The sequence below is a fragment of the Ixodes scapularis genome, unplaced genomic scaffold (genome assembly GCF_016920785.2).
Source record: "Ixodes scapularis isolate PalLabHiFi unplaced genomic scaffold, ASM1692078v2 PGA_scaffold8__174_contigs__length_109621045, whole genome shotgun sequence".
In the NCBI taxonomy this organism is placed as follows: Eukaryota; Metazoa; Arthropoda; class Arachnida; order Ixodida; family Ixodidae; genus Ixodes; species Ixodes scapularis.
In genome coordinates, this window is record NW_024609883.1 from 86,180,961 (window position 1) to 86,253,049 (window position 72,089).

General features: G+C 45.5%; 2 protein-coding genes across 3 annotated transcripts; both read left to right on the forward strand.

Moving 5' to 3' along the window:
• The first annotated feature begins 25,017 nt into the window (after positions 1 to 25,017).
• LOC115331884 (zinc finger RNA-binding protein) lies at positions 25,018 to 31,366 on the forward strand. 2 transcript variants are annotated; one of them, XM_029994150.3, is made up of 3 exons: positions 25,018 to 25,200; positions 29,718 to 30,405; positions 30,442 to 31,366. In XM_029994150.3, exons 1-3 carry the CDS (start codon positions 25,168 to 25,170, stop codon positions 30,780 to 30,782), a joined length of 1,062 nt encoding a protein of 353 aa, XP_029850010.2. In that variant the 5' UTR covers positions 25,018 to 25,167; the 3' UTR covers positions 30,783 to 31,366. The 2 variants fall into 2 exon arrangements, with proteins under 2 accessions (XP_029850010.2, XP_029850009.2); XM_029994149.3 differs by having other exon boundaries at positions 29,718 to 31,366.
• Positions 31,367 to 42,027: 10,661 nt separating this feature from the next.
• Positions 42,028 to 44,827, forward strand: LOC115331882. Its single transcript, XM_040208593.2, has 4 exons — positions 42,028 to 42,111; positions 43,052 to 43,151; positions 43,563 to 43,624; positions 44,667 to 44,827. Exons 1-4 carry the CDS (start codon positions 42,028 to 42,030, stop codon positions 44,817 to 44,819), a joined length of 399 nt encoding a protein of 132 aa, XP_040064527.2. The 3' UTR covers positions 44,820 to 44,827.
• Positions 44,828 to 72,089: the final 27,262 nt, after the last annotated feature.

The window sequence follows — 72,089 nt, forward strand, 5'->3', positions numbered from 1 at the left end:
GATACCGGAGACGAAAAAAGCAGCCTGTCGGACCAACCCCTATACGCCTTGAGGCCACGGAGTGGGCACACTTCCCCCGTCAGATTCTGCCAAATCCCGTCAAGCAAAACCCATCAAGGCAGTGCCAAGTGTGCAAGGCGCAAGGCAAGAAAAGTGAAAGTCAATGGGAGTGCGAGAAGTGTGGCGCAGCTCTGTACATGCCCGAGTGCTTCAAGATCTTTCACACGAGGAAAAATTTGTGAATACCTATTCCTAGTGATTTGTAGTCTAAAACCAATCGCTTAAGAATGTAAATAAACATGTTTTTTTCGGTTTTCTGAACGGGGCTTTACTGCAAAAACATATTATAAGAGTAAAAGCAGTCACGCCTAGAGTGGCCCTTTTAGGGGCAAAAAACGTGCAATATGGACAACCCGGCAGCACACGACGCGCACGGTAGCGAGTGGGTTAAAAAGAAAATCTGATCTTTTCTGATGGCAAGAGTAGGAGCATGGGAACACAGTGCTTGAGTGTATGCCAAAATTGCCACCAACCTTCCGCTGTTAATCCTGTCTGAAGATAAGAGCAAACATGACCAAGGCCTTCTGTTATCGACAATACATTATTAGAGGACAGTTCCGGGGGCACCATCTACTTGAAATCAACAGAACCATCCCCCCACGTGGATAAGCGATAAACTAGACCCGCCACCCCACCTCCACTATAACCTTGCCCGCTGCCCATTGTCCCCACCGGGGCATGAAGGAGCTCGGAGAGCATGGCGCGACAATAGAACTAAACCGCAAAGCACAATGCTTACTACAGTAAAACCCGTACAGCGAATTAGTGTTGATATCGAACTCACGGAAGATTCAAATAAAAATGCATGTAAAAGGTATGTTTTATAACGAACAACATATTGGCTATATCAAACTTTTTCCCCCCAGGATGGCCTCCAAAAACGCACAAACAATCGTCTTCTAGCCTGTCCCTTCCCCACAAAAAGAAGTAGGAAAGAAAGAAAATTCCGAAAGCTCAGGTTGCGAACAAAATTGAGCGAAGAGAAGGGATTCAGAAGGGGAGAAAGCTAAAAAGTACACTCTGCACACTCGCACAGAAAAAAAAAACAAAAAAACCTTTTCATTTTATAGCGTTTGCCCACGAAAAGAAGCGATTCAGAAGGGGAGATAAGCTAAAAAAAATAAACTCAGCACGCATGCAAAAAAAAATTACTTTTTAGCGTGTTGTTGCAAGGCGGAAGTGAAGAGATGAGAAAGAAAGAAGCTCTCGCCTTATAACGAACTCATCGTGGAAGTTCGTCGTAAATGTATTTTGTTATATCGAACGACCTGCTATATTGAAACTGATCGTAGCGTTTCGTGATGTTCGTTATAAATGGGTTTGACTGTAGTGTGCTAGAGACGGCACACAACCAGAAGCTTAACCCTCCCTCAAGTGCGACACTACACCTGCGGCTGGGCGAGACCCACTCCAATCTTTTCTTTGAAGAGCAACTCCAGTCAATATTTTCTAATTTGGGATTATGACTGTTTTTGGCTCGGGCAGTGGCCCTAAATTACAGGGTTTGATTTTTTTTTTTTGTTTCAATATTGTGTGTAGTTTTATAAATATCATGGCTCAAGTTTGGTCCTGAATGTCTCTACAGCAAAATCGCAACTATCTGCTAGAGGGATGGCAACACTGGTCATGGACCATAAGGCCACGACGCGACGTACCGTGGTGCTGCAGTACACGGTACAAGCGGATTCAACTGCAGCTCCACTGCAATGTGACGTCACGAAGGTGCTGCAATATGTGTTGCCCAGTGTTCCTTGAATAAAAGCGAACCCGCTTGCCACCCGCTAAAGAGCAGCTGGTCGCATCTTTAAAATCAGTTTCAGCGGAATATGCGGTTTTATAATGACATATTACTTTAGCTGTGATCATATTTCGTGCCACTAATGCGATACCAGTCATTTTGTTTGCGACAGGCGTTGCCTTTTAACACAGAATATTGCCACGCACGTCGGAGAGCGAGCGCGTGCGTGGCCAAGTGGTTAACACGCTTGACTGTCGCGCGGAAGTTGTAGGTTTGATTCCAGTCAGCGGACTGTCCTTTTATTTATTCTTTCAACTTGGTGTTCTTGTAAGTATGAGAACATTCTCGTCTGATTCAGTTCCCAATGTTCTACGCACTGAAAGTTCTACGCCGAATGTTCCAGAAGCCCACGAGGGTGCATAAGGGACTCCGCATGGCGAGCAAATTCAGTCTCGCCCCAGCGTTCGATCCTGCTTTTATGCCGCTATCGGCGCCCGCGACGCTCCAGTGTTATTTTTTGTTTCCTTTTTGTTTTGGGCACAAGTTCGCCCCAATAAACGTTTCAGTTCCCTCAGTTATTCTTCGTTTCGTCACCTTGTCATTCATGACAATATGTATGTCACAGGACATGTTAAGTAGGAAAAGACTAACATAAAAAAGCAACTCCCACCTGACACGTGACCATCATCAGCTAAATTTGGAGGGGCAATCTCTCGACCACCAAGTCAAGCATACTTCATTGACTCTAGAACCATATTTTTCGCACACACTCTATTTATGAGAATTTTGTCAGACCCGACCATAACAGACTGGGAACTCTTTTAACTGTAAAGTTGCGCTCGCAAGCAAAAATAGATTTCTTTTCTTAATTTTAAAAGCAACAGAGACAGCATGGATGCACGGCACTTGGCCAATCCCCTATCTTGTTAACTTCCCACTCCTACTAACGCGCCCATCAACGATGGCGTTTTTGCTGGGCTTGCGCTTGAAAAAATGAAGGATCAAAGAAGATTCAGACCTGTGCCACAGTCACACTCGCATCTTACCACCAATGTCTTCCATCTCTACAGCAAAAGTGTCTACCAAACTGAAAGCTGGAAAATGCCACTCACCCACTACTGAGTGTGAAATTGCTTCACGACTGCTTTAATGACAGGAGTAAATCGAGACTTACTTGTTCCTAGAATTTCGCTGGAGCACCGAATAAGGCAAAGCCGCACCGAGCCTGCCGCAGCTCTCCGTGAGCTTGCTGCGGCGGCCAGCGGTGAGCTTCAGGGGTTTGGAGGAGAGTGGGGGGTGCTGCCCACGGCCTTCGCCCGTCTCAGGTGGCTTGGAAGTGTCACGGGAGAATCTTCGGGCGCGGGCGAAATGATGCAGACGACTTTGATGTTGCATAAACGTTGCCCTGCTCTCGGAACGTCACCCACCAGCCGCACCGACGCCGCCTTCTGATTTTCGACGGGAATAGACAAAAGACGATGAGACACAAACTTAATTGCGATCGTAACCATGCAATGCACCTGTGGTCAAGTCCAAGTTATGGTACGATCGAATGCAATGTTTGCAATTTTTTTTTTTTGTCTGTTTCTACACCTTCGCATTTTATGTAGTGAGGGACGATGGGCCCGACCGGCCGAAGATTGGGTTTGGCCAAATACAGTAGTTGGCAAACATTCCAAGTTTGCAGCCCCCAAAATAAAGACCATTCCAATAATCCCCTTCTGCATGCTGCCTACTGGGCTGCGGAAGGTGAAATTCGGAAGTTGTTTTTTGGTGTTCATTTTTTGTTGAAAATTTGTGATTTCTCCGAGTTTATTTTGCCAGATTCCCAAATCTCTGAAATTCTAAGTTTCTTTTTTTGTGTTCCCAATTTTCTAAAATTCAAAAATAAAAAGATAAAGTCCAGTTACCATAACCCATTGTCCTGAAGGAACCTTGATGAGCTAAAGGCAAACAGTTTTTGTGTTTGCCTTTAGCATTACTGAGGTGAACATCACAAGAACATGACTGAATGGTTGAGACAATGTTGCTTTGGTGGTGCATATGTTGCTCAGCTCCCTTGCCTCAGACACTCCTGCCATAGTTTGCTTTTGGAGTTTCCCGCCAACCTGCCAGAACAGTCAACCTACCAAATGTCTAATCGAATCGACTCAGACATTGAAAACTAAAGCACATTGGCACTGCTCTGTCAGTCAAGTACACTTCTGCATGCAACTCAAACAAATCTTGAAAAAAGAAAAGTTACTAGCAGAACAGAATAATTATAAACATGCAGTTAAACCCTGATTCTTCATTTTAATGTGAAAATTAACAATGCAAAATTGTAATGCACATAAAAAAATTTTGTTAAGAAGTTAGGTGAATGACACATAGTCAATACAACCAGGCAAAAAATGTGACAGTGCATTTTTTTTTAAGAAAAAAAAAGGGGCACATGTTATCCCTTGTTTGGTCATTGAATATTTCTATGCACCCTGATCACTACCAAGAAGCTCTAAATTTTATTCACCATGCCGGATCCAGGACAGATTGTAGTATACTGATCGCAAAATTATCCCAAGAAATTTTTCTATGGCCAAGCCCAACAGATTCATAGAAGAGAGAAAATACAGCTTAAAAATTGCACATGTGTTTTTTCTTTCTTCATTGTTTGAGCCATTATACTCATCTGTCAGTCATGAAGCCACATATGTGAGGTCAGCAAAAAACTGCATTACAAAAGCTTGAATTTAGTTAATCAGTTTCAGAAATCAGCAGTTGCATCCCGACTTCCCAGCCAAATTTTTTATCTACACAGATGTTTCCCTCACTCCCCATATTAACTAAAAACATAAAATCAACCAACCAACCAGAGGTGTTCCTTCAGCAAGAAAGAATGAAAGTGTTTGTTTGTGCGAGACATGCACAAACTTTTTTCTTTCTAGATGCACATAACAGTATAGGGAGTTGAAACCACCAAGAGCCCGAGAGAAAGTACGAGGAAGCCATGTTTCAATTGCAGAGTTCTGCCGAATTGTTACATCCATAGTAATGGTTAGGGTTTTACTGGTTGTTGTTCGTTTTTGCATGCTCTTTATTGTGAAAATATCAACTGGACCGTGAAATTATTTTTCCTAGCTTTTAATAAACAGTGCTGTCACTACATCCCGAATGCTTATAGAACCCTAATCACAAATTCCTTTTCGTTTTGGAGCATCAACTTTTACAGAAAAAAAAACTGTAAACAGATAAATGAACAGTCTTGTCTGTCGTGACAGCTTTTGCACCAGAAGTGCCCTAGGTATCCATTCTTTTGGTGCTCGAGCAACATTCTGACTTTCGAAAGGAGAGATGAACAAAACAGTCTGCTCTTAGTCCTGCAATTTCACTGCACACATCATACTTCCGGCTCTTTGCCATTATGAGCTAGCTGCCTTTGGCGGTGCTCGGCGATGTGATAGTTTGTAAGATTCGAACCCACTATTGTTTCATGATTTCTTTGGAATGCTGCAATAAATTGGGGGGTTATACTGAGCTCCCAAGGAAGCTCGAAGCACCTGCCTAGTTGCCTTCAAGCTACTCTCGCAAATTTTATCAAAAATAGGATTAAAACTAAAGGCGCATTCCCACCGGCGATGTAAGCAGTCGCGCGAAAAAAGTTAGATGGTCACGCCGGCGTGCGCGATGATCGAGTCCAACGCCTTCGTTGGCGAGTCCTTTCTCGAAAACTCGCGCTCCGAACGCCGTTGATTGGCTCAGCCGCACCGCGACTAGATCGCATCGCAAAAAAGTCGGGTCGAATAGCGACTGCTCAAATCGCGTCGCTTTTTGCCCGCGATGGTCACTTTTGCCATGAAAGTTATCACGCGACTAGATCGCATCGCTGGTGGGAACGCGCCTTAATACAATTTAAAACAACTTCAAGGACAAGTATTAGTCATGGCATTGGAAAAACAGCAAAAAGTATAAGACGTACCGGATTAACTCTCTAATTTGGCCCACACAGGAAAGTATGAAAATCTAGCTTGTCCACAACACCGAAATAAGCAGAAGTCACTTGCTGGCATGCCTTCATTTGATAAATAAATAGAAATTAAACAGGTCTCTCGACAGAATGCACCTGAGCTAGAACGGAGAAAAGTAAAATGAAATTAAGTAAACAACTGGCAATTTCCGTAAATGTTTGATGCCATATATCCACAAACCAGAAAGTATTTTTCACCTTTTAAAAAAAATCTCCAACTACAGTTAAACACTGCAGAAGCCCCCACTTCGTTAAGGAGCCCACAATTAAGATTTCCCAAGCTTGAGAATTCTGCAAATTATATGTTAAGCGCCGGATTTGCTCGGACAAGTGCCCACATCTAGATTAACCCAGTTTTCACCCAAAATGGGGTGGGCTCTCCCCGTGTATTTTACAGTGTACAGTCGAACCCCGCTTCAACGAACGCAGCATCAATGGAATTTCCGGTTCAACGAATAATTTTCGATTCCCCGTCAACAGCCCAAAGGAGTCAATGCATAAAAATTTTCACACAGCGAACACTGTTTCTTGTGCCATTCTACTTGAACAAAATTTTACAGAGCAATTAGAAGTTTTAAAGCTTAACTTTCCGTACGGAAAACAAATTTTCGAGCACTTTGGTTCATTTTCGCACATCAAATACGTCTACTATAAAGTTTAAACCGCATGTTGAACCACCAGAAACTGCCACTAATAACCAGCACTTGAGTGCAATGTTTACGGCATGCAGGCCGCCATCACTCGATGGCAACGGCGATGAGGCAGGTCTTCCCGGCCTTCCTTCACTGTTGCACCAATAGCTTGATAATCCTCTGCTGCAGACTATCCAAAGCCGAAGGCCGAAGCTCAATCGTCTTTGTTTTGTCGGTTGTCCTTTTGTCAGTACCGTACGCGGGCTTTTTGGACATGGCACCACCAAGCAAAACTCTGAAGTTTATATCTTTAGAAAATAAAGCTCACATCCTGGCCCAAGGTGCAAGTGGACAGAAGAATGCTGTCATCGCGGAAAAGCTCGGAATTTCTTCAAGTTGTTTGTCGACGATCCTAAAGTCGAAAGACACAATCGAAAAGGCTCTTCCACCGGGGCATCGGCCAAGAGAAAGAAACTGGCACCGTCGCCGCACGAAGGGCTTGACGAGGCTATGTACACGTGGTTTGTGGCGACGAGGGTGAAGATACCCATCAGCGGAAGCAGTGTGCAGCAGAAGGCTTTAAATTTCGCTTGCCTGCTGGGAATCGACAACTTCAAAGCTGGCACCGGCCAGCTCAACAGGTTCAAGGCCCGCCATGACATTGTCGGCAAGACGCTTAGTGGCAAGTCGGCATCGGCAGGCACAGGCAGTGCTTCTGCTTGGATGTCAAGAAAGATTTCTGTGTTGTTGAAGGACTACGCAATGTCTGGCATTTACAATGCTGATGAGACAGGACTTTTCTACAAGATGCTGCCGTCAAAAACTCTGGAAATGAAAGGTCAGCGCTGCCACGGCATAAAACACAGTAAAAAGCGTGTGACCATGCTGCTGTGCGCCAACGCAGATGGGTCCGACAAGTGCCCACCGCTGGTTATCGGCAAGAGTGCAAGGCCCTGTTGTTTTAAAGGAAACAGGAGCCTTCCCGTCACGTATGTGGCCAACAGCCGGTTTTGGATGAAGCGGGCCATTTTTTTCGGTTGGTCTAAAGGTTCTACCGCAATCTGAGGTGGCAGGGCCGGCGGGTTTGCTTGTTGCTGGACCATTGCTCCGCCCACCAAATTCCGGATGCTAACCTCGAAAATGTGGAGCTTATCTACTTTCCACCTAAATACACTTCAATAATCCAATCCCTCAACCAAGGTGGCATTAGAAGCTATGAAGTGCGCCTACTGCCAGTGAGTGATGCAGCATCTCCTACTAAACGTTCACGCCGGCTGAGGCACCAAGTTGGATCTCAACATCGCGCTGCAGATGATGGCTGCTGCATGGACTGCAACCAAACGTTTAGTCATCGCCAACTGTTTCACGCACGTGTGCTTCAAGCTCGGAGACCGAGACGCTGACTCCGCTGAGGATAACGAAGCAGTGTGTCCTACGGGAGAGGCCGTTCCTTCTTGGGCCGCTCTTCAGGATGCTGGACCTGTGCCGTCCGGTGTCAAGCTGGAAGATTTCATCGACGCTGACATGGATGATATAGCTCATGGAGAAGTGAGCGACGAGGACATTATACGAAGTGTCCACGACAAGGCGCAGTCAGATGAAGAGAATGTGCCGGACCAGCAGCCTCTGCCAGCCATGGCGCGCATACCGGATGCGTTCGACGTTCTAAGAAACTATGTGGCTGCGCATGACGATGACCTCGCCATGAACCTAGTCGCCGATACGAAAACCGTGTCACGGTGCTCCAAACAAGAAAAAGGAAGCAGGCGACGCTCGATACATTCCGAAAATAAAGATTTCTGTACTCTACCAGTTGAGGTAAGCCATTTTTTCGTGAATATTACAACAACAAAATTTTCATTACAACAAATTCTTTCTCTCGCACCGTCGATTTCGTTGTAGCGGGACTTGACTGTACTCCGTGTCACACAAACTTGGCGAACTGTGGAGGCTGCGGCCCCCATGGCCCAATAGGAGTGTCAAAGCAAGGCGCATCTTATCGGGTCGCGGCGACTGTAGCCTCCACAGTTCAACAAGTTATTGAGAAACAGAGTACCGCTATTACGGCTATATTGTTGTTAAAAATGAAGGCAGTACAGAATTACAATGTGTTGCAACTGAAATGCAGGGTTACCCTCGGCTCCACACTGCTACCGACTGCAGACACCTTCACAAAGACACCGCCGAAATTGGCAAACAACCACGTCAGCTACAGCTACGCATCCGCACAGACAACCCCGAAAAAGGTTCATTGTTTGGCTGTTACAAAATAGTTCCCTCCACTAAGACAGAAGAAGACCAAGCACATTCAATAAAAATTGCATGCATTGAAAGTGATCTGCGCACGCTGATTAAGATTAATGTGCGTGAATCAAGCATTATTTAAAGCATCCACGCATATCTTAGAATGTCTCAAATTTAGCTTCTGCCTAATGCAAAAAATAGATAAATTTCTAGTCACCAAAAGAAGGGACAACAGTCAAACAATCCTCACCAACGGGAACGGTTCGTCGGGGTTCCCACCAATGGACGTCTTGAACACCTCGGCCCTCCGCTGTGCGCTCGTGTCGCGTGGTGCAACACTGTCGCTGTCCGCAAAGCGCCAGATGTGCTGCGAGCTCATTGCGTCCCTCACTTCCCGGTCAAACCGCAGCCCACCACCAGACGAGTGTCCCGGCAGGGAGTCTTCGGACGCACGGCCACCATACGCAAAACAATGATCAAGGTCCGCCGGCCACTCCTCATCCCTCACAAACTGCTCTGGAGCTGACTCCCAAACGCCAGAGCGCTTGTCACGCAATGATTTGCCATCGCACGCCCTGTCCGACACGGTTTTCTTGGGGAAAACGTCATCGGCGCCCGCTTTGCACGTCTCATCAGCAGGCCTGCGGTGCCGATTGCATTTGTGCCCGTCGAGCCTCAAGAAGCTCGACCTAAGTTTGGCGCTACTGGACAGACGGCGGCCGCCGTTCGATGTTGCAGACAGTTTGTGATCGCGAGATGAATGTCGCCGCGACGAGCCAATCTCTTCGAGTCCGGTCGGCGGCCAACGGTGCTGCTCTACCCTGCCTTCCTGGGACATGGCCTCAGGTCGTGACGGCAAATCTATAGACGAAGACCTCCTTTCTCTTGCGCAGCCCCGCTGCTCCGGCACCAGGGCAGGGAAGAAGGGCTGGACGTCTTCTTGGGTGCCGCTGCGTGAAGCTCTGCCGTTTTCACCTCCTTTCGACATCGCTGCGACATCAAACGGTGCGATCTGCTGGCCGTCTTCCACGTTCTGCGGCCGAGCCGCATTGACGGTTTCTCTTGGAGCCTTCTGGCTTCCATGCTCCCTGTCGCTGCAACTGGGAGCGCTGATCCGTGCAAGTTTCGCCATCTCTTCGATGATCTGCGACAGCTTGTCGAGGGAGGCGTGGAACGCATCTGCCACGGTACCTTCGCGTTGCATCGCTTCGTTCGACGCGCGATCCACTTCCCCACTTTTTTCTTTCGGCTGTTCCTCCCGACGCTGAGTGGCCTGAAACCGGAACCGTACTCCTCCGGAACTCTTCCCGTGGTGGAGGAGAAGGTTCTTGGCTTTGTGCACCACAGTCTCTGGAGAGTCCTTGCTGGAGACCCTGCTGGGCAGATCGCTTTTTAGAACAAGGGCTCCGGTGTCTTCGTCCGGCAGACTCTCGCGAGACGAACTCCACAAGAGGCCCTCCCAGAACTGGCTGAGGTTGTCGTCTGCCACTTTCTGGAGGAGAAAGTGGTCCGAAGCGTCAGAAGCGGAAGCCTCGGCTTCGCTCCCGTAGGCTTCGTTTAGCGCAGCGATGTCCTCTGGGCTGACCAACGTTGCAGCAACGTCCTGGGTGGGCGTTGCAGAATTGGAGGGGTCTGGGAGACAGAGGCGAATGTCATCCTGGCCTTCCAGATTTGCGCTTCTCCCAGTCGGCGTCACTCCCGCCGAAAGGGCGCTAGCGAGGTACCTCGCGGGAAATGCCGCTCCTGCAATGACGACATCAAAAATGTTGATGGCAGAGATGCATGTCAATAATCAGTGTCAATTAGAAATAAAATAAGGAGGAAGATTCTACTCTGCTTATTACCATTGGCTGAAGGGCTCGAAAATATGTTTGGAAATGAAATTCCACCAAAGAGGATTCCAATTTGCATTACAATGCAAAGCGCAAGTTCGCCTGCTCCTTGCACAGGGGTTGCGATGACGTCAGAACGCCAACCTCTTATCGGCTCTTCGAAAACAAATAGTGGTTAGCCCTCAAGGGCTTTCAATCAAAGCCAATCAGAGCTCAGCATCTTCTTGCACAAGAAGCAGACGACTTGCTCTCCGTATTGGCGACTCCAGCGAAACCGACGCAGCGTAGCGGCAACGCCGAGAAGCTCAGCAGAAGAGGTCGTTTCAACTCTGTCGTCTGCTATCGCTGCTTGGGTCTCATAGGCAGCAAAGAAACAAACATTGTTTACAGTAATGACTTTTATGCCTCCACCGTGTCGTTCCGACGCAGTGACTAGAAGGTTTCTACCGATGAAAAATTGCTTTTCTTTCATATGTAGCACCGATCTTACTCTTTACTCTACAGTGCAAGAAATTTACGGTGGTCCGCGTGCTGACCGACGAAAACAACCTCCTTCTGTCCAACATTTTGCCTGACCAGCGCACCCCCTATAGTTCGCTGGAGTCGCGAATACCTTATGCTTAAAGGTATGCATTCTTGGACAAAATCCGAGAAACATTTTGCCATTAAAATTATTCTGGAATTGAATTTATTGCAAAACTCCCAAATATGTAAACCATTGATTGTAAAAGTCGGTGTGTTTTTTTTTTTTTTTCAGATATTCTCAGACGATTTTTGCTCTTATCTTACTTCTTTTTCACATCCACTTTTTTTTCTTAACGGGACAATGACACTCCCCAAAATTTATTTTTAATTTTTTTGCCAGGCGATTCAGTTTGCTGTCAGAAGACCAGCCAGTCAATATTTTGCTACAGCGTCACATATATTTCTAATAAAATTTTAAAAAAAAGCAACCGGTTGAAACTGAAACTGGACTGGGAGGAAGAAGAAATATAGAGGAGGAGAGGGTTGGCGGAAGTCACGTGGCTTTGTAACTTCCTTTTTACAATCAACGTATCTGCAGCTTTTTAGAAGCCACAAAAAATGGGTTTCATATTTCTTTTCTATTTTTATTATTGAGTGTGTGCCTTCGATGATCCACAACTTTGATTATATTTGGTGGTTGTGTCTAAATCACAGAAAAAGGGCACGTGACCACCGAGAAGAGAAGGAGCGCGACTCAAACCGGCCAATTCTAGGTCGGGCTTTCATATGTCATGTACACTTAAAAACCTTGGCGAGCATAAATACCCTGTCAGCATCCCTTATAGGACCCCTATAAAGAAAAAAAAGTTTTTTTTAAACAGTCTGGTTGGAACACGCGTGTCAAGAAATAAAATTTACAAGAAAAAAAAATTTTTTTTAGAGCAATATTGACGGCGCGAGACGTGTCTTAATCGGCAATAACCTCTCCATCTGGTTTCTCTCTAGGCATTTCGGGCGCGTGGAGGAGAGGTGGAGGGGCTTCGCCTTCATGACCGAGATGGTTATTCCGGAATGACCAGCGACGTCATGGACTTCGTGCACAGAATTTCAAATAAATCTCTCACTGTTAATATTGCTCTAAAAAGATTTTTTTTTATTTTTGTGTAAAATTTAGGGGCGTGCGAATATTCACATTTTCCGAATAATGAACCGAATGTTACTCTATTCGATTCATTATTCGAATTGAATAATAATTTTCAAAAGTTTTGAATATTTTTCGAATAATTTTCGAATAGTCGTTATGGTGTAGCACAGCGAGATTCTATTTCAGGCGTCCCACAATGTGCCGGCGCGCCGGCCATACGTGCCGAAAAAATGGCAATGCGTACCCTCTTCTCCTAGGCAATGATCATCATCATCGGCAGCATCAGTTTCTTTCTATTCGCACGTTGCTGTTGCCTCCACTTTCGAACGAGGCTGATCGTGCACGCTTCAAAACTAGTTGCAACTGTGCCGCCGCTCAGTATGAGCGAAGTAGAAGTGGTTGAAGCGGGAAGCTCTTCGAAGAGAAAGCGCAACGGAGTGTGGAAGTTCTTCGATCGCTCATGCGCTGCTTCGTTGAAGTGCCTTGTGTGTGGCGCCATCCTGAAAACGTCAACAAACACAACGATGTCTTTGTTGAATCACCTGAAGCGTCATCCAGGGGCCCGCGAGGAGTATGAAAGCGCAGCTGCTACGGCAGAGCAACGTAATGCTCCAAAGTCCAAGAAAGCAGGTATGATGCCGGATTTCAAGCCCCGACTGACTAATCAGAGTGTTCGCGCTAGGGGTCAAACAAAGAAAATGGCTGTTTCAGTGCAGCTGGCTTCCACAGCTAGACAGTCGTAGAGGACCTAACTTTTCTGGAGCTGATGAAATATGCCGTGCCTGAGCACAACGTTCCTTCTCGAACGACGTTCTTGAGGACTATCGTGCCGGAAATGTATGATGCTGCTAGATATATACTTTCTACACTTTGATACACAGCGTCCTAAGGAAGGACGTGTGGTGCATCGCCATCACCACTGACGGCTAGACGTCATGAGCTAGCGACAGTTATGTGTCAGTGACGTGCCATGTGCTGAGTGAGTACTTCATGCCTTAAAGTTTTGTGCTTGTGTGCCGCTGCGTGTGTGAACGCCACACTGCGGAAAATCTGCGTTCTCTGATTGAGAACGTCTTTGAGGAGCGGGGCATACCTCTGACGCTTTCTTGCTTTGTGGTTACTGATAACGCCCAGAACTTTGTTTCTGCAACTGCCTGAACGCCATGGGTGCACGTTGCATGTTTTGCACATACCATGCAACTTTGCATTCAAGATGCCAAGAACGAAGCCAAGGGGTTCGCTATTGTATTCACCAAAGTGCAAGCCATAGTGGGGCACTACAAACGGAGCAGCAGTGTAAGGGCAAGACTACAAGATATACAAAAGAGGATCGGCATACAACTTCCTCTTGAGCTGGTACAAGATGTACCCACAAGATGGAATAGTGAGTATGCCATGCTGGCACGCCTGCTGAAGCTCTAGGCCGCTGTTGCATTAGACCTGGCAGGAACCGATTCCGTTGAGAACTTGAACACGTACGAATCCCGTCTTGTAACGGTCTTCGTGTCGGTGCTGCAACCAATTGAAGATGCCGCAACAGCTGCTTGTGTCGAGTCTTTCCCAACGCTTTCCATGGTTGTTCCACTTGTTCACTGTGTGAAGATGTTGCTTTCTGAGGGCGCAAGTGAAACTCAAGACAAGGAGTCTTCCCAGAGTCTTCTCGGATCAGTGAAAATAAGGTTCCATGACGTAAGCACACAGTCACCTCATGCTCTTGCCACCTTCCTTGATCCTCGATTTAAAGACATCTGCTACAACAAGGAAGAAAAAGAGTATGTAGAGTTCCTACTAAGTACAATGCTTCAGGATGTACCAGACTCAACACAGCTCACGTCCGAAGAAAGTTGCGTCGCTCAGCAATCTCAAACCAGTGATCAGCCTTCAGTGTGGAAGAAATTGAACTGCTTGGCATGGTCGAAGAAGAATGATACACCAAGTTGTATAATGCAAGAGGTCTACGACTACCTTTCACCTCCAGTTTTGCCACGTACCTACAGCCCATTCCACTGGTGGCAAACTGTAGGCAAAGAGAAGTATAAGACCCTCGCATGCGCACCGCGACACTGCCTGGCGATTCCCGCAACCCAGTTTGCAAGCAAGAGACTGTTCTCAGCGTGCTTTAACACTGTGACAAGCCGACGAGTGTCTCTTGCTTCAGAACACGTGGAAAAGCTTATTTTATTATCTTTTCTTTTGCATGGAAACTAAGTATTTTAAGCTGACGCAACAAGCCTTCTCATCTTCTCTGCGAAAATAAGATGTCTTGTGTACTGTCTCACCTCCCTCACATATGGCTGGTGTAAAGAAATCTGATAAGGTGTAGGATTCCTCTTTTTATTTTCTTAGTTCCGCGCGAACTATGATTTTATGTTCAGCATCCGTGTGAACCTTGGTATTATGCTTAAAATTCTAACAATTTAGTAGCTTTCTCTCTATTTAATTATATATCATTGATTTCCAGTCATTATCGTCTAATCGCATTGCTACAATAATTTAAAGATACATTTTGGAAGAATAAACAATTTCTTTAATCCGTACTTTTCTTTATTAGCAGTTTAGATACTATTCGAAAAGTATTTGAAAATTATTCGATTCATATTCGCATTTGATTCGGTGCCACAATTATTCGATTCGTATTCGATTCGGTTTCAAAAATCACTATTCGCACACTCCTAGTAAAATTTATTTTTTAACATGCATGTCCCAATTAGGTTGTTAAAAATTTTTTTTTTCTTCATTTTAGGGGTTTTTTAAGAGTCATAAAAGTATCTATTATAGCCTTGTATCAGTAAAACAATGTAGAATCCCCACAACAATTATTGAGCATGTCTAACCTTCCCTGGTGCTGTGCTTAGGGCCTTTCTTAGTCATTCATCCTACTTTCCCCAGCGTTTTTCTTCATTGAAGATTGAAATTTTGTACCAATTCTCCCGCTATCTGCATTGACGACAGGAATTCAAAATTCAGTGTAACTGATTTTCCTGGTACCTCCATTTGTGACATCAATAGAACCGACAACTTTGCTGTCTGCAAGTTTTGCCATACGCAAGCGAGCACAGCTAAAAAAAGAGGCGTGCTTCTCGCAAGTACCAGAATTCCAATCGACATACCTGTTGCCTTTCTTTATATACAAAGTGTCCCCCCAAAAAATTTACAGTATTTTTTTTACCGCAAAAGTATATTATGCAGTGCTGAATGCTTATTCACTGCCCAAATGTGGTGCCAGCGGTCGGAACTAGATGCCAAAATTTCACCACTAACTGTTATCTTATTCACAAGTTATAAGTGAATTTCTGAAATTTCCAACGGGAAAATGGTGGCAGACAGAACTCTCGGATACACCCCTTCACCGAAAACAGGCAAAAATGGGATCCATTTTCTCATTGAAATTTGCAGAAAATTGTTTCTAACTTTTGAATAAAATAACGGTTGGGGCTGAAACTTTGGCATCTTGTTCAAATCGCTAGCGCTACATTTGGGGCGGCAAATGAGCATTCAACAATGCATAAATTATTTTGCAATAAAAGGATTTAAAGAATGGGGGGGGGGGGGGACATGGTGTATAATGCTACATTACACTTGGAAGGAATGTGCTGCAGTGACTGACTCCCAACACTGGTTCCAGTAAATATCGCCTACAAAGTATACACATTGTAGTCGACCCCAGGGGCAGCAAACCGTTTTCGAGCCCATTCATTGGGTTCGAGGTTAGACTCTCACCGGCGTCTCTGTTAACCCTAACCGAGTGGACTCTGATTTCGATAGGCGCAGCCTGCGTAGGCGCAGTTTCAAACGCTGCTGGCGGCTAAATTCTCGTCTTTTCTGGCTGTATTTTGTGTTTCGTGGAGCATGCATTTTTCCAAGGTCATTGAGAAAGCATTGTACCACATTTGAAGAAAAAAAAATAAAAAGCAATAAAAAAACCTATGAACTATTTTTGTTGGGTACGCGCACGACAGAATGAATTCGACTGGAATGTATAGTTCTAGTTTTTTTGGGTTTTTTTTACGATAAGGTTTGATGGCGCAGCGCAATTCGCCTCATGTCAAATGACAAAGCGCTTAGCTGTCGAAAATAATTTACAACAGAAGATAGCCAAAAGGCATGCATTTTTCACGCTCACAAAAAAACATGTTTACCGATGGACAGGACACGGACATACAGTTTAGCGAGTGTTAACATTCCAACAATATATTGTAAGTACCACACGATGCAGCGTTATCTGAAAAGAATTTATTTGAGAAAGATCTCAAATAACACAGTCACAATCGACGACAGTCACATCTTGACGATCGGACAGAATATAAGCTGACCTCCTTTTGGGGCACGTTTTGGGGAGAGCTTCCTTTTTTCACAACAGCGCCAAGACAAAGGAACCAACGCAACTGACCCGTTTCCCACCCCAACCCGGACAACTATTTTTGTAGATGACTGAGGATTCTACACGGATTATCTCTGGGAGGGGGGAGAACAATGTATGGAAAATCACGTCGAGGGCCGTTCAATGTCCTTCTTATCCTTCATTTCCCGTGAATGTCGAGCAAAAAAGCGTTAATGGAAGGCACTTACCAGCCCTATTTCTCACAATGGAAGATAACACAGAAAGGGCATGCAGCACACATAAAAAGAAAATTAAGTGGAAACTTTCAAGAGAGGCCAGAAAACGTTGAATGCAAAACCGCAAAAACGTAGGTAGAGAACCGTGCTGAGTGGGTCTTCACAATTAAGGATGCCGCAAACTTTTTTTAAATCGAAGTTTCGATGATCAAATTAAGCGGTTCGAAAGGTTCGAAAGATTTAGATTTTTCGAATTGTCTATATCGTACAATTCGACAGAAGTCGAATTTTCGAACTTGTTATGCTAAGAAGTTTGACGCTTTTCGAACTGTCAAACTTATTATGCTAAAAAGTTCGATCTTTTTCTAACTTTCGAACTTATTGCACTGCAAAGTTCAATGCTTGTCGAACTTCAGAACTTGACTGACCAAAAAATCAATGAATTTCAAACTTTCGAAGTTAATTATCAAGAGAATTCGAAAAGTTTTGAACTTTCGAATCCCGAAAAGTCAGAAGTTCGACAAACTTCAAACTTTTAGGGTAAAAGTTTCACGTTCGTCAAACTTCGAAAGACCGGCGGACGGTTTCATTTGAGTTCAAGTAGTGAGGTACATTCATAATTTTTTTTCTCAAACTTTTACACGCGGTGCTGCGTTCCTTACGAAAGACAATGCCGTTTATTTCAATGTTCTGGCATGCTTAGTTTTAAAGAAATAAATTCCCGAACGGGCGAGGAAGGACGACGGGTTTTTGACGATTATCGTTTGTGCCAGATTTGAAGCGCGCTGTAGCCGAAGCTATTTATGGTAGAGATGTTATACTTTTTAAGAATGATCTATGTATAGCCTAGGTAAGTGCCGTCTTAAGATGTGATTATTGTTATTCAACGTGAATTTCGCAGAAATGTCCAAACATGTATCTACATGCATTTATGCCCTAAACTTGATATTTATTTTCGTCTCAGTTGTTTGAGGTATCGCATTTAAATTAACACCACAGACAGTACATATCATTGCCATCTGCAGAATACAAAACAATGTATTTATTGTCTTTTTCAGGTTAAGGAATAAATTAACTCATGGGAGAAGATTTCTAATAGTGTTCAAGTTCAGCACGTTATTAAAAGAAAACATTTCTTTTAATTTTCGCTTCACGTTCCTGGGATGTGTTTCTTTTAGCCTGTACACATATTGGTAAAAGAAACTTGTTTCGAAGTTCGGAACCTCTGAATATGCAAGAATTCAACACTTCCGGCGAATTCTTGATAGTTTTTTTTTTTTTTTTCTCCAGCTTTTCATTCCCATATTTTTTTTTTTTTTTTTTACTTTTGGCACAGGTATTTAGGTCGAAAAGACATAGCTTTGAACTTCCGAACCACTAAGCATGTGACGAGGAGTGCCTTCTGACAACGAGTTTCTAACAATGACCATCTACGCAATCTTTTATGCAGTGAAGAGCGACAGTAGCTATACATATGCATAAATAATTTCAGATTAAAATAAGCTCGACCACGCCCTCTTTGCCCGTATTGTTTTCTTTAACAGTCCGAAATATCTGGAAGGGAGGGAAGAGGGCTGAACCCCCCCCCCCCCCCCCCCCCCGCTACCCTCTTTCCCCCCGTTTTTCCTCTTCCGACGCCACTTGTATTGTAGAATGCTCCTCGACCTCGAGTTGTGTCGGCTTTTTACGAGGCGATTCCTCCGTCCCAACAAATAAACCTCCAGGACAATTACAAGCTTAACTTACTCTATGCCAGCGTCACTCGGGCGGCGTTCAATCGGATTACTACCAGCGTGCAACGGGTGGAGAGGTAGTTTGCCAGGTCGCTTCAAGGTTTTTCTGAGCCTCAACCTCCTGCTCGCCCCTGGCCATTTCGAACTGGATGAATCTTGTAAAACAGTGTGTTTGTGTGATCACTACTGCGTGATGCAGGTTAAAGACCTCCCCCCCCCCCCCCCCCCCGGGCTGGCGGTCACAGCTCTGCACTGGCAAATATTCCAGCACATCCGGGACACTCGTCGTCTCACTTAATTGCCTGACCAACTTCGTTAACAAAAACGTTATTTGAAACTGAAACTGTGGAGGAACTTGAAAGCCGGACTTCGAGCTTGAAGTAGAAACTTGGACTAAAAAGAAATTCAAAATCTTCGAAATTTCCTTTTTTTTTTTCTTTTTTTTTTTGAGTTTGGCGTTAAAAGAGAATCGAAACCTTCGAACTTTTCGAACTTTATGCAGAAAGAAATTCGAAATCTTCGAATTGTTCGAACTTCATGTCTATAAAAATTTGAAGCGTTCAAAGTTTTCGAATTTTATTTCCCAAGAATTTCAAAATCTTAGAATTTATTAAACCTGAAGTAAAAAAAATATTCGAAATATTCGAATCCGAAATTTTAGAAACCGTGAAAGCTTCGAACTTTTCAAATTCGAAACTCCACTGTGATCAAAAGTTGCAAATTTTTCGAATTCGAGCCTCAGTCGGTACGAAAATATCGAAATTTTTTGAAATCGAACCTCCGTTCACTTCGCAAATATCGAAACCTTTCGAAATCGAACATAGGGTGGTTTGCGACATCCCTACTCACAATCAAAGAGAGTGGCAGAACATTTCTAGCTGGTAAAGGGCGGGAGAGTCGCACCAGCCGCATCAGCATCAGCAACATGGCGGCGGCCTAGGAGCGTTTTTTGGAAAGACCTAGCTTGTTGTAATAGAAGTAGTCAGAGAGACAAGCCATTTCCCCACCATCAGCATTCCATTTCATGGCCAGTTTAACAGTAAAGTATCTCGTAGCAGATTTGAAGGAGCTTGCAATGCCAAGTGTCAATGGCACACTCAGGCATGATTGCTTACCTCAGTGTGGATGACACAAAAATGATAGTGTGCATCTTGGGGGAGGGGCCGATCAGCAGCCGATCAATGTCAAACGGGTTCGTTGCGTCGAGGTTCAACTTCACAACATGTGGCATTCTCGTGGCACTGCTGAAAAAAAGAATGGCAACCATCAAGACTTCTGCATTAGGCGGCATGAACTGCATATGTACTCCATTTCAGATTACAATGTACAGTAGCAGATGCTACAAGCCACCGAAGCCAATCCCTACATGGCTGCACATGACGTCATCCAAAGAGTGCTTTGATGGCCACCAGAGAAGAGAGGAAGGAACACCCCTCTTATGTAATAAATGAAGAAAGAATAAAACAATTAAAACAAGGACAACACAACCACATCTTTCAACTAGCAACAGACGAGTAAACTTTCAACAGCGAGCAGCCGACTATACCCAGGAGGAGAAGGGAGGAGAAGGGAAGATAAGAAAATGCGAAGTGCAAGTCAGAGTGGTGGACTTATCTCGGATTTTTAGAAATTCAACCTCAGTTGTCGTCAGCAGGAGGGAAGGGTTTGACACATTGTTTTTTGCTGTGGTCATGGCGAAAGACTCTATGATCTCCCTGCCGAATCTGCTGCCATGCCCCCCCAGGATTTTTGTTTCATCAAAGAGGGGATGACAACGCAAACACGAATGGGCATGTATGACTATGAGATGGTAAGAATCTGGGGAGGCCTTAGAAACATTGTTGTGATGTTCGCGGAGTCTGTGATTGGTGCATCTGCCGTGCACCAATCGGCAACAGTGCAGCCAATCAGAATCCAGTTGTTGTTCACTTGTTGACAGAGTTGTTTAAGACGCATGCAGCACGAGAAGACAACATTCGTGTCGAACTTTGAGGCAATGGATTTTATCCCATGGCAGGGAGATCATAGAGTCTTTCGCCATGACCACAGCAAAAAACGTGTCAAACCCTTCCCTCCTGCAGACGAAAACTGAGGTTGAATTTCTAAAATCCGAGATAAGCCCACTACTCTGACTTGCACTTGGCGTTTTCTTATCTTCCCTTCTCCCCCTTTCTCCTCCTGGGTATAGTCGGCTGCTCGCTGTTGAAAGTTTACTCGTCTGTTGCTAGTTGAAAGATGTGGTTGTGTTGTCCCTGTTTTATTCTTTCTTCATCCAAGACTTAAACCAACACGTTCTTCTCCCAAACATACCAAGCTCCCCTCTTACCAGGACCCCTTTTTGTGTGTCTCAGATTTTCCCAGACGTTGGTACTCTTCTCCCAGAAGATAATGAAAGATTAACCCCTCACTTAAAATTTATACAAAAGCGGCTTCTCTCTTTCATGGTGGTCAAAAGTACATATGCGACGTGACATCAATGCAAGCCATACATAACTTTGAGCATGTAACGTGACCTTCCAGCTGAGCGGAGCAACGCACAGAGTGTAAGGTCACGTGACACACGTGAAGCATCGGACTGGATAAGACAACTCGTAGCGATTGCTCTGATACATTCTAAGGCGAAACGGAGGATATGCAACTTTCACCGATGGTGGTACTGCAGTGAAAACCATGCTCCCTAGCTTCTGGATGATCGGCTTCCGAACGAAGGTGCTAGCTCATCCCTTTTTAACATTAAAGTACCAGGTACGTGCTCTTATATCGCTCGAATTTTACAAAATTCAAATTACTTACGCGTTGAAGACCCAACCTCGCCTTGCCGTTCTAACACAATCATCCATATAGCAGCCATTTTGATGGGAACTAGCGCACCCTCTATAGGTCATGAAAGTTGCGAACAGTGCGGGCATCTCGAGTACTAATTCCAAAGAAAAAATGGGTCGCTTCACATGTTCCAACGTGGTTGGCACTCACAAGAGCAATTTCAGCTATGTGTGCAAGACGATGTTAGCAAACTTCATCACAGCAGACAAAGGTAATACCAGTAGTTTGAGGGCTGTTACCAAAGCCATTCTGCAAAAAATTTACTTTTTACGGTGAATTTTACACGTTGGTGTCCGAGCACGGATCAAAACCACCAAAGGGAGCAAACAAGCTGTGGTAAAGCTACGTGCAGCTGCAGTGAACAGACTCGACTAGTATTCAACAATTTTGTGTTAAAGGGGTCCTGCAATCATATTTGAGCATCTACCTTTTTTGCGGTTTCCACATCTCTCGGAGTTCGGGCAATCCAGCGGGCAGGGAGAGAGTAACTAAATATCATTGCGTCATATTTTAACCAAACGACGCGGAAATATCCTCCACCTACAAGGGCGACCCGCGGTGCCAAAAGCGCAGGATATGTGAAGTCTTTGGTCCTGGCCTTACTACTGGTCAGAGCTACTAAAAGCTTCTTTTTAGTCGAAATACAAAATATAAGTGGTGCAAGCCATTTCAATTATTTATGAAAGTTGTTTTTGTTCGGTATTTTAGATCAGAAAAGAAACAAATGCAGTTGATAAAGTATGGAAACAAAAAATGACCCGTTGACATACCCGCAACCAAGCAGGGGGAAAAGGCGGCGCATACTAGAAAGAGGTAGTGGGGTCAGGCACCAACGAGCGCAGAGCGTAGAAAGGTCCCGGATGTGTGCGACGGCGCTGTGGTCGTATAAGGGCTTGAGGGTGCGACTGGTTCCGAAGGCCTTCGGCGAGCAGTTTTGGCCATTTGGCGGTATGGCAGCGCGGAGTGGCTCCCGTTCTGAACTATCTTTACCCAGTGTTAGCTGTCGTTTGTTGCCAATGAAGTGTCATGCCGAATTACTGTTTAATAACACAGCAAATGCAATGCGAGCTGCCCTGGCCACCCGCTTCTTACAGCCTATCCAGAGCATGCTTTAGTGGCGCCTTCTCGAGCCGTCGACACGGAGTGCGGCAGCCGTGAGCGCTCGCTCAGCTCACTACCCCTCCTCTAGTTCACGGCCACTCAAGCAACCAAGGACGTCATAAAGGAGGTAATTTCTTGCTTGTTTTTGTAATTATAATTTGCCTGTCACTTTTAAAATAAAGCGAAATTCGAGAACAGAAAAGTTTCATTAAGTTTCTACGTTCAGTGCGCTCAGGTTCAGTGCAAATTTAAAAACCAGTAAAAAAAGTCCTTGCAGGGCTCCTTTAAAGAGTGGTTTGAATGCAAAAGTATGGCCATAATCTAATGCTAACCCTCTTACAATATTCAGAATTTCAGCAGGGCTGATTTTACACATCTTCAATGGAAAGGCTATCTTATGAGTTTGCTTTTAACATTATAACACCATTCTCGGTATTGGTGTCGCTGGCCTGTAATAAGGCGGAGCCTCCGGGGGAATTACGGGGGCGCGCGTTAACCCATCCGCCGCGCTGCGCTTTACGCCGCTTCGCGGCGACAGTCTGCGGTGGCTCATTACAAAAAATGTAAACCCACATGTGTGTGTGTGTATTGGCCCACGCGTAAACGCAGCTTCGCGGCGCCCGACTATTCGCTAAAGTATCATTCGGTGAACCGCCCCCTTAGGAGACTCCGCCTTATTACAGGCCAGCGACATCAACACCCCATTCTCTCATTTAATCGATGATGCAGTGAAGCATCTTCAATCTTCTAAGTTCACTTCATGATATGCTAAGTTCACTGCCTTCTACATCAACATTACCGATGGAACATGCCACCATTGCAACATGCCAGGCAAGAGCCCAGACCATTGCTTGAGTCAATATTCTTTTAAAATTTCGTATCAACTTCTGGCAACTTCATTTTCTTCATTAGGAATAGCTAAAGGCAATGTAAACATCATTACAAGGTGTTTTCAAGCAAAATTCTGCCATCAAAAGGTCTGTATAAACAATCCAATGACCGGAGTGCATTGAAACTTTTCACAAACAGGTTTTTAGATGGCATATTTATCATACTCAAATTTAAGATTGCGGGTATCAGGAAAAAAAAGTTAATCCCCAAAAACTTCTATTCTTCAGGCTTACATTATTATTTTTTTCCTTAAAACCTACACTGATGAAATTTGAGTTTGATAAATGCACCACCTAAAGGTACCTTTGTGAAAAGTTCCTCCGCACTTAGTTCATTTGTTTAACGGCCGAATACCGCTCGAAACAAACATTCTAAAGCATAGCGAGCACCAACCACCAGGAGAGTCGGTTCTGTGTGGCGACGCTGGCTGCGACGAGTCGCGCGTCGCTTGCTTCGGCTAGGAGCACTTCCACAAGCACACCGCCAGTTTCGCGCAGCAGAACACGTAGAGGATGTTTCGAAGTTCGTGGGTCACTTCGAGCCCGAACGCCCCACCGACGACTACGTGCCACGAAGAGCCGTGCTTTCGGTCCATGGCTCGCTTGATGTACTTGGCAGCCCGCTCATTGCTGCTCGGAAACTTCTTGCAGGCCGCCGTGCACAATGATACACTTTCTTTGAGTAAGGCGCCCGTCATCTCGGTGTACTTGAGGACCGGAAAGTCGAGATCGTGCTCGTAGTCCGCATTGTTTACGTCCAAACTGCCGAGATCCAACATGCCCACCAGCGCGGGTTCTTTCTTCACTTAGCTGCACCGGCTGCGCTTGCTGGCCGACAACCGGTGCGGTTCGTTGACACGGAACCGAGACCGCATTAGAAACAATGAGAACACTAACTAAACGAACAAAGCATCATATAAGGCTGGGGTCAGAAGTTTCCGCTCTCATTGCTCCTCCGTACTTCTTTTTGTCGTCGGCGCTGTCGCTCTAGCGGCTTTGCCTTCGTACATACTAGAGGGATTAAGGGTTTAGCTAGCGCTACCTAGAGCGCATGAGAGAAATTAATTTTTCTATTGGAAGTATTTATTATTATTATTATTTTGCTATTCCGGTTGAGAACGGCGAAGTCGCATAATTTGATTTGTCATTCACAGAATGTTACAAATGCTAAATATCTAGCACATTTGAAAAAGTGTCATCGCTCATATGCAAAGCCAGCCGGCTTAGGATGTATCGTGCGAATTTTTTGCGCCATAGCATTTTGGGTAAGGTGTAGTAAAGACGTTAATGACTTATGCATTCCAGAAGCTTCGCACACGTACCTTATAGATAGCTGATATTCTGCTTCTAATGCGCCATGGTTCATGCAGCCAGTTCAAACGATGGCCGAAGAGATGTTCTGCGATGTCACAGAAGCCATCGCGCGCTGTCACGTGCTGCTTCCAAATAACCCAAAATAGTCTAGATATGCCAAAAAACAAACTTATAAGCCGTCATGAATATCTTATATCAGATTTCGGCACAAAGGAAACCAGAGCAAACACTGGCGCATAATACTGTCTTCATGGGCACATACCGAAACCGGAATCACGACTGTGGCCATTGAGACACACGCTTATGCAAACATAAATAGAAATATTTCTTTAACATGCTTCAATTTTTGATAACTCCTATACTTTTCGTAGAATTATTTTTTAAATTTTACGTCAAGAAGAAACAAAAGCGCTGATCACACGTTACGTGGCTGAATTTAGGAAATATCACTAGCGAAAGTTGGCAACGCTAATCCGAAACTATACGCCTACACTCGGCATCGCTTCTGGCGTGTGTGGCGTGTGTGGCGTGTGGCGCTTGCGATCGTTCTAGGGTTGGGACAGAGGGTTTCAAGTCCGCGGTTTCCTTCGCACTGCACGATACGTCCGATTTATAATACCTGCACCCCTCCATGGAGTCTCCCACAAATCCATCAGAAAGAACGGTAAGTGCAGGTATCCCCCGACAACCCTCGTATCGTTTGAGATAATCGATGCCAATTTTGTACCCGATACGTCACTCCGTGGCCGCTTCTTATTTTGTTCGCAACCACCTGACTGAAGATGTTCCATCTTGAACGTAGACACTTTAAGAAGGAGAGTAACTCGCGGACAAATGTCGACGTAAAGGCCCACTCACACGGCACTGCGGAAAGGCGACGGCCCGTACCGTAAAGGCCCGCGTCTAGTAACGCTCTTTCGTGTGCTGAGCTACCTAGCTAGCTCTTGAATTGTTTTGCCACGCTTTGTACGTAAAAAAACAACCGGTGACTCGCAGTCGTAACTCAACGTAAGCATAACGTGGTCAAACGCTGTTGCGCGAATGGGCCTTTAACCCAGTCATGAGCCAAACGCTATAGGCAACCGGCAGTGTAGTTTGGCAGTACACTTTGTGCCATCTAGCGGCTGCAAAATAAACCCCTGGGTAGGCCAAGACGGCCCGGGTCGCAGGGACTGCGTGCGGGCGCATTTAGAAGCCACGTGTGCTTGTGGCATCTCTGGTCGCGTGAGCCTTATTGGGATCCGATTTTCCTCAAAAGTAAGCCCCAGCTTCAGGTCTCTGTGACCTCACCAGGTTCCTGTGACATCCCGCCTACTTCTAGAGTTACTCCGAAAAAAAAATGTCGCTAGTGCTGCGTGAAAGGCTGCCGCAGTCACAAAGGTAATTCAGGCATCAAACTTTACCGCTTATGAAGCAATGGTGAGGGTGCAGGCTAGCTGGTGTAAATTGAGCATAGTTGTAAACCCAAGACTGGGGATACGGACACGGTTCAAACCGTTCGAGATCTCTTGAAGGGACACGGGGACAGAAGTGGATTACAGGAATGTGACACATAAAGTGAATTTCTCATTAAATGTTGAAGTGAACAAAAGTGAATGTGCAGGTTCGGAAAGTGGTCTGACGAACTCCTTTTGCAGACTACTCGGAAAAATAACATATTTATACAAGTTGTTTTACAGGTCATTTAGACAGGCACATAGTGAAATACGGTAGGAACAGTCGGGCTGATTGTTGCTTCACTGCGACGTCGAGAATTGGGCTATAAGCTTTTAAGCGAGAGGCCCGTCGGCCCGTTCTGGCACTCGTAATTGTATGCGTGCATAGCCGTTTGGCACACGCGGTTGCAACCAAAACCTTCCAAACCTGCAAGTTCTCAAATAATGGATTTTCGTAGCACATAAGGTTTCGTTTGTTGGGGCAGCCAAATTTAATGCAGAGTTTTTTACACCAGGCTTGCATATCACATCACAGCCATTGCAATGTGTGTACTGTTTTCTAGCATGTAGAGCTTGGTTCTAATTACCCACATTTTATTCTAGTGGTGAAGACAGCTCAAACTGGTGTTCAAATGACAACTGTAGAATGTGCCCTAAACATTTCAAACTATCAAGGCTCCCAATGGTCTTAATATAAAGGAACCAGGGATATGGTGCGCACGTGCGCATGGGGAGTGCTAAAATCAGGGTCGCCGCCGCTCGCCACAGCCCGACGGGCAGACTGGGAGCCCTATTAACAGACACGCCTCCGCTTGTGGCGCTGAACGCAGCCCTCTCGTGGCGCCACCTGGCCATTACCGGCTGGCTATACCACGTTAATGATGCCACGTCCGGTAAAATTGACTTTACCGAGGGCCAGGTGTCAAGACAGAAGAAAATTTAATCCTTCAAGCTTTGAATTCATGGTGCTGCTGGTGGACGTAAGCGTTAACGGTCTTGCGTGGTCTTTGTTTGGAATGACGGTGCTTCTAGTAAAGCTCGGTGTATTTTGAACAGACCTTGCATGCTTCTTTCACAACTCGCCTTAAAGAAAATTTTTTCTTTTTCTTTTGTAAACCTTGCGTTTGCAACAGAGAGCAAAAGGCAGAGGTATGGCATCTGTATAAGTTTGCAACACACTACCTGTGATATCTTGTTCCTGTTGTTTTTATTAGTCGCCTCTATCAAGTTAAACGATGCAAGAATCTTAAAAGAAGCAACGTGAAGGAATTGTGTGAGAGCGTGGCTCACAACTTGAATGAATTATATCCTTATGCCATCCTAAAAACAACACTGAGAGCAAATCATTGCTTCTTGCACAGGAGTTGCAGTGACGTCAGAATGACGCCGAGCTTTGCTTGGCTTTGATTGAAAGGATAGTGGGAAGATTTAATGCTAGGTGCCTTGAGGTCTCTGCAACTGTTTTTTTCGATCAGCCAGTAAGAGCGCGGCTTTCTGACATCGTCGCAACCCCTGTTTAAAAAGCAGAAGAACTTGCGCTCCGCATAGAGCGCTGCCTAGTGCGGAGAAAGTCTCACATGGGGTGCTTTGAACGTTATTGTGCCTTTGGAACGAGGCTCTTCAGATATAGCAGACTGCAGGGATTTTTTTTATTGGCACCCTAACTTTAGCAACTCTGATCACAATCATGCCTTCTAGTATCGGCATAGAATGTATCTGATCGAAATTGTGAGTTGTCTGGAAAAGAAAATCTTCATCAGCAGTATTAAGGTCACCTAACACTCAATATCAATACTTGAAGGCATTGATTGCAATTGGTCATACTGCTGGTTTATATCTTAAAAAGTTAGAATGCCAGTAATTGCCATGTGTCTGCCCCTTCGATAAGGAATTGTGTTAGCCTCAGCAGCCTGGCTCCCAAGGCACGGGGTGGTAGCTCATATGATCAGTGTTTCTACATCTACATTTTGTTTTCATAGCTTTCTTAAGCTTTATTATCATTTATTTATTAATACTGGAGGCGCATTTTAAGTCAAAGCGAGACTGAACAATACGCAAGGATAAGTTGCAAATCCACACAGATACAAAGCGATCTAAAATTCAGTGCATAGTTTTTTGCCGCTAAATAGCAGCACCCGTGGGCGGGGAATCGAAATCAATGCTGTATACCAGCATATCACCGTTACCCAATTACAACCAGGTAAACATGGCAGGAGCATTACATCTGTGTATGCAAGAGCAGTGCAGAGTTGTGCGTTTCTGTGTGCCCAAAGAGTGGAAAAAGAGGGAGTGCGTAAAGACATGCTTGAAGCGTATGGTGAAAAGTCTGTCTAGAAAAGCTCTGTACATTAGTCCCTTTTCAAAAGTTCATCATGCAACATTGGCGGTCGCCATTGTTTGGACACGAAGTGTGTGATTGGGTTTGAGTGCTGTGTCAGCGCCAAGCGCCGACACAGCACTCGTTTTCAGTAGGAACTGAGCCGAGTTCATGCCGAAAGCTTGCAGAGCGCTCGTGTCCAATACATGCTCACGGTATCTGATCAAGCAATGGCAAACAGGTGACAGTGCGGATTTTTTTAAGAGGGTTTTTTGGACAAGGGGGCATCACAGATAGAGCATCAAAGTTGCCCTGTGGAGGAGGCCACAATACAGTAGGTGGAGGAGTTGGTTCGTTCCTAGCTTCTTGTGTCAATAGACGTCTTAGCCAGTAGTGTAGGTTTCTTTCATGGAACTGCCTGCAATGTCATCTACAAACAGCTAACTTCTTATGAATTCCTTTTTAATGTACATCTCGCTTTGCGACTTCTACATTGTCTTACCCTGGTATTAACAAAGTACAGCACCGAGGAAACATCAGGAACAGCACTGTAACAAAACAGTATCACGTTGAGGAGAAGTTAAAATATGCATCGGTAAATGGTTTGGTGTAGACGAAAAGGTAGATCAAAGGAATGTCCTTCATTTTTACCAAGGCTCATGTTCTTGCCAACAAATTGCTGGCCTCATTAACCACAGGAGAGAATATTGAACATGTCATTCTTAAGTTTTTTATCTTCTGCACACATACCAGAGCCAGCTGCTTTGAAAATGAGGAATTCTACCAAACCCTTGAACTGTTCTTATAATGTTATGTAGGCTCAAGCATGGGCCTACCCTTCCATGTGCTCCTTCTTTTCTGCACTCCGGTGTAACAAGGTCTAGCCCCGGTTGTTTTCATGATCACCTAAAATTTTTGGTTGGGATATTTTACAATAATTGTCACCGTAGAATTTGTGATCAGGATGACTCTGGATCAAGTAGGCTGTCTGTTGCTACTTCTATAAATGGCTGTTGTGTGTTTTGATCTTCATCCTGTCAGTAATATAATTTTTCACTGATCATTGAGTAAATATAATCCAGGCTCGTATATCTGAACAGGCTTTCCACGAAATGGCTCATTCAGAAAATTGTCTTTATTCATAGAGAGAGCGAGTGGGCTTGCGAGCTGGTTGATGTTACACATTTTTTAAAAACCGGAGATGACTGACGAAAAAGGGGACAACACACAAAACTTCTCAAACGCAGCTCAACAGTTTGAGCACATTTTGTGTGTTGTGTCCTTTTTCATCCGTCGTCCCCAGTTTTTCAAAAATGTGTCCCTTTATTCATTACATTACTTTCTCGCTGGGACCCCCAGATGCATTGTGCTAGTAATAGAGCTGAATCTGCATCACTTCAAGTATTTTTTTTTTTCTTTTTCTTACAGGTTCTTGTTGGTGGGGCTTTTCAGTGTGCATTATGTGACAAGGGATTTTCCGGACCTGCACCATACATGCAGCATCTGAAGAGTGCCAAGCACCTCAAGAAGGAAGAAACGAAATTGTTAAGTAGCCCTCTTGTTAAAAGTCATGTGCATACAAGTTCCGGAGGGACAGCCCCCATTATGAGCGGTCATTTAATACAGACGACAACTGCTGACTTTGTGAAAAGCTGCGAGATCTGTAATGTGGCCTTCACGGGTCCCGAAAGCTCGGCGCAACACTTCAAAGGCAAGAAACACAGGAAGTCCTTTGAACGAAAGCAGATTCTTCAGCAGCTAAACCAGTTCTCACGTTCCTCTGTTACTGGAGGAGATGAATGTGACATTAGTTTGTCTTCTGCATCATCGACTGCTGGCTCAACTTCCGTGTCATCAGCTATTCGATTAACTTCTGTGGGCCTGGCTTCCTTGTCCTCGACTACCACCATGACTTCCATGTTACCCATGGTAGCACCGTGCTCTGTGCCTTCTGTCAGCAGTACAGCCATGCCCTCATCTAATGGACAGAGATTTGACTTGGCCCACTTGTCTACTAGCTTACAGGATGCAGACCCATCGACATATCCACAAACCACGGTTACTGGTGATAGTGTGGTCTCTTTATCCACTTCTACCCCACTGGTTAACTGCAATGCTCAAACTGTCAAGCCAACTTCTGTAAATATTAATCCTGCCAATTTGTCACCTAGGATGTGTTCCTCACACATTGCCATAAGCCCATTCAAAGAGAGTGTTGTTGGATGTAATTCTGAAGCTCTTTTAGCAACACAATCTGATATTGTAAGTACAGCTACAGGCAACATATGCAATCCTTTAAGTTACGACATGGAAACACCAAACATAACTTTTATAGATGATGGCTCTGGCATTCAGAAGGTAAGAGTCCGAGAAGCTGAAGGCTACGGTTGTAAAGCCTGTGGTATTGTTCTTTTTGCAGATGTAATGTCTGCTTTGGAGCATCATGAAACTGATGCACACAGATCCAAACGTGGCATATTGCACTCCCCCTAACAGAGTGGTGATATAACATTAGGTGACAAGCAGCCTTTGCTACATTAGGCGAACACTGTCTTGCTCCCAGGTTAGTGAACTCTGGTGTTGTCGGTGTTTACTTGTCGTCGGGCAAGATAGGTGTCCTTGGGAAGTTTTGCTATTTGGTGTTAACACATTATATACCTGTGAAATTGTTATTTTATGATTTAATAATACTTATTTTTGTTAATTTCCTCGAAAATTAGTCTTGTAGCATGTTTTATATGTACCATTAATGTGCTAAAATTTATCGCGAATTATGATTTGATATCATTGGAGTGCTTAGCACCCTCTACCCTGATTGTCTATGTGAAAGAAATGTTAGCATATTTATTGTTTATCATTTTTAACTGGTGAGATTTTTATTAGCAACTGGTTTTCAGCTATGTTAAATCACTGATGGTTGTTGTTGTGAAGCTTTTACATATGTTGCATTCTGGTTTTTGGGGCTTTAGCAGTGTAAATCTATTAGGTGTGAAAAGTAGATTTCTGCATGACACATGCTTTTTTTTTCGCCTTAATTCTTATTATAAATAAATGTGTCTGCTGGGGCTGCTCAAGTGTTTTCTGATTTCGAACGTTTAGATGCACTCCAGGGTCTCCTGTCACTTTTGTTTGCCTTAGTTGTCTGGTAGGCTACTTCATGCTGTTTGTCATAATTCATGATTATTATTTATGTCTTGCTGTTAAGAAACGGTTGAGTTCCTTATAAAGGGAAGTTGCAAGCAGTGTCATCAAGAGCTTCAGAGAAATGACTCCACTGCAGAGGAGAGGAATGTGGCCAGTTGGGTACTGACATGATGAAAAAAATGAGACGTTTACAATCCCCTGTAACGCCGAATTAGAGCGCAGCTCTTGAGGAGGAGGAGGGGAAGATACAGAGAGTAGGGTATGCCCCTCCTCATCCGTACCCTCTCCTACTCCCCTCCCATTTAGCGGGAAAATTTCGGTAAATTTCCCGCTAAGATAAGCGGTGAATATTTTTCCACTAAATTTAGCGGAAACTTTTTCCCGTTAAGTTTAGCGGAAAAAATTTTCCCACTAAATTTAGCGGGGAAAATTTTCCCACTAAATTTAGCGAGGAAAATGTTCCGCTAACTTTAGCGGGGAATTTTTTCCGCTAAAGATAGAGGGTAAATTTTCCCGCTAAATTTAGCGGGGAATAATTTCCACTAAATTATAGTGGGGAAAATTTTCCACTAAATTTAGCGGGGAATTTTTTCCGCTAAATTTAATAGGGAAATTTTCCAGTTAAATGTAGCGGGAAGTTAACCCTATAATCCAACACGCGGTGACGTCACTCGTGACGTCATTATGGGAAACGTCCCATAATGGAACGCGCGGTTACGCCGCTGAAGCCGGAAACTGGCGCCTAAGAGCTGCGCTCTAAAACAGTGCACAAAGCACAGGACAAGGAAGAAACAGACATAGAACACAGTGCTTGTGTGTTCTACGTGTCTCTTCTTTGTCCTGTCCTTTCTGCATTGTTTTTTCATCATGTCGCAGGGGAAAGGGGTGGGCATGAATTGGCGTGTGCCAACTACAGATCCAGCGATTTTGATAGGTCTACTATTTGTGCCAGAGTGCCTGCAGTGCTACATCCTGCTAGATTTATATTTATTGATTTATTTCAAGCCTACAGCACCCTTTTAGGGCCTCATTGTAGTTGGGTGCACATTGCATAAAAATGAATAACACAGGTGATGCAGTCGAATTAATTTCCCCAACATCTGAAGAACTTGCACCAACATTGTGTCAGAACTTAATTTCACCTTTGGCCCCATTACATTGTCGGATCGTTTGGGTAGGCTTGCGCGAATTACTAAGCTTTTTTATTGTCGCTTCGAATAACATGCTTTTCGATTTAATCTATATTTATCTATAAAATGCTGGCAGTACTCGAGGTATCGCAATATTTCTCATGTTCGGGGTCATTCCTGCCGTCAGGTTAGGTCTCTTGAGCGGGCTTCTTGCCGCGCACTGGCGCGTTGCAGTGGTGCCCCACCCAGCCGTATGACCTGAAACAATCCGCGATGCTTCTTTGACCCACCTACCAGTTTATGAGAGAACTGTGATGAACTCCAAATCTAATGCGAAGTTGGGATCTCATTCTGCGGGGTGCGACGATGTCCAAGTGACTGCGGCAAGCGCGTCTCGTTTTGCACTAGAGCTCATGCATATCGAACGCTAATGCCGCATTCACACTGGCGGTTGAACCACGTTCACAAAGCGGTTGCAAACACGGTTGTTTGATCCAATGCCGCTTCACGGTTACGTTTCGAACGCCACTGTGAATGCACCTTAAGTTAAGACATAGGCTTGCTCCAGGCGTTTTGACCATGAAATGGATTATAGGCATGGCAATTCTGCGTGTCTTGCTTTGCCGCAGTACACCCAAACATTATTGGGAAGCACTCCTCCAGAGCAGGATGTTGCGCAAACAAAATCAAATAGATGAAAAAGAAAAAAGGAACTTGCAGCTGTGCATGGGCGCTGCCATAACCGAGCTTCTATTTTTGTTTCCTGTTATTCCGTTCACTTCATTATCACCATAGGAGGCCAGATTACTGTAATCTTAGATCATATTGTGTCCTTTTCCCCAACATTAAGGGAGGTGCAATGATTTTAAGATTAAAATAATTTGCATCTCGTCATTTTACGCTGTTTATCGTGTCCTGGAGGTTAGAGAAAACACATCCTTTATAAAAAAAATGTCACGATTCGGCTGTATTATCGCAAAGCAAAAGTCGAGCTTTTTGCCCCACCTGCAGCCGCGAGTGGCAGCCGAAGGAACTACGACGAGAAGCTGACGTGACCTCGCTCGGCTCTAAGCTGCCGCAAAACTTCCCGCTAATGTCAGCAGATAGAGGGAGAGGAAGCGTCCTCCGAGACAACACACGGGAACCTACTCAGTACCCCGAATTACGTCACTAGGAGTGCGACCAGGTGTGACCCTGAAGACTGGCAGTGAGTCGAGGGGTGCCACAAATCCAATATATATATATATATATATATACACAACTAGGACACCCAGGCGAAATCGGATTTCTGTTCTTTACTTCAGAAGTGTCAGATGGCAACTTCCACAAGTTTTTCACCAAAGTCTGGAAATCGTTGCACCCCCCATCCCATCCCCCCCCCCCCCCCCCCCCCTTTTTAACCTCTGTGGAGGATTGTAAACACCCGTTTCGGGCTCGGTATCTTCAACAGACAAGATAAGGTCAGCAATGGCGGCTGTAATCCGGTGCGTGTGCAAAGCGTCTATAGCCAGTCTACCTCGCAGTAAAAATGTCTAAATAAAGCCACGACTGCTAGTTAACGCACGTATCAAATTCACGCTCTTAAACTGGGTGTCCCAAATAGCGACCAGGCTCTGGAACCACTGTCTTAACCTATCGCGTTCCAATTTCGTACAGCGTTAGCCACAGGTGGTGCATTTTTTCTGTAAAATTCACAAAGAGCGAACTTACCCGAGGAAAAAGTAAAAAAAAAAAAAAAAAAAGAAAAAGAAAAATGCTTAGTTCCTATGGAAACGCAGCGAAGCCACCGGTCTTCGAACCATAATCCGCCCTATGGCTTAAAGACCGGTGGCTTCGCTGCGTTTCCATAGGAGCGAAGCCTTTTTCTTTTTTTACTTTTTCCTTGGGTAAGTTCGCTCTTTGCGAATTTTATAGAAAAAAATGCACTACCTGTGGCTAACGCTGTACGAAATCGGAACGCGATAGGTTAAGACAGTGGTTCCCAAATAGGGGTCCGCGAAGCCACTTCTGGGGTCCGCGAGACCCTCAACAAAAATTAAATTTTTTTTTAGTTGGCACGTTTTTTGTAGTTTGAAGCGCGAGTGTGCCACGTATTGATGAACTGACCAGAATGAAGTGATGTGGCACCTTTGTTTTATGTTTTTCTGCTACGTAGCAATAAAAGGCACCTGTTTCATGCTCCAGATGTGTTTACTTACTAACGTCCCCCCTCCTCCTCCCCCCACCCGCTGGAAGGGGTCCCCCATCACTGCCAGCGGTCGGCAAGGGGCCCCCGACACATCCATGGCTGAGAACCACTGGGTTAAGAAACAGATTTTTGCGGTCGATTTAAAGAGCCTGTTCGCTATTTGGGATACGGGGTATTTTGTTTACTATGCATTCAGTAAGCCCATTTTCTTGAAATTTTGACACAAAAGATGCACCATCTTCGGCCACTTCTGTACAAAATTATAGCTCGCTACGTCAAGAAACAGATTTATGCAGGGGCCAACGATTCATTTGACTCACGCGTTAGATATGCCGCCGTTCTAACACCTCTGAAAGAAACTGGCATGCCCACTTTGACATACATTTAATGGAAGTGGGAGCAGCTTCGCAGAACACACGGCCATTAATTCGTGCAAACCACAGAATGCGTTGGTTTCTTTTGGTCGGAGTAAACTTCGACGCGCTTTAAAATATCACTAGCGTGTGATTGAAATACCTTGGGAGTTCTAAACCTTCTCGCAGGCTAACACCATATTTCATTAACGATGTGTTAAATTCGACCGGGTAACCTTTGAAGCGCACACGAAGCAGGGATTAATAGAATCTTTTTCTCCACAGAACTGTTAATGGGTCTACTCAAAGTACCTGCTTTGCAATGCAGCGTTCGAGGTTGTCATTTATATCATATTAAAAAAAAAAAAAAAGAATAGACGATTGTGTTTAGACGGCCTGAGTTTAGGTTGACAGTGAAGTTACCGGCAGTAGGTAAGTAATTTCGCCAGTGCAGTACTACGTCTAGCCTGGGGTCTTTAATGTGGATCACGCAGTAGTAACACACGTCCGCATGCCGCTAGGATGTTCATCCATGTCGACATGGGCGCGTTGGAGGAAGGAGGCTTTGAACCCAGGATAATCATAATTTGCAGCGCGAGCTTTCGCTCCACGTGCTCCCAATATGTTGGAAAAAAAATCATCTTAATCGAGTTTGTCTTTTTAGAAAGACGAAGATGACGTTTAGTTCTGCTGTCAGCATCATGGTATCAGCTGTATTGTAATATCATGAGCGGAATTCAAACGGGGACAATGATATACGCCATCTGACATGACAGCTGTGGGGACATAGCATGGTACTCCAGTGGTTTGTCCAACCCTGGTAGGGAACCCGAATGCACTGGTATGAACGAACTGGTGAGTACAGCATAATGTGTACAGAACGTTTCCGAGCGCTATAATCAGTCGTAAAGAATCCGTATAAATTAGGTCAATGAACGCAGTAAAATAAAACTGCACAAAGGTGTCTTTCAGTGGTGCATTTATCACACTGCAACTTCGTGAGTGTTTGGGAAAAAAAAAATTAAGGAAACGAAGAACTTGTTATTTCCTACGTGCGGATCCGAAGCAAACCGTCGGGTTGAGGCGACGCCGTTGTTCACACGTGACACAAAAACTCGAAAGCTTAGATATGAACAGCCTAAAGCAGATGCAGGAGGTACGAGAGTATGTTGAAGGATATGCGAGTGGCTGCGTCAACCAGACGGCTTTTTCCTTTTTCTCCGGTTGCATGGAAATGTGCGTGCATCTTTGAAACGTATACACCATCGAAATTTGAATACGATAAATGCAACACCTAAAAACGCCTTTGTAAAAAAAAAATATATTATTTTTTGTTTATTGGGTTATCAATACGGCTTTTCTTACGACCGAATAGCGCTCGGGGACATATCGTTTAGAACGTATGGCAGATAGACAAATATGCAAGTAGGATCATGATTAAAATAAATAAGACAGCGCAAAGAACGACATATGGACAAGCGCTGTTGTTGCGCGTGTCTTTTACTTGTGTGTGTGTTTTGCGCTGTTTTGTTTATTTTGGTGAGCTTATATAGTGGCTATGCTAGAGGTAAATGATATGATGAGACGCGGCTTTGACGCAGTGAGCTCTAAAGAGTACATTGAATACTAAAGTGCATGTCACTTGGGATTAAAGGGGAAAAAGACTGGATGTCTTTTGAGACATAGGTTAGGTGGCGAAAGGTACCGCCCGTTAGATTAGGTTAGATTTCAATATAATTGGTCAATTATTTAATTTTGAGTAATTAAATTGTTATCGATTTATTTTAAAGGGATGATTTCAGTTAGAGTTAATTGCTAGGCATTGATTGATTGATTGATATTTGATTGATATTTATTTATTGCGTGCCCAAAAACACCGTAATGGTTTTGACATTGGTGCACAGAAGTCAGATTCCTATGAAACATGCAAACATATGGAAACCACAATAGTCATATTAGAACAGTCAGCATAATAAAACAGTCGTAACAAAGTACATAAAATACACATCAGGTGTTAAAGGTAAAATAAGGCATGAAAAAAAAATCGTGCTGGACAAGGAGGTTGCATGATGTCTGAATACGATAGATTGGTGACTCCTTTAATCGCATGTCGGGGTAGAACATGTCGCACTGTCGCGTGAATTTCGTTGGCACACGTAACTTTATGCTGTCCAAAAGGTCAGGTACGTCAATTACACCCTGCATAAGCTTTTGTAGAAAAGCTGCATCTCGGCAATGCCTTCGGTCATCCAAAGTGCTGAGATTCAAAATCTTAAGCAGAGAATGGTGGTCGAAGTAAAGTCTCCTGTGGAAGTATCGATCATAGACTATGCGAACCAAACGCCTTTGAGGCATTACCGAAAACTACTATATTCACCCCCATTACAATGTTCTAAGGCACGCGCAGAATTTTATCGGGTCCCAAAAGAATGCTCAATTTGGACGCGTTTCTGGGTTTCGGTTTCTTATTGGAGCGCTTCTCCGTGCGGGCGATCCCGCCCACTGTGTCTAAAACGCGCAAGGTGCGTTTGCCGCCACGCATCACACGTAAAGGTGGGTCTTCCCACTGGCTTTGGCGTCAAAAAGACAAAACGCATATGACAGTATGAAGGCTTTCTTATCGAGCCTTTCTACGTGCGATGCGTGGCGGTGCACGCACGCTGCGTGTGTTAGACACAGGGTGCAGATTGCCCGCGCGGAGAAGCGCTCTTGTAAAAACCCGAAACCCAGAAACCCGACCACATTGAGAATTCCTTCGGAACGCCGTAAAATGCTGCGCGTGCCTTATATCATTGTGACGTAGGTGTATTTAGTAGTTTTCGATGATGCCCAGCAAGGTTCTAATTCTGACCATGAGTTTAAAATCAATAATGAATAATTTAATTACTCAAAATTAATGATTACCCAATTATATTGAACGCTAATCATTTTCATTAATAGGCCCTTTGACACAGACCACGAAGGCATCAACCTTTTTTCTGTGCAATGCGCAGTTTCTGCAGGAGCGATTTTACCCGCGTTTCCGGAGACACCCTGTATTGTAATTTGTTTTCTGGAAGATGTCTGGCCTTTTATAAGTTTTGAAGGCCCGTAGCTTTCGAGCTCGTAAAACTTTAGGTTACTTTTCATGTGCTGCATCTCAGACAACATCTCGTTTTCGCGGGTGTGCAACTCCGCCCACATGTTAGACCGCATGCTACGAGACAAGATAGTGTGTGAAGTTCGAAATTTTGACGTTCAGAAGGCACTGCTTGCTAGGCCCAAGTTGACAATGCAGGAAACGGAGAACATCGTGCTAGCGGCGGAGGCCGCGATACAAGGTGTCAAGCTCATGAAGCCTTCAGACGTGAAATCAGAGCCGGAATTGCACAAGCTGGTGTGTGAGCAACGACCGGGACCGCCAAGGCAGTACAGCAAGAAAAAAACGTGGACAGTCACTAGCGTGCGAGCGGTGTGGCAGCGAGGAACACTCCATGATGGCCTGCACGTTCAAGAGTGCGAAGTGTTTCCAGTGTGGAAAGAAGGGACATATCGCAAAGAGGTGTCGCTCCAAGGGCAAGCGACAACAGATAACGTTCGCATTAACCATGAGCTCCGCTAATGACGGCGACACAGCATTTTCGTCGCAGCTGCTGTCCTTGAAACAGAAAACGATCGAGAACAAAATCGTCGATCCAATTCGGCGGAAATTCTATAGACCAGCACGCGGCACTGACGTCACGCAGCTGCGGTGGCGCTGCCGACGGCACTGCGCATGCCCAGACGCTTCACTTCACGCGAATTTGGTTTGTGCGCACGCGCAGTGCCCACACGTGGTGTGGGCAAACGAGGGATTGTTTATAAACAGCGTGTCGGTCATGGCGATCGACATGGGATCACCTGAGTGCGTTGTATCTTGGCACGTCTAAAACAAGCACACGGAGAGATGGCCAGGACTCGAGAAGTCAACCCTAAAGTGGTCTTGCTATTCGGAGCCACTGCCTATTGCTGGTAAGCTCACGCTTCCTGTTTCTTACGCCGAAAGACTGTCACAGCGTCGATGACTACTTCGCCAGCCAGGACCGTGTATGTGTGGCCAAGACCTGATCCCAAGCGCTAAACAACTTGGGGATTCCTGTTCTCAGTGTGTCCAACTCGAAAAGCCAAGGCAAAAGGGAGTTTGACGCCATGATGGAACTTAAGACGAGGACAAAAAGGAGACTAGACAACACGGAGCGCTCCGTGTTGTCTAGTCTCCCTTTTGTCCTCGTCTTAAGCGCCATCATAACGTCAAATTCCCAGTACCAACTAGCCCAACAATCTGCATTGCAAAAAGGAGGACCCACAGAAAATCTTGACCGAGTACGAAGATATGTTTAAGCCAACGCTAGGTTGTTTGGGGTTCCTCCCACTCACCTGTATATATGACAAGGAGGGGTCGGTTCCAAAGGTTCTTACAGGCCAGATCTCTTTCGTATGCAATGAGAGACATGGTTTCTGACGAGCTCGACAGGCTAGTGGAGAACGGGGTTCTGTCTCCTGTGGCACACTCAGAGTGGGCAACCCCGATCGTGCCAGTTGTGAAGGACGGCTCAGTCAGGATTTGTGGTTACTAGAAGCTACTCGTAAACGCGGCATGCGTTACAGAGAAATATCCGCAACCTGTGATTTATGACCGCTTTGCAGCTCTCAACAAGGGAGACGAGTGCAGTGCGTAAGATCTTCGCGACGCTTACATTCAGATTCCCCTGGACAAAATAGTCAAAGAAGCTGACGGTCACCAATACCCTTCGAGGACGCTTTTGTTAGAAACGTCTGCCGTTTGACGTGTCTTCTGCGCTAGCTATTTTTCACCGTAGTATGGAGACCATGCTGAAGGGCATCCTAAGCATGCAAGCATATTTGAATGACGTCCTGATGGCAGAAAATAAGGAAAATGGCTGAAAGGGCCTCAAGGCGGTTCTGCAGCGCTTCCGAGAAAACGGCGTCAAGTTGAGAAAGGACAAGTGTATATTCCAGATGCCGGAAGTCTGCTACCTGGAAACAGGACCGGCAGCGACGGACTGCAGCCTCTTGAGAAGAACCTGGATGCTGTGATGAAGGCTCGAAGTCCCAAGAACGTAAGCAAACTACGTTCGTACGTCGGTGTTCTCAGGTATACCATAATAAGTTTCTTCCGAACATGGCTACCTTGCTCGCTCCACTCTACGACCTTCTAGCCAAAGATCGCCGTTGATTCTGGGGTCCGGAGCAGCAAAAGGCGTTCGAAAAGTCCAAGCATAGATGCTCACTCACTTCGACCCGACTAAGCCGTACGTCGCGCCGAGTGAGACGCATCGTTGTACAGAATAGGAGCGGTGCTCTCGCATCGCGTTGGAGACATCGACAAGCCCATTGGATTCCGATCCCGAAGACTGTCGAGGGCCGAGAGAAGCTACTCTCAACTTGAGCGTGAAGCATTGGCATTGGTGCTCGGAGTGTGTAGGTTTCACGATTATCTGCTTTGTAGATCGTTTATTTTAGTAACAGATTACAAGCCCCTGCTAGGATTGTTTCGTGAGGACCGTCCGACACCAATCATGGCCGCGGCTCAAATCCAGCGCTGGTCTTTGCTGCTGGGAGCCTATAACTACAAGATAGAGTTCAAGCCTGGGCTGGACAACCAAAATGCTACCTCAGTCGACTTCCATTAGCGACCCCCGAGAAAGCGACAGGTGAGCTACCTGAATATGTTTATTCGCTTCATCAGCTCGACAACACTCATCTTTCATCACAAGTGCTCCCCCAACTTACTTCGGAGGATGAGCTACTCAGTAATGTGAAGTCCTAAATACTCCAAGGTTGGCCAGGGTAGAGGAAGGCGTCTGATTCACAGATGCAAGTGTATTTTACGAGGAGGCTAGAGGTGACCGCGGTTCAAAGCCTTATTTACTGGGACCACCGACTCGCCGTTCCTGAGTCTCCACGAGACCAGATGCTGCAGCTTCTGCACGAGGCGCACCTGGGTGCGTCACCAATGAAGTCTGTTGCGCGTACAGTCGTGGGGTAGCCTGGACTTGACGGTGAGATCGAACGTCTGGCGAGCAATTGTCTCACCTGTGTACAAGCAAGGTCGATGCCGTCGGCGAAGACTCATGTTAATTGGCCTGCGACTCAGGAGAACTGGTCACGTGTTCACCTGGATTTCGCTGAACCAGTAAACTGTGCGGTGATCTTGGTCGCAGTGGATTCGTACTCGAAGTGGATAGAGGCAATCGCTATGAAACACGCCACTACCGAGTTCACAATCACGCCACCGCGAGATTTTCAGCCGGTTTGGCATACAAAGAATCATCGTGAGTGGCAATGGCAATCAGTTTACATCCGAAGTGTAAAATGAGTGCCAGAGTAAACTTGTAAAACAAAAACATGAAACTCTTACGTGCAGCGCCGTACCACCGAAAATCGAACGGCGTCGCGGGGAGAGCCGTACACAACATCAAGGGGAGGAGGGTGGGTGGGTCTCAAGAGACTTGAGACTGGCAGTTTGTCTACGGGCCTCGCAAAGGTTCTATTCAATTATACGATGCCACTGGACGACGCAAGATAAAAAATTGGCTTGCTCTTTATGTTTATACAGCCTTGATGGAGATGCGCCTCAACGGGTAATCGGTCTCTTAGCTGTAGATGAGAAATTTAGCCAGTGCGGTACAACCGCTAACCTGGGATTTTTAACGTGCATCACGCAGTAGTGAACGACGCAAGATCTCCGTCCCAGCGGCTTATATAGGGTACCAAACCCGTTCCCGCCCGGATACCTACCTCCCGCCTCCTGCCTCTTTTCTGCTCTGTTCGAGGGAAGATACTGCAAGCAAGATTTGCTCTGGCGACTCCGTCTGGGCACGGAACTTCGGTGAAGGGGAAAAGTGGCTTCCGGGACAGTTAAAGAAACAACGGGTTCCAGCATGGCCACAGTCAAGACGTCAGCTGGAGAGCTGAAGTGGCACATGGACCATCGTCCACAAAAGAGCACGGCACCCGCACCACTGGTAAGCAATTGGACACCTGAGCCACCCGATCGAGTTATAGTTTCACCAGCGCAGTCTGACGTAGCGGAAGACGAAGCCGTCCCAGCTCTTCGGCGGTCGACAAGACCCAAGAAACCCATATTTACCTTAAGGGAGGAGGAATGCTGCATCGCAGATAGAGTCTTGTTTCCGCGTGCGTGGAAGAGCACTAACGTTAACGACAAAGAAAATTCTGGTGAGCGACGGGCGAGGCAAATCGAACTCGATGGTCTCAGCGATCTGCCGATGTCCCGTCTGTACAATGAATTTACCGTTGTAAATAGTTTTACATAGACTTCAGCAATGTCTCGAGTAATGTCTAGCACATGAGAAAGAAAATACACTGTTATCTGAATTTTACTGCGTTAATTTTATCTAAAAGAAGCATATGTGATGGAACTTTCACTGTTTTCTATAAATAAAAAAATAGGACGGAATTCTATTAAGAAAATCTAGTTCTTAAAACTTCGGGTAAAATTGAAACAGGCAATTTCAGGTTCACTCCTCTTTTTGTTTATCATCTCCCTTCTGGTTACCTTCGCAACCTTTGGGAGGGGAGTTTTAGCATTGTTTTTATAGGCTGACCTCAAAAACACTTTTGGAACTAAATAAGTAATTAGTAGTTAAATAAATTGGTGTGCCGTTTAGCAACGCGAAGCGCTTACACGGTGCAAAATAGCATATCGAAGCAGCGTATTCCTACCGATTAACCCAGATAACCTTTCACTATCTGGATTATTTAACAGGAAATATGTTTCTGGAAAACTGAAATTCAGATTGCAGACGTAGGAATAGTTTCTGAAAACCTCAGGTCCAGGTAGAATCCAGGTAGATTTTCAGTTCCATAATCTCGACAGCAAAAGTTATACTGGGTTTTCCGCTAGGATACGCAATGATGATCTACCTGACGCCACTCTTCCAGAACGTCAGGATCACTTTGTTGATCCTCCTCTGCTTCTTCATAATCCACGTACCAAGCACCAGCAGTCCAGACGTCTTAGAAATGCTCCTGAAGCTTTGCGGTGAGACACCTGCATTTTGAATTCATTTCTCGGGTTTTTGTATTTGGCAGACGATGTCGGGTTTTTCGTTTTCAGGTGACACTCCACTCCGTGGCACGCGTTTCCTCGTACTATTTTCAGTTGCTACCAAGGCTAAATTTTCCCGGCAGAACACGAACACAACTTTTCTGGGGAAGCGATACGAAAGATTCAAAGTTTCTACTAACTAACGGTATCGGTTTGTATTGCATACGCACTGCACGTAAAGTCACGTGACACGCGTCACGTTATCACGTGACCGCTTGATACATAGTGGCACAAACCACCTGACCGTCGCACGTAGAATACGCACGACGATTTTGTCGGGTATGACCGCTGTGCATTGTTTTGTCATGTTTAATGGTTCAGGTCGAAATCTGTCTTGTTTTTCAGAACTGAAGCACCAGTCGAGGCTGGATGCTGTCACGTGCATTGGAGCGAAGACAAAATCGAAAGTAAGCTCTTACTCGCAGTGATGATGATGATGATGTTGCGGTTTCCCTTTTGTAGCGGGAGAGCTTAAAGAATCTTTGTGCCCTAACCGAGGCTAACTCCTGATTAGACGACTCTATCTAGCGAGAAAACAGTAAATTAAAAAAAAAAGAAGGTTTCTTTTTTCTTTTTTTACAACGACTAGAAAAATTCTTATTGTCTTAGTGACGAAGACGGGAACCGACGGCGTCTTGTCCTTGTGTAACAAATAAATTGCATTAGAAAGGTGACGATTTGCATTTGCAACTCATTACTAAAATAAAATCACGCGCTGTAATTAAAAAAATTCCAGAAAATAACAACACCTTTGAGGGGATTTGTGACCCAGTGTGAGAGGCACAAATTAAGAGCACTATAATCTCAGTTTGGTTAATTCTTTTAAATTAAATTGAAAGTGAGATTGTCCTTAAATATATTTCACAACATGGCCACTTAAATCGAAGGGCTTGTATACGGGGTAAACAGAAGTTGCACTTAATCTTTATCGCGTTAATATCTGCATCGGAAACATTTTATAAATGTACCAGTCGAGGCATTACACTCTGAGGGGATGGTATGCCCTCTCGCGTCAGTGTGCCTGTGATCGGAATTTTGAACCACTCATTTAAGGTTTGACTTGAGACATCCTTGAAAGGTCACGCTACATTTTTATAAGCTACTAAGCTCACAACCTGGTGTTTCATACTCTAAGAAATCTGGAATGTCCACGTTTCCGCAAAGAAACGCTCTTACGAGGGCCAGTCGCTAGAATCCATGGAAGGAGCTCAGCGAATGCTGAGGCTAAAATATATATCTATACCTTTAAAAAAAAAAAAAAGAAAGAATGAAAAGTGCTGGGTTGTGGCATTAAGCATGCTTAAACGTCAGGCACAAAGCCACAGCGCTGTGTCAAAGATGAGAGATGGAACGACCCGTCGGGTCGCTCCATCCCTCGAATCTCCGGCAAATATAGGTATTCCCATTGTTTTCTTCTCGATTATCCGGACGCATACATCGTAACCCCAGCGTCCGCCGCAGTTTCCGAGCAACCTGGCCATGTGCGCCCACAACTCGTTCAAGGGCGAGCTGCAGCTGAAGGACTTCGGGCTTGGCACCCTGTGTTTCTCCGCGAGCGTTCGAGGCTTCGAGGTCGGTTCGGTGAGTCGGCCGCCTCGTTAATCGCTCTACATACGACGGAGCAGAGCAGCCCCCATCAGCAACATCGATATCATTAATTACTGGTACTCAGATTGAGAGCGATAGTGACGATGAAATCGGCAAATTGGGCGTCTGTTTATTTGAGGTAGGAGGGAGCAACTCAACAGAGAGTTTTTTAGGGAACCGTTTGTGCACATCCGATACGGTACACTCAAATACTAACTGCGCAATTGCGACGGCAGAAGACTAGCTCGCAACAGTGCGCCGTTTGCCCCCCAGTGCATCGTAACTATATATATTTACCAGGGTGTAAGATAGACAGGTGGGGAAACGGCCCATAGAAGCCTACCGCAGCGCCGTGACCGGATTGTGTACTCGTCTGCTTGCGGGTACCCCCAATTTGCGACAGATGGCGCTGCGGCGAGAGGAAAAAAATTGGAATCGAATTCGCATGGAACTTTATGGGAGAATACGCAAAATAAACTAAGAGCACGACATTCCTTCATTGAAAATCCACGAGAAATCATCTCCATCAGTTTATCCGGTCGCCACCGGTCACCCACCCGGAGTGAGAGTTCGCGGTGCTCCACATAGATGGCGCCACAGAAAAAGAGAAACCCGAGGGGGACACAATCCGGTCGCTCATTTGGCTCTCGTTTCCCCACCTGTCTATCTTACACCCTGATATTTACTGACAATTTACAAGACTTAGGGCTAGGTTTATGATGTATCAAGCTTTGTGATTGGTTGTTCGGCGTTTTTACTGGCCAATGGTGCAACCTGATTGGCTGAGGAGTGATAACAGGAGGCTCGGGGACGCATCACGCCCCGGCGTTTTTTAAGTTGTCGGTGTTTTAAGGGTCCCTTCTGTTGTCTGTAAGGTTTGGCTACTTGCGTGTTGTGCGGGAAGGTAAACGCGCATACGTTTTTTTTTTTTTTTATTGCGTTAACATGCACTTTAGAGATGTTAACTTTTAGCATGCAGGAAATCGTGAAATTGTAGAATCGACCTATTTGACAAATATATATATATATATATATATATATATATATATATATATATATATATATATATATATATATATATATATATATATATATATATATATACAACACGGGCACTTCACACCATCGTACGTGATCTCCGAGGAGGATATAAATGAATTTGTGCAGATGAATGAACCGTACTTAATCCAACGAATTAAAGAATCCAAGTTTTCAGGAACCCACCGAAAGCCAAAAAACGGCGGAGCCAGGATGTGCACTCTGGGCCTCCCAATGTCCGGTCGGGTGTGCTAACCACTACACCACTCCACCTTGGCTTCCTGGCGTTTCCTACCTGTCTTATTAATGCACAAGAAACGAAATGTATCTAATCGGAGGTGTTCTGGAAACACCCGCCGCCGCGTGGAACGCGGTACGACGCTTAGTGTCACGTGGTACGTGCTCGTTTGTGCTCCAGAAATCCTCCCACTGTTTGTCTCGCCCCGTGTACATGAAGTAGTATTCTTTGTTTATGAGCTTTAGAGACACGGTATCATCATCATCTGCGAGAATCAAGAGCCACGTTATTGAATATACAACACGGGCTCTTATATCCTCCTCGAAGGATATAAATGAATTTATATCCTCCTCGGAGACCACGTACGATGGTGTGAAGAGCCCGTGTTGTATATTCAATAACGTGGCTCTTGATTCTCGCAGATGATGATGATACCGTGTCTCTAAAGCTCATAAACAAAGAATACTACTACATGTACACGGGGCGAGACAAACAGTGGGAGGATTTCTGGAGCACAAACGAGCACGTACCACGCGACACTAAGCGTCGTACCGCGTTCCACGCGGCGGCGGGTGTTTCCAGAACACCTCCGATTGGATACATTTCGTTTCTTGTGCATTAATAAGACAGGTAGGAAACGCCAGAAAGCCAAGGTGGAGTGGTGTAGTGGTTAGCACACCCGACCGGACATTGGGAGGCCCAGCCTCCCAATGTCCGGTCGGGTGTGCACAAGAAACGAATACATACATACATACATACATACATACATACATACATACATACATATGTATGTATGTATGTATGTATAACGGCGTCGCAAATATCGCGAATTGAAAAATTTGCGAAATTTATAAGGGCACGCGAAAATTTCGGTTCATAAGATTTTCAACGCAGGCGTCTGGACTTCGCGAAATTCAATGGCCGCGATTATTTCCTCTTTGACCAATTTGCGAAAAATAAGGGCCGCGAAATTAAAGGGTTCTACAGTATATAACGGCGAAGTCTGACTTGTCGGGGGTTCGAAAATCCCCAAACGAGTTTGTGACAGTTTTGGGAGGTTTTACGGCCCGAAAAAAAGTCACCTCGAGTTAGAACTTTAGAAGCAGAATACACACACCCACGAACTTCGCGGGACAAAAATGAGAAAGCGGTCGTTTTTTTTTTTGGTCAATGATCTAACCAATTATTTCAAGATCTTTCGTGATGTTAAATAACTTTTACCAATTTTCCAAGAAGACAGTGGGCATGCCATTAAAACCTTAGTAAAACTACAAAAAAATAATGTGCGTCAATTGTTTGTCAAGTTGAACATACAACACGGCGAAGTGGTAAACGTTTTCGTTAGAGTAAAAAAAAAAGAAAAAAAAAACAGGTGGAAACAAGGACGGATTTGTTGTCTATTAATTTTCTCCCTATTGTTTTTCTATGCTAATTTTTTTATTGAAAATATTTTGCACATAAGGTTTTTTTTTGTATCTCTTTTTATCTCGAAATAATCTTCGCGCCCTAAGCGTCCTACAAAACCCAAAATTAAGATTGCACGCGGTTTGTTTCTGTTACAAATCCGATAAAAGGCATCGCGATCCACCAGAATTGTTTTTTAGATATCTCATGAAAAAAATGGCGCGAGTCGCGATGTTTGGTTGCATTTTAGTTAGGAATAAAGTCCAGAGATATCCATCATTATGGATTTCTGGAAACTAAGTCCCTTGTATTTGAGCGCGACGTCACCTTAGAGAGAAGTGCGTTCCAAGACTTTTGTTTTTTGCTTTACCCTGACCGCCTTCCTCAATTTCTGCGTTCATATATATATATATATATATATATTAACTACAGACAGTAGCGGTGTTTACACAACCGTAATGCTATCGGCATTTACGTAATGTAAAAACAGTCAAGAAATGCTGCCGCCCCCTTTCGTCTTCTCGTCGCATTATCGATCTTACTTTATGTGATTGCTGTTCACCGATTAAAAACTATTTACTGACGATTCGATGACCTTCTGATTAATTATACGATTAAAGCTTTCCATAACCTTGTCGAGCAACAATGGCTGCCGCCATATTTTGGGAATCGCTCCTATGCGAACTGTGTGATTAGACCCCGAGTCCGCGCCGAGCGCTGACGAAGCACTCGTGTCCGCTACATATTCAGAGTGCAGATGATGGCCTCAATTAAATAAAGCAACAGCTAATAAATGACACGCGCGCAAAAAGAAGAGAAAAAAAGTTTTGAACGGAACGACCGGCCTACGAGGATGGGTTTCGCTCATGTTTTGTGCAGAGACACATAGATGGCGCCACGTGCTCCTCTCGTACCTTAAAGAGTCTCGATCTAAGAGAGGGGGCAACTCAAAACATGAAGGGCTCTTGCAATTTAATGGCGGACGCCTCCTACGCACATTGATCGGGTGCATGTGCGCATGCGAGCGCTGTCGCGCGGCGAGGAGGATAGAGTACAAAGAGGCAGAGAAAGGCGGGGAGGCTTTCAGACGATGAACGCTTTAGCCTTCCACTTTCACCTTGACCTTGCGTTGCAAACAGGGATCTAAAGCAACGTGACCCCGACCGCGCAGATGGGGAAAAATACTTTAGAATCTGGGCACACTATCCTCCTCACCCGCTTCCAACATTTATCTTTTTTTTTTTTTTTTAATTTTCTTTTTTTACGATTTCGCCGTACCGTACGAACTCGAAATTGGTTTCACAATAAGAGTCCTGCGGCCGAGCTACGTCGACAGCTATCGATTTGAGAGAATACAATCAAAATTACATCGTAAATTCGCCTTTCACGGTTTGTGACGGGCGGCTGGTTTCTGGATTAAAAAAAAATAAATAAGACCAATGTTTCGTTTGCTTCGTTGCAAACGAAAGTTCTAAGAAGTTCCTGAACAGAACATATTTGTTATAAAAGTAGTGTACACTTTAAGAAATCGGGAGCGTCTGCTTTCCCGCAAAGGCGCTTGGGATAGATAGCCAATCGCTACCGTCTGCGGAGGAAGCTCGACGAACGACGATGGAGAATATACGTTTAGACGTAGAAATATACGGCGAATTGCTAGGCAATAGTGTTGCATACGTGAAGTGTTCTAGCATCAAAAACGTTTTGCGATACTCTGAGTTGCCAGACGCCTCTGTTCACGGCGTTCTTCGTCAGGTAGTTTCATGCACACCACGTGTACTCTCGATAGTTGTTCCTCGAATGAAGCCATACTACCGCTAATCGGGCCGATAAACCTGGCAATCTTTCAGAGCCTTCTATGCTCGCGAGCTCCTGGTGTGCGCAGGTGGTCGAGCTCCTCCTCGCCTACCCCTCTGTTCACGTGACCTCCCCGTTAACCAATCAGCGTCGAGCACCTCCACTTCCCCTCTCCCACCCGCCAACCAATCAGTGTTGAGCGTCGCGGCCACGCTTTTATCTTGGCTTCACGAAATGTCGAAAACCCAGTCAAAGAACGTTCTATGCGTTAAAACGCAGTCTCCGCTGTGGCACCGAGCCACGATGTTTCACCATGAGCAGTGCCAGAGCATTGACTGTTTTCTAAAGTGGTTAAATCAATCATGCACGGAATGAAAAAAAAAAAGAGTGTAGGATTGCGGCTCGTTTACTGCGCGGGTTTACTCAGACGGCGAGCTTGTTGCACATAAACAAACCATTGAAATGCGATGTTGTCGGCGTCGGTATGAGTCCGCCTGACCTTTTTCGCATTCGAATTGTTCATTCTACAGCTTCCTGGCAACGTCTGACTACTTGAGCGGCCTCAGCAAAATTACCGAGGCTCGTTACACCGCAAAACGACGCGTGAATAATGCGACATGCAGCGATTGATTCCGCGTGGACGCCGCGGAATGTACGCTAAAGCCTGATTCGCATGATGAGATTTCGCTCACAATTTTAGTCGCGACGTCGCTCGCGCTACAAAAGCGTGAACCATAGCTGAGATGGTTGACGTCGATACTGAAAATCGCAAGCAGAATCGGACCAAGTAAATCAGGCATGACAAGTCAGTGATGGCCACTGGTAACAATGATCAACATCTCCTTGTATCTACTATTTACATCGAGCCTGCTTACCAACCTTCAAACTTAAGTCTTTTGAGGCCCGCCCTTACTTCTTATCGCAAGTACCGGGCCAACAATTGGTCTACGGGCCGATTTCGTCTAAAAGAGCAGACAAGCAGAAACTAGCAGAAACGTTTGAAAGAGCAGATGACAGTTCAATGACCTTCTTCCGGGTTTGGCGATTGCAAGGAGAGCTCGCTAATTGCGTAATAGGAGCAAGCATCTTCGCCTCCAGCCACACCCTTGGGCGCGGGCGAAGGATCCTGGACGAGCTGCTTTGTTGACCGGCTCCAAGGTCGTCTTCGGAGACAAAGACGACTCCATTAGAAGAGGATCAGGAGTGACCTACTTTCCGGCCCAGCTCACGAGATATGGTTTCCGAGTTTCAACGCAGCGGAAATGAGGACAGCTCAACGCTTTTTCCCGGTGGGAACATAAGAGGTTTTCCCCCAAACAAAAGGGACCGTCATGACAAGCTTACCCGCCTGTCGGGGCATGTCCGTTTGCGGAAACGAGCGCCCGTGACGTCAACGGGACGTGTGTGTGTGCGTGTTTGTGTGTTCGTGCGCTCAGGAAAGGAGGAGGCATGGCCTAACTGCGCGCGGACTTTTGTTACATCACGATTGGCGGCAACTTAGCTACCTTGGCGTAGGGAGCCTTCATGAGCGCACATGAAGGCACCCTACCCTGGCGAGGAGTGAGGGAGAAACGGACCCTATATAAGGCGGAGCGAGATGCTGCTGAAATGTTCTCTCTGATTTTCACGACTGTATCGCAACCATGTGATTAAACCGTTCATTACGTTACCAAGTCTCCCACCTCCACTGAACCCTTGGGTTCTTCAATTCGGGGAAATGAACGTCGTCGAGGGCCAGGAGGCCTCCGGACCAGGCTCAAACCCCGCCTCTAACAGCGGCCGCTTGAACTTGAAGACGCACTGAACGTAGTCCGCAGGTAGTTCGTACAACTTGACGGTTTTCCAGCGTTCGTGCTGGAACAAAACAAAATCTGATGACCACAAGTATCCGCGAATTCAACCCAAAGTGCTTCCCGCCCATGCAATCGCGGTCCGACGGCGTCTGGTTTTCCCTTTTCACGGCACATATCTACGTACTCGGACAAACGGAGCACATGAAAAGTGACCTTCAAACCTTTCTCGACTCTTTTGGTACAGCCGCAGTCGCGGCTTTTGACGAAAAGGCAGGTTTTTGTCTGGTTCCTTTCAAAACAACGCCGGAATACACGTCTCACATGGGGACTTCCGCCCACAGCCCCAGACCGGAAGTACATCCGACGCGCCACCACCACGCCGTGACGTAACAGAGATAAGCCATTTTTGTTAGACGCCGGTGCGCCCCCTTATAAGTCGCGAACGATATCAATAGTTCAGTTTTGGCAAAGAAGAGCCGTTCAAGCCGATACTAATCAACAAGCTTAAAAAAAAAAAAAAAGAAACATTCAGTGTGTAGATTTCGAGATAAGCTTTAGGCATCGCCGCAGGCATATTGATCGTTTCAGACGACTTCCCAAAGTTGCAATAATGCGCCATAAAAAACAAAAAGAAGTTTTTTTGCACTCCTAGAGGATTACAACGAAAGGTCGAGCAAGCGGACGTTTCATTAAGAGGCTCACTGAGGTTTCGTTTAGTTATCGTGGGCTTATACCTCACTTCCGTTTGCTTACGGTACAGATCATGCTAAGTAGCACTCGTGGCATTAATGATGTATCTTTGTTACACGTTTTTGGTCTCAACTAATATACTCCGTCTCATCTTGCGATGGACTAAAGCCCAATACTGCAGGCAGCCGGGTCCAATCACGAGCCTGTTAGAAACCACGTCGTATATTGCTCCGTCGTACGTATCAATGCGCCAAGACGCGTCATGCGAAAGCGAGGTTTTCGTCTGCTTCTCGAGCACTCGTGGCGCTCGATAACATTAGCTCCGTCTGCTTGCTACTACTGAAGACTGATGAAGGGATTAAATACCGTCTGGAAGCGATGTGGCGAAGAGAACCCGGGATCAGAACCAGTGGCCATTAAGAAATGAAGATGAGTCGGATATAGAGTTCTCGACACGGGAGCGTGTAGGTACGGTCCTCATGCGGAAGGGAGATGTGGGTACGGGCACGTTTCACGTACGCAAAGGTCGGGTTGGATCGGATTGTTATCGCTAAGGCGAAACGACTTTGTCAGTGTTGCGTGCACGCCGTCTAACTTCTCCAAACAGTTGACATGTTTACGAAATATGGCCAAGAAGGTTTATGAAACTAAATACCATGTACCTTTCCTTTACCAATATAAAATAGCACGCCATCATAACAAAGAACCAAATGCGTTAGATTCGTGCTCTCCGTACTCTGCGTATCGGAATTTCTCTCGCGCACTTTCGCAATGCGGATTCAAGCTTGTCTGAAGCAGTGATCCACCCGCCAGCCTTCGGGCTCTAGTCCATCGTAGTAGGGTGTGATGGAGTATAATGCTACTATTAAAAAAATTGCCACAAAATTATAACATAAAATCTTTCAGCTTTCCACTCTGGTGAAGACCAGCGTTGCTGCACCATGGTCGGAATAAAGTAATGGCCGGCCGCAAATCGGCAAGCCAGAGTGGAAAGGCTGGAGAGATTGCCGCGATCTGTAAGCGACGGCGGCAAGCAGACAACCGGCAAACACAACACTCTGGACAGCTACCGCCATCTATGAGCGACGGCGGCAACCAGAGCGTTGTGTCGACAATTGTTTGGTATCGGACACGATTCTGGGGAACCTAGCCCTTAACAACTCCGCTGTAAAACGTTACATCCTATTTAGTCTATAGCCTTAGAAAAGGTAATGCGTTATTTTACATCACACCTAGGTAACATGCCTGCTTAACGAGAATGATCATGTGTATTTCCAATGTCTATGTGGTTAGTTTCTAATTATTTTTGTTTGCCGAGGATGTAGGGCGAAACGAGCTTAGTAACTTCCTTTTATTATCATGATGTAGAGCTACCAACCTGTCAAAGGATGGCATGACGCAAATTGTGAACAGAACTTTATAAGCTCAATTCCCTAATAAAAAAAAAAACAACCTCAAGATTTTGCTTTAACGTAACAGATACTGGTGATATCTTCTCGACAGAGTGACTCGACCGATGCGGCGATTCTTCTAGAGGAGGCAAAAAACGCTTTGAGCTGTGCGCTGTCCTACTCGAACGTCAAGATTTACCAAATTCGAGGACTGATACAGGTAAGCAATGTTTGAGCTAACCGTAACTATACGACACGCACCGAAAGCTTTAGAAACACGTGATGTGGCTCACAGTGTCTATGCTTCTCGCTTCGTGATTCTTACTTCGGCGTTTTGATTGGCTAATGACGCAATCTGATTCGTTGCGGAGCGACAATATAAGATTCCCAGACCGAAGCCTCCTCTATACTCACAAAGCCTGACAGTTCGACGACGGAGGCCTAGATTGCCCGGTCGCAGATTTGGAGCGCGAGGATCTGGTAGCACGGAGCATCATAGAGCCAGTCTCGGGGAACCTGGACGTCAACGCACAGCTTTTGCTGCGGCGAGAAACCGAAACACACTTGTTCGCTAAGGAGCAGTGTGTTTCGGCGTCTCGCCGCTGCGGGGTGCCAGTCACCTGGCTCTCCTCTCATCCATTGTCTGCCGCTCCACCTCTTTTTATTTCGGCGGCCGCTTCTCGTGGCAATCTGCCAGGCCCAGACTCACCGCGCTCTGCGTTCCTTAAAAGAACCACGGAATACATTTTTGGCTGGGATAAACGTTTTAGATTGGGATTTTACAAATCGCATATTGTGTGGTGGGCCGAAAGAAAGAAGGTAGAAAGTCAAAAGCCTGCTTCTGGGTACGAAATTTTGAAAATATACGGAACTATATTTCGTTCCTCCTTTCCTTCGAAATCTGTCCGCCTTTTCGCGTATGTTGCATCCGCGGGGCCCAACGCACGTCAGCCGGGACCGGCTCACGCATTGAACACAAGCACTGCTTTACTCGGGCGTATGCGCTCGTGAATAATCAATCCGTCGACCAATATTTGGATCCGCGCTCGTGGCCACTCGCGAATGAAAAGTTTTATGGTGTGCATAGAAAACGCGGTGAAAGGTTGGAGTCATCGCATCTGGTGCCAAAGGAAGCTACGACCACGTGATTTCTCTTCTCTTTTGAGTTGAGGAGGAAGGCTGAGCAGGAAGAAGTTAAAAAAATTAGTTCATGGTTCCTTTGAATTTTCAGCGTCTAGGGACGAGTAAAAATTTTACAGTGCGCAACGAAACGAAATGGACCAACGGAGAGCGTGGCCTCCACAGAGCCGTATATACACTCCGTGCGGGAACTAAAGGGGGCGCTTTGAAAAACGCGCGCAGCGCCGCTAGCGGAGGAGCTGGCGTTCGACTGTGAGGCGCGTTCAGCAGCCTGCGGCGCCTTTTCGCATGCCAAGCTGTGGCGGCGGAAGCGCGCACGGACGAAACTTTTGCTTTTTGAGCCGATAAGTTGAGGGTGACGTTGCATGAGTACTGGGGTAGACCTAAAAAGGGCTTCTAGCTGTTCTCCACTTCTTATAAATTGAGTTTGAGTCGTTATTAGGGGTAATTTCTCTAGTTGCGGCCGAAAAAAGGAGTTGGAGCAATTTTCCGAAAAACAAGGCGGCCGCCACCTCGATTGCTCTGGGTGGGAAATTTATTTCGCTCGTCGCTGTAAACCTAGGACTGCTGGAACGATGATATTTGGAGGCGAGTGAGATGTTCACTAAGTTTGTGCACGAAGAGTGCCAAGTTTCTTTAAGACAACAGGTGTGAAAGTTAGGTTTCTAATGAATAAAGAAATAAAGCTGTACGGGATATCCAATATTCGACCCAAAATGTTGTGTTATAGCGGGCTGTGTAAAGCGCAGATTTGGGCACACAGGTGCTTGGTCTTGAAAGTAACATGACACAGCACTTATTATACAAAAAAAAAAAGGTGCATAGGGAAGTTAGGTGAAAATTTGGTTTGGGCGGCGTAACTCAATGGGAACCGGTTTTGACCATGAAGAGGCTGTCAAGAGAATATCACTGGTCGGGGGAGGTGGAGACTTTAGAGGTAGGAAGGGACTAGGGTGGACTGTACTTCCAATTGAAACAACCTTACGAAAGGTGGTTCCAAAGCCGAGAAAACAAAGTTGTCGGCCAAAACACGGTTTTCCCGCCAAGGGCTTTTGCGGTCTGCTGTTGTGTAATAACCTGTTGTGCGAGGTGCTGATTTTCGGCGCACAGGTACTGTGACATGACCGTCACTTGGCACAACACTTATTATAACAAAAAGAGTTGGCATAGCGAAACCAGGTGGAAATTTAGTTTGGGCGGCGTAACTAAATAGGAACTGGCTTTGACCGTCAAAGGCTGTCAGATAATACCACTCATCGTGGGAGGTGCACACTTTACAGGTAGGAAGGGACCAGTGGACGGTAATTCCAGTTCGAACCACTTTGCAATAGGTGGCTCTAAAGCCGAGAAAAAAAATTGTTGTCTACAGAACTCGGGGTGTCAGCGTTCCACATCAAAAAGGAGGCTGATCAAGAAAGAAAGCACACCACATAAACTTCCACTCTAACGTCGATTCTCCAGTGGTTCCGAGTTTCATTGTTGTTTTCTTTAGATCTATATTTGTCACTTTTTTTACCGTTCGAATCTTTCTTCATGAAGTACAGATCGCGTGCCATGCTTGTTCGGAAATATCATCGACACGGACGATGGGGACGAAACTTCTCTGGAGGGCATTCCTCCAACCAAATTGGCACTGCATACCCGCGAGTGTGGGTTGGCGTTTCAGTTCGTCCCATCGGCGCTAACAGATGTAGGCGTTACTGGTACGAAAACAAACGCAGAGCGCAAAACGGCAGTGTAGCTAGAATATGTCAGCCGTGCCGACACAGTGGCAGACATGATCGGGAGACCAAATTTCTAGCGTCGTACGGCACGGCTCCATCGTTGTCCATTTTCCACAAAACATCGGCGAGGTGAAAAACTGTGAAACTTTGTCTCCACGAGATGCGACGCATAACTATTGAAGCACTTAATGACGCAGTACAGGCAGCAAGCACTTCATGCTGCTGCACCCAGCGCAACCGCACCACTCCGACTTCAATGCGTACCAACGTACGCGGCTTGGTTTCGGTTTCGTTTTCTCTGGGGTTCTCACTGCCTACCTTCGGTACCGGCCGCGCGGCGGCGTGCCAGTCGCGTCGCACGGAGTGTATAAGGAGAGTTCAATTGGCAAATCTATGATCTTGCCGCCGTAAAGGCCCCTCTCCAGTGAGCCAATCAGCCCGCGGCGCAGAGCAAGAGGCGTGAGCGCATGCGCGTGAACTCCCGGCTGCTCCCAGCTGAGCGGAAAGGGCCGCCATTTTCATTCATTGACCCGGCGGAATGCATGAGATCGACATCCAAATTTCGGCTTACTTCTATTTGGTAGGCTCTGGCAAGAAAATGATATGGTGTTATTCTTCGGTGACTTAAAAAGCTAAAGAATTAAGTTTTTCCGCGTTTGAACAAAAAATTTAATTCAGGCGAAAAAACGAAAAAAAAAAAAGAAGAAAAGGTCGAGGTACACCTAAGCATTCCTTATGAGTCGTGAATGCAAAAGCATGCAAGCCGCTCGTCCGCCCCCTTTCGTCTGCTGCGTACTTTTCGTCGCCGGTCGGCGCGTGTGCTCCCCTGGTGACCTTGGACGCTCCGCGCTAATGGACACGCAGCGCCTTGGGGTGAGCAGTCGTGGAAACTGACGAGCGCAGCGGCCAATGAGAGCCCCGTCGACGCGCGCCAGCCAATGGAACCGAAGGAAACTATCTGCCGTTTTCGCGCTTCATTCTGATGACATCAACTCGCTTCATGAGACAGTTAATGCTTTCGCATTAAAAAGCCCGAAGCAGAGGACGTGTAGCCTCAACAGTGCTCGGCGCCGGCAGTGTTGCGTAAAAATGGCGGTCGTTTCCTCTTTGCCCCCAGAAGGCACCGTGTAACCGAGCTGTCGGTTGCACGTCAAGAGATCCCCAGGTGGTCCAAATTAATCCTCAGTCCTCCGCTGGGGCGTGCCAGATGCCCGTCGTGTATTTGGCACGTAAAACCCCCCAAATTTTGTCCTCTTTGCCCCCCTATTTCTCTCTCGCCCCTTCGGCGCTCTCCTCACTTTCCTTCGCTTTTCTCTTCTCCGGCGCCTTCGTCGACACCCCCTCTGGCGAAACTCTCCCAAAATACGGCTCTGGGCCTCGAGTCCCTCTGGCGCCATCTGCCAGGAAAAGCGGTCTATCTGGTGTCGCGAGTGTCCCATGCGCACAGCTGAGCCAACCACTCAGCAGCTGTTCGTGCTCGGTGCGCAAACTCTGATAGCTGATCAATGCTGGCCATGAGTTTGCAACATGACAGTGTTCCCATTTTCTTTTCAGTAAGGTAAACATATTTATGTTTCCAAAGGTTAAAGTTGTCAAAAAGTGACCACCAATCGCAGTGATCTCACTGTTCGTAATAAGTAAACGCGTAGTGTCATTGCACGACTGCCCTTTTTGCACACTGAATAAATAAAATAAATTCACTTTTCGCTGTTTCCTTTGTTATATATTTGTGGTAATATTACTTCACATCTGGAAGGACAGATAAAAATGGCGAGTGTCACACGACGAATAAAAAAAGGGGTTATGCTTGAAATAGACCATTTGCTATATCACCCAAGCACCAAGAAGAATGCAGGGATTGGTGTTCCACGCGCCACACGCGCATGCTTTCCCCGTATAAAAGATTCGAAGTAAACAACCAAAATAAAGCGTTGACGAAGGCGCGTGCAAGATGCCATTTGTTTTAGATATTTGCTTTGGAAAAGCTACTACTGCTGAGGCCAGCACGTGCGGCGGGTGGAACACCAATCCCTGCATTCCCCTTGATGCTTGGATAGTATAGCAATAGGTCTATTCACGCTTTGTAGTAATCACCTATCGGGGTTTCGCCCCGTGCACGAACAGCCGCTGTCTGCTTGGATCAGTCATGACACCAGATCGCGCGGCTTCTCCCGGCAGATGTCGCAGCAGGTCCGCGAGGCCACGCGCTCCGCTGGTCCATTTCGTTTCGTTGAGCTCTGCACTGTACATGCCTCTCTCGTATCGCTGTGCGAATTTAATTTATGTTTTCGTGCTTCTAAAGTTCGTAAACTTACGCCTTTGGCTGAATAAGTTATTATGCTCTTAATAATGGGACTCAATAGACCGATCTCACCAGTTAGTTACGTTACACCACCGCTGCCGACATGGATTATTTCCTTATTCAGGAATAAAGAAGTAACCCTTGTCGGGCGTGCCGTCTCGAGCACTTGCTCCTTTCCCCTGGTAACAACAGTTATTACGGCGTCACGCACGCGTGGAACGCTTATATTCCGCTCCCGGTTGAGGTCCACCAACGGCCATCTTGAAGAAGCTTAAAACTTGAAGCCTAGATGGCGACACCGATCCGTGTGGCCGAGAAGCTGTGGCATGGCTCGTGGCTCCGATGTTCCGCCTGTAGGAGGTATTCACTGGGTGCCATATTTGTGGGTGCTGTTTAGCGCGCATGCTCAGAACGAGCTCACGTTAATAGCCTGCTAAGACTGGCAACCTTGATGGTGCTAAATGCGCGCTCCAAAAGGACTGCGGAAGCTCGCCGTCAGCACGCGCTCAGCAGCAGCGGACACGGATATGGCCGCCAGTGAATACTCCCTATAGACGCTTTACACACGCGCCAAATTACAGCCGCCATGGCTGACCTTCTCTTGTCTTACCGAGATGCCGAGCAACTGAAACGGTAGTTGACGACCCTCTACAAAGGCCGATGTTTTAGAAAAGGACACAGTTGAATCTAATGTGGCAATAACCTGGCCTGCTATGCGAAAGATGAAGTGAAATAAACGAAATACGAGGAAACAAAACTCAAGGTCAGTTATGGCGGCGTCCATTCACAGCTGCTGCAAAGCGTCTATACTCTGTTTCACTTTGTGTTGTACCGCAGAGAAGGCTACAAGCGCGAGCTTCCTGCTCTAGGGCACATCTCGGCGGCACAAGCTCTCATGCACCAAGGGCAGCTGTCAAAGCTATGAGCTCGCGCTTCTAGCCTTCGCGCTTGCACTCGCCCGCGCCACGCGGTGCCAGCGCTGCCCACTTTGTTCAGCTACTAAGCAAAACAAGTTAGCCCAGCCAGCTCATCTGTCGGAGAATGACAAGCATGGTAGTTTCTGATATGGGCATCTAGTACGCGGTGCAGTAATTTCTACATGCTTGCGTGAACGACGTACATCACGAATTGAGAAATAGATCTTGCGGCTTGACTTGTTAATTTTTGTGTGACTTAAAGAAAACATAATTTCTGGGCATAAGCGTTGATCAGGCCCTCTCTTTCAAGACGCGGGTTGACGAGGACGTCTGCTAGAAAGGTAGCGACGCTTGGCGTCCGATTTGTCCGGTCAATACGATAAAAGTTTAAAAGCGACTGGAAGTTGCTTGAATACTGCTTCTTTGAAAAAAAAGTTAAGGCTCAAATATCTGGTGATGATTGAACATACTTTAAAAGAAAACCACGAGACAGTAGAAGAAACGAACGACTTTGTTGTGTCGTCCGTTTTTTTTTAAATATTTTTTAATCAGTTTTGGACTTTTGTTTCAAAATACTGTTTCGTGGGAAGGCATTGCATATTTGTTATATTAAAGTGTCTAGATAAAATTTGTGCCTATAGAGAATGGCATTTGTTGAGGTGCCGACTAAATTAAGTTGAGGAGATTGTCCAGATAACTATACTCGATACTTCGCCGTGCCTTTAGGCATGCGTATACCATATCGCTATCAAAGTGTAAAAAAGCACCTGGGTGTTTTTTTTATCCCATTCACGAACGGTTTTAGGGTCAATATTTTGATTTTTACAAAAATATAAAATTTTGAGGTTCATTCTTAAAATGAAAAATAACGCAAACGGCAAGCTTGTCGGATTTTTTTTTTTTTTTTAAGATGTTTACTACTGAAGCGGCCGAGTCCAAAACTGACGTTTCTCTCACCTGTAGGGGATCGGAAGTTCGACCGCTCGCTATTTTGTCACGTCTCCAAGCAATAGCACTAAAACTATTCTTTGACACTTTTAAAATACATTTTATTATCGTAATAAAACAAATAGAAGATCCTATATTTTTAAATAATAAAACAGAATGCCTAACAATCTCCCATTGATGATTTCCGGCAATGTTTTGCAAATTCTTAGCTTGTGAATGGGGCCAGCTGAACATGGAAAACACACAGAGAAAAAATATAGAGAAAAACTATAACATTCGCACCGCTGGACTAGCAACATTTAATGATTCCTCTTTTTCCTTTTCTGCTAATCCTTGATTCCGGTTTCCTTTTTCTTTACACTTAGATTTTTTAATTCTTTACACTTGATTTACGTTTTCTTTTTCTTTACGCTTAATTCGGAATTTCTCTTCCTTAAACGCATTGTCCTTTCTGCCTTCGGAATGTTCTCATCCCTTTTCTTCTTTCAGAAAGGACAATGCGTTTAAGGAAGAGAAATTCCGAATTAAGCGTAAAGAAAAAGAAAACGTAAATCAAGTGTAAAGAATTAAAAAATCTAAGTGTAAAAAAAAAGGAAACCGGAATCAAGGATTAGCTGAAAAGGAAAAAGAGGAATCATTAAATGTTGCTAGTCCAGCGGTGCGAATGTTATAGTTTTTCTCTATATTTTTTCTCTGTGTGTTTTCCATGTTCAGCTGGCCCCATTCACAAGCAATGAACCAACATGCTCAGCTTCAGCCAATAGCAAATTCTTACGTCAGGCCTTTGGGCTTTCCAGTCCGCCATGTTGCGCGAAGCGAACAAAGAGGGCAGCCCTAGCCTCCCGCCAAGAATTAACCCTTTTCCAATATCGAGCACCGTCTACGGAGTCGTCTTCGAACTACAAATGAAGGGTAGCCCAACTTGCCCCCGCCCGTCAGAATACACTGGCATCGTGCTGTTGCATTCATCTTCGATGCCTGTTATGCCCCATACTAGCATATATTTAAACAAGAATCACCAAAAACAAAATACGCGCAAAGATATATGGTGAATATGTTGGTCGACCGGAGATTTGCCCTGCGAAAATGGCGACAACGGGAAGCAAGGACAGGGGAGGGGGTGTACGCATGTGCAGAAGCTTACCGGGAAAAGGTCCATTGCGTGACGAAGGGAGAACCATCGTGTCGTCTGCTTGAAAGACTTGCTTTCAAACATATTCGCGTTATGCGAAATTCCACTTTGGCAGTATGCAGTTGCTACGCGGAATGTGGATGGTTTTAGGAACTTCCACCGCCCTTGCCCGCTTACTTCACGGATCACTGGTGGCAGTCGTCAGTAGCACTGACGACGCCAACCACGACGGCAGTGAGATTTGACCACGTCGCGCCTCCCTCTTCAGGAACGTGACGGCACCATACCGCCCGCATTGCGCGACAAGCTACAGCTATCGTTTTCGTTTCTTTAAGCATTGTCGGCAAAATACACGACATTTTCGCTCACACCATCCAACTTGTCGTTCGGCGGTGGGACAATTCCCAACTCTCGGCGGTGTGGAGTATTACGGGGAGTAGCAAGCATTCGTGAGGCGGCGAACGTTACCTCGAAACACGATGAGGTCTGCTCCTTTCTGTGTAAAAAAACCTTCTTTGTGCGAATACACCATAATTTGTTGTGGAATGTTTAGGCAGTGGCAATTTAAACAACCGCAAGAGGCACGTGGCGTCCGATCTGGGAGATAAATTTAGCACGCCGGTACGATGTCCATCCAGATCGAGGATTCCTGGGCTCTGCGACCTCCACCTCGCCGTTCTGGCTTCCTTGCTTCAGAGTTGAGCTGGAGAAATTTCTAGAGTAATTAGACCCGCAGGTCATGAGGCAGCCTGCCTTCGGGGACTTATGCGGAACACCTTTTCCTCTGCGTCTCCTCAAGAAACGAGCTTATAGAGACAAGCGTTTAATTGTCGTGAGCCGAAACATAATTCAATCGTCTCACTACAGTTACTTCATATAAGCATATTGTCACATGTCTTAAGTTGCACTGATCGGGCAACAGTTGCTCAGGATGGGTCAGGCAGTGTTGGCCAAGGTAGTGTGATTGCACCCCCGCGCGGCTAAAAGCTCTCAGTGCTCCTAAGCAAGAGCGAATGCCGTAAGGAAAGCCGTTTTTTAGCCCGGCCATAGAACAACTTGGCACGGCATTACTGATAATCACGCTTAGTTTTACTTCGCAACACTGATTGCGGGCTCCTGCAAGAACGAGAGAGAAGCACGAGGAAACTTCACCAGTTGTAATCTTGGCCGCTTGTCATTAGTTGCTAAGGATAATAGTCATGGTGGGTGTAAAAAGTACTGTGGAAGTTTGGAGTTGTCGCCTTATTAGCTAAGACACTTGTAGAGGCTGCTGAAGCGGAGAAAGAAGAAGAGAGCTCGTGCAAGGAGATCTCCACTCGCCAGGGACAGAACAGAGCGGCTGTACTGCCAGTGGTACTACCTAAGGTGATAAAACATATTTACAGAAAGACGTCTCCACAATTGGGTGACCCGGACAAAAGAAAGCGCAACATGCAAGCTACCGGTGAGCCCTCTACGACCATCACTACTGTTATAGCCAAGCTTCCGCCCTTCTGGCCTGCAGATCCAGCTCTCTGGTTCGCACCATAGTGAGTCCCTATTTGCAATACTCAGCATAACACGGCAGGAGACCAAGTTTCACTATGTGGTCAGCGCACTTCAACCAAGCGAGGCCGGTGAAGTCCGGGACGTAATTATGAACCCTCCCACAGAACATCTGTACGACCGAATCGAAGGAGACCTCATTAAGCGCGCAACGGCATCTGAACAACGGCGTCTTCAACAACTGCTTACAGCAGAAGAAAACGGATATCGTAGAACGTCTCAGATCGATGTGGCAACTTTTCGAAGATCGTGCAACCACCTTTGATGACGCTATATTGCGCGTACTCTTTCTTCAGAGGCTTCCGAGTAATGCACGCATGATATTAGCAACATCAAGTAACACCTTTTTGAATTGTTTAGCCGAGCTTCCAGACAAGATCTTAGAGACCACGTACCATCTGTGACCTCCGTCACACTACCTCCCATTAACATACAGGCGTCGGAAACTCAACAACTCTGAGTCGAAGTACGCCAACTCGCACAACGGATTGAATCAAGACTTCGGCTGCCTCGTTTTACCAGCCCTCGCAACGTAAACCAACGTGGCTCAAACAACTTTAGACTTAGACGAAGCAGCCCATCACCACGTCGGCTTCGTCGCAGCACCACAAGAGACGTATCTCCGGAAGGTGCCATCTGCTAGTACCATTACACGTTTGGTACCCAGGCACGTCAATGAAAAGACCCCTGTTCTTTCCAGGAAAACAACCGGACCAACTACTGACAGCGGCCAGTTCAGTTGAGGCAGCTACCGGTCGCCCAGCACTTTTTTACATCACCGATTGTCAGAGAAGGGTTCGATTTCTTGTTGACACAGGAGCAGAAGTTAGTGTAATTCCCGGAACCTCACATGACCGTAAGATTACCACATCCCCGAATGCTCTGCAAGCAGCAAATGAAACTGCTATTTCAACTTACGGGCAGAGGTACACAACCGTAGATCTTGGATGGGTATTCATCGTTGCAGATGGGGGCTTCGATATGCAATTATTGGCGGCGATTTCTTAACTCACTTCGGTCTTCTGGTCGACATGACACACCGTAAGCTTTTAGATGCTACCACTCATATTGGCGTACTCAGAATTCTCTCAAATCTTCTTTTACTGAGCCCTACATTGCTTTGCGCAAAGATCAATACCAAGTACGACGCCATCCTTCGAAACTTTCCGAACTTAACCCAGCAAAGCAATTCAGAGTAACCTTTGAAACATGAGGTGCAGCTCTCCATCACCACCGTGCACGTTCATGCCCGTCGTCTAGGTCCAGAAAAATGTCGAGTTGCACGTCAGGAATTTCAACACATGATAGATTTGTGATTAATACGACCTTCTTCGAGCAACTGGGCATCCCATTACACCTAGTTCCAAAGAAAAGTGGAGACTGGAGACCTTGCGGTGATTATTGTGCACTAAACAGCATAACAATCCCAGATCGGTATCCTATACCTCACCTGCAAGACTTTTTTTCAAACCTCTGTGGTATGTCGGTGTTTTCCAAAATAGTCCTGATTCGAGCGTATCATCAGATACCCATCGCACCTGACGACATCCCTAAGACAGCGATCGTAACACCAATTGGTTTCTTTGAATTCGCTCGGATGCCATTTGGGCTACGTAGTAATGCGCAGACCTTTCAACGTTTCAAGGACCAGGTTCTCAGAGAACTCAACTTTTGTTTTGTTTATCTGGATGACATTTTAGTAGCCAGTCCATCCGAGAAACAACATGAACGACAATCAATGAACACTTCAAACGTCTTGACCAATACACACTAAAAAAAGGGTATCACCTTACACCCTTTTGTCTCATATAATGTGACGACAGTTCGTTCGTAAATTCGCTGTGGAGTAGCCACTCTGGCATCTTGTCTAGAAAAAGGATAGCATCAAACTGTGTCTCTCCGTTCTCACAAAAGACGGAAGTGTTCCCACCGCGCCTAAGAAGTTCGTTTTCCGTCAATGGTTTCTGGAATGTGTCGTGGAAGCGGCTCGTATGTTTTCAGCGTCTTTACTCTGCTCTCCCTTTTCCTGGTTGTTTACGTCACCAGAAGCTTGTAGTGCTGCGGATTTCGGCTATCCTGGCGGAGACCAGACAGCTGAGGCGAATGACCTGTTCGGCTGTAGCTCGCTTTGGAGCTGGTTGAGCTAACAAAAACTCAGCCGCTACTGGTTGAGACGCTGCGATGACAGCAAAACCCGCGTCCCCTCGCCTTCTTCACCAGTACTCTACCACCAACCGCAAGGATCGCAACAGCTCGTAGCATTGTTGACACTTGGGGGCAGATGGGTGGCCACGGATACTTAGCAGACTAGTCAGAGACGCGTTCCAAACAGCATAGGTTTAATGAGGAGTGTGATTACGGCGTCTTGACTCGTAATAAACAAAGTCCTGCCTGTACCTCAAGATCACGTGGCTCATCGCATACAACTGTATACAATTATCATATGTTTGTAAAGTTCATGTGCATACGAGTGTCATGTTGCATGGGCTTGTTTCCTCATGTACTCATGACGTTGTAGTTGCACTCGATTGTCACGTGACTCTTTTCGCGCTTCATGTTCGGTGGAAAGCTGGTTGCTGTTGGAAGCGCGCGGTGAGACAGTTTTGACTTTCAGTGTATACTTGGACAGGATACGGAGTGTAGCCTGTAGTTCCAGGTTCAAGCATTGGAAGTCCAACGGCCACTTTTGCAGGTTTCAGTATAAAAGTTTGGTTTCACCTAAGGCTATGTATTTAGTCACTATTATGTCACGCAGGTTAGCGACCTTGGGGTAGAGGTATCGTACTACGCCTTCTAATCGACCCACCTACAGTGAAGATATAAGCAACCATTCTTTCGACTAGCTTTTCACTGTGCAAGCCTTTATACTATAAATTAGGTATAACGTTATGAAAGAGGGCCACCTGAGCAGTCAAACCTCATCTTAGATTGATGTTGGGATGTGGCTAGCTAGAGTTCGAATGTCTAACGATTGTCCTACAAGAATGTAAATTCATCGCGCCTTTTGCCAAAATTCGCCACCGGCGGATTCGCCTGATTCTAACCGAAACCAAATCAAATTTGATGTTCGTGTTTATGCAGCGTAAGATGGTTCTGCCTTTGAGGTGCGGCAAAATTGGTTTAGCTGTAAATGAGAAATTTAGCAAGTGCAGTGCGTACTACTGACAGCCTGGGGTCATCATGTAGTGATGATACACGACCGCACTCCATAGGAAAGGTACTTTTTCTTTCATGTGCCTATTTCTCCTGTATTATTATGCACTGAAATTTAATGGATGCTGACGAATATTTCTTGACGGTAGACTTCCATAGCTTCATATACCTTTATGCGCCTGAGACGAACCTTATTTTGTTGAATACCATAAAGAGTATTATACCAGTGGCGACGGCCCGTAGCAATTAAGCGTGGATAAAAGCTGCTGTTGCAACAAGGTTCAAATTTAATGATAAACAAAACGACTCAAAACTTAAGTTATCTTCTTTTTTTTTTCGGACGCAGAGGCGCATAGCCGCAGTTTTGAGGAGTGTTTTGGCTGCCTGTAGCGCTGGGCACATGCGCATGCTGACTTGCCCTTTCTGATGGTGGGAAGCGTTGTGCGAAAACACACACATTTGTGTCGTCTCAGTCGAGTGATTGTCGCGGAATCGCTGAATAAGTGATGAAAAAGAGAGCTATTTAAGCAATTTGTTTCGTTTTTTGCTCTGTAAAAAAAAAAAAAAAGAAACAAAAAAGATTAAAATAGGCAGTTTGAAAAACAACAAGTTTTTGGCCCTTTTTTGGAATCGTAATACTCGTACGTGCTCGCTACAGAAAAGGTTTGAAATTGTCGTCATCTCCTGTAGTTTTCATAATTTCTTAGCAGTTTCTTTAATACATTACTGAAACTCATTCGCGCGAAAACATCCCATTTCAGGATAGTAACGAAACATGTCGCACGGGTAATATTAGTGTTCTGTGAGCCCCGCGTCAGATTTGAAAACAACAACAACAACAACAACAACATAATTTAGAGCTTTAGATGCGATGACACTATCGTATCCTAAAATGGTGGCTCCTATATGGAAATACTGGCGCCGGCGCGTGCAAGCAAGAAAGTGGCGCAGATTTCGACGAAAAAACAATGATTGTTGTTTGCGATACTTGACTTCAGCGCCAGCTATCGCACCAGCATTCCAGCAAGTTGAAGGGTGAGCGGACGACAGCATTCCTGGGTCTAAAAGCAAGGAATCCGTTCTAGCAACCAAAAAAAAAAAAAAAAGAAAAGAAAGCAAGAAGACGAAACAGTTAAAGATGCAAGAGGAAGATTCTAGAGGGAAGGATGCTCGGAAAGTTTGCATACGCTTCCGTATTTCGTTTTTCCTTTGTCGTCTGTTTTTGTTTTCATTTTTTTAGTTGTTGCTAACGTTTGGGAAAAAAGCAGCTCTTGCGAGTCTTCGTTCTTCCACTTCATTAGGTAAACTTCAGAGACGCTTGTCTAACCACCGGACAACGAGGAAATGCGGGTGCTAAACAAAGGGAAAAATTCTTCCGCTCTGCAAAACGTTTCCTCAAACTTCAAAAAAAAAAAAGTGAAGTTAAAATTACGCGGGTTGTGTGTTTAGAAGTTTGTTTAAGACGAACATCTGACGAGTTTCCCAGATTTCTCTATTGTTCCATGCTCTATTTTCTAGGGGTGTGCACATATTGGTTCGAGTCGAATGCTCCGAAGAACTGAGGGAGAGAAGGAGACGAGGGCGCGCGGAGGGGTCCGAACTCCGAGCTCTGATTGGAGGAATTAGTGGGTAGAGCGAAAGCTTGCTGCTTTAGTCTCCACTGCACTCGTCGAACGCCTTAGAAAGCAGAACGCCAACTTCCAAAGTTGGCCCTCGTAAAAACAACAACAACAATAACAACATGCATTGCATTGTTGCGGGGTATGAGCGAAGCACTCTGCCGCCTGTTATCTGTCAGAGGCGCTGTGGGGTCATTTTTGTTATCTCCGAGCCAGATGAGAGCGAATTCCAATGAGCGCCGCCACCACCGAGCCAGGTTTCTCACAGTGCAGGCCAAAATACGTCACGGTTCACCGGTTCACCCGCGGACGGCGCGAGTACAGCTTTCAATGGAGGATGAAAACCGTCCAGGGGTCAGCTCGTACTATCGCGCCATCTATCTAATGACGTGCGAACTGAATGAAAGCGCCGAGGACAATAGACGCGTCGCGGATAGCGTGCAGCGTGCACGTGCGCACGTTTCCGCCGCCCGGACGTTGTAGTTGAATCACGTTGGACAGGAAAGCAGCAGATATGAGTTCTTACACATTAAATATTGCGCACGCTTGTGAATCGCAAATGTTTTTCAAGACTTTTTCGGGAATAGTTGTTATTTTCTTTAGTAGTATAACCCACGATGATTGCAAGAACTGATAGAGCGACGGTAATGTTTCTTTTTTTTTTTTTTTTGACATACGTATTTTCGGCCCTTCCACGTGTCTTACAAATATTTTGGCCTACGTTCGATTGGCGTGAATCTGTCACGATATATTCTAGTTATGTATTTACTAAAACAAACTAGAACAAGGTTTTTTCAATCATGAAGACGGCACGGCAGTGATATCGCAGCTGTAACCAGTTTTTCGAATGGGCGACGCCATTCGCAACCTTCAGCGTCGCGCTCCCCATAGCTCCTGGATGATCGGCTTCAAAATAGGAGTGCTCGGTTACACCTTTTCTGCGTGGAAGTATGAGGCTCCTATATCGCTCGTGTTTAACAAAACTAGTGTTTCTTACGCGTCACACAGCCATCCGCGTTATGCTTGATGTTTTACGATGATCATCCAGATGACAGCCATTTTGATAGGAACTATACGCGCTCCATATACAGACCGCTTTCGTGCGACGGCTGCCATGTTGAAATTTGACGTTGTTGGGTTGCGAAACAAAAAAAAAAATGTAAATAGTGTACGAATAACCACAATAAAAGGTAGAACCAAGAAAACAGTGAAACTATTGGCACGAACCCCCTGAATTCTCGCGCCTTCAATTCTGCAAATAAAGTGGTTTGCTACTTTTGCCCAAATCAGCTTCGTCAAAATTCAACATGGCGGCCACCATGAAGAAATGGTCTATAAGCCATGGAAGTTGCGAAGATTGGACTGAGGAAGCAAACCTGTCAATTTTTTTGGTGCACCGCCGTGCACCACCCGTGCCCACGTGTGCCCTGCTCGCCGCGAATAAAATTCGATCAATACGGCTGCCTGGGTGGCATGCGGCTCAATGGAGGAGGTATCCCGTGCACACCGAGAGCCTACCCGTGGATTGAACAAGAACTTTCGATTCTCCTGAACTGGCTGAACTAGTTCAGGAGTCCGGGAACTGACGCTTTCGATTCAACCGGAACTTGCAAGGCCACTGCACTGGCGTGTTCGATTCACCCCAGTTCTGAACGAGCTCAGACCTCGTTCCTCAAAACCTTGCACCCGCTCCGAAGTCAGTTCAACGTCCGTCCAGAAGCAGACATTTGAGCAAGTGCCCCAAGAAATGGCAACGCGAGTGTACTCGCGCTGCCATTTTTCGGGGCACTTGCTCAAATGTCTGCCACGCTTAACAATAACGCCGAGACAAAGGTCACATCCTTTCATCAGTGAAAATATTGGACACCTGATGGATGCGGAAGCGAGAGCCGGACGGAGGGCAGGAGTCAGCTCGAATATATATAATTTAAAAGTCTCTTAAGCACCTGTTCGCGCATGTTTGGCTCCCTGTGGTAAGTGTTAAAAGATTGGCTCGCGTAAATTGTTTCTTTCTGATGCTACGTGATAGTATGTAACTTTTGTGTTTAAGAAAACAATTAAGTCTTGTTTTAACTGTGCTTAGGAACACCCTCCGCAGAATATCTGAATTTTCCATCCTCCACCACGCGAGAAATCTGATCTTAAACTCTTCCCAAAACGCGTCCTCAAAAGACAGAATTTTTGTTGGCAACAATGGAAACCGCGGAAGCTCTGACGTAACATCAGGTAAATAGCCGCGTTGGGCTGCCTCCCGGCTGCTGTACTACAAATTTCGTGTTTTATTCGTTTAATCTTGTTGCTCCGCCAGACTAGATCTTTGTGGATTTAAAGGGACTTTCGTTGTGCGGTTGATTCAAACAACCCTCGGACTGCAGACAAACGGTGTCCTGTCGCCGTTTTAAATAGAATCGAGCAATCCGCGTGGCGATTGTGGCCACGACGTGTCAGGCTCCAGATAGGTTTCGGTTTCGCCGCATAAACATACTCTGAAAATACAACTGTTCCTCTAGTATAAATTTTTCATGATCTTGCAAGACATTTAAATAGTCTAGATGTTCAAATTCCCGATAGAGCTCAACTTTAATGCTATTCGTATGCAAAATGGGTTTGTTTGCGCCGCACAGACTTTTTTTTGTGTGTGTGTAACTGCTGCTCTACGCTCAATTTCTCGTGATCTCGCGAGACATTGCTTTCAAATGTCTACGGTAAGGCTAGAGCATCTTTAAATACTCTGTCTCTCACAGTATTGACTCTAATCGATATGATTGATCTCGTGGACTCCAGCTTTGTCCGCTACACTAATTTATATGGCGTGCAAGTAGGCCTGCTGGTAAGCAAGCGGCGAAGAAAATATTTTTCGCGAATCTCGTTCGTTTATTAACCCGCCAGTGCGGTCGAATGGTCATGGCCCCTGCCTGACTGACATGTTTTTTTGCAATTTATAGCGTCCATTGAATGGTGTGCCCCTTCTTTATATTTCTTACTTTTTTTTAAAAGGGCTGATATTCCTATAACTACCAAGTGCTTATAGTGATTCCACATTTCAGACGGCTTGCGAACCATCCAACAGGGAGCCTCATATTCGTCAAGTTTCAACACTTTTGTTTTTGATACAGCTCATCAGGGCTGGAACATTGCACATTTGAGCTAAAGCATTTTATGATCACCATCTTGTCTAACTTTATAACTGAAAATTTAAGTCCTCCAACCACATAAATATGAACAGACAAAGTTTATTTAAGAACTGGCTCGTGGAACGATTAAGCAACCAACAAGCTTAAAAAAAAAAGAAAAACAAAAGCTATTTATTTATGTTTGAAAGGACAGTAAGGGAAGTGCTTTCCGGAGGCCTGGAGAGCACTTTCCATCCTAACGTTTTGAATGTTTCACCTACAACTTACAAGCCAAGAACTCACTCTTCTCAATCCAGAGTTGACCAGAGACATCATCGTATAAACGGTGCAGTGGGTTGGTGCGACGGTGGACATCACACAAGTGCCACGTGAATAACGTCTAGTTTGTAAAAATGAGGTTCCGCTGGAAGTTACCTGTTTCCAAACTTTGTTTCAGAAACAAAGAATAATAAAAGGCCGGTACGCGCACGTCTGAAGACCACATGTACCACGGCATACTTACAGAATTTCCCCTGAACACTTGCCGCAGCGTTGAGACTGTCAGACAGATAATGTCTTGGAATTACGACTTATCTTTACTATTCATGGCAATGCTTGGTTATAGATACCGTCAGAAACATTACAGACTCGGCAATCCTCTTCGCAAAGGTGTGATAACCCTTTGCAAAAAATGGTATGTCAATCCGTGGATCGCACGGATAGTTGCTCCAAGCTTACGGCCGTCTTGGAATAATATCTAACAAAAAATCGCGTTTTTTTGTTGCTAGGACAAGAAACGCCATTGAACTGAGACCAACCTAAAAAGAGTATAAGAAGAAACGAAATACAAAACACTCATCGAAGAACATAGTCCGACCTCCGCTTACACGAAGTGCCTGCATAGCCGACGATCCCATGCCTGATGTTACGTCACACGTAACGGCAGGATGTCAACCATTGACACTGGCGAAATTCGGGGTGCAGGTTCGTACACACGCTCATGACTAGTTTAATTGATATCCGGACATTATATATCAAAATAAAAATTAAGTTTGTTTATTTGAAGGCTCCCTAGACCTAACGAGCGCATAAACCTTAAGTACTTCCGGTTGAGACCGGACAATCCCCTTAAAAGACACCAGGAGTGGTTATTGCACTCTCGATAGACCCCGCTTTCAGGAGATCTTGAATGCAGACGGACGACTCCGATACATTTCCAAGGTCTGCAATTGAGCACATTGGTGCCCGCATGGCCCCCCGTAGCTGAGCATTATACTGCACGTTTTGTCCGCTGGCATCTGTGGCCACCCACAAACGGGCCTGGGAAAACAACGCCGAGTATCG

What these genes read in the sequence shown, in the direction of transcription:
- LOC115331884 (XM_029994149.3), top strand. Translation starts at nt 25,168, where the DNA reads ATGGAGTCTCCCACAAATCCATCAGAAAGAACG. An exon ending in CAAATCCATCAGAAAGAACG is followed by an intron (nt 25,201 to 29,717) that starts GTAAGTGCAGGT and finishes TTTTTCTTACAG; the next exon opens with GTTCTTGTTGGTGGGGCTTT.
- LOC115331882 (XM_040208593.2), top strand. Translation starts at nt 42,028, where the DNA reads ATGGCCACAGTCAAGACGTCAGCTGGAGAGCTGAAGTGGCACATGGAC. An exon ending in GCACGGCACCCGCACCACTG is followed by an intron (nt 42,112 to 43,051) that starts GTAAGCAATTGG and finishes CCACTCTTCCAG; the next exon opens with AACGTCAGGATCACTTTGTT. An exon ending in GAGCGAAGACAAAATCGAAA is followed by an intron (nt 43,625 to 44,666) that starts GTAAGCTCTTAC and finishes TCGTAACCCCAG; the next exon opens with CGTCCGCCGCAGTTTCCGAG.